The sequence below is a fragment of the Jaculus jaculus genome, chromosome 6 (genome assembly GCF_020740685.1).
Source record: "Jaculus jaculus isolate mJacJac1 chromosome 6, mJacJac1.mat.Y.cur, whole genome shotgun sequence".
NCBI classification, from domain to species: domain Eukaryota; kingdom Metazoa; phylum Chordata; class Mammalia; order Rodentia; family Dipodidae; genus Jaculus; species Jaculus jaculus.
Window position 1 is genome coordinate 112762298 of NC_059107.1, and position 72089 is coordinate 112834386.

At 39.9% G+C, this 72089-nt stretch overlaps 1 protein-coding gene across 4 annotated transcripts; it reads left to right on the forward strand.

Moving 5' to 3' along the window:
* The first annotated feature begins 18432 nt into the window (after positions 1-18432).
* Positions 18433-52859, forward strand: Cpsf6 (cleavage and polyadenylation specific factor 6). 4 transcript variants are annotated; one of them, XM_045151760.1, is made up of 11 exons: positions 18433-18557; positions 28735-28944; positions 32678-32781; positions 38200-38345; positions 39470-39643; positions 39773-39883; positions 40311-40815; positions 41286-41401; positions 42801-42954; positions 43938-44130; positions 52236-52859. In XM_045151760.1, the coding sequence occupies exons 1-10, from the start codon at positions 18498-18500 to the stop codon at positions 44125-44127; spliced, it is 1770 nt and encodes a 589-aa protein (XP_045007695.1). In that variant the 5' UTR covers positions 18433-18497; the 3' UTR covers positions 44128-44130; positions 52236-52859. The 4 variants fall into 4 exon arrangements, with proteins under 4 accessions (XP_045007695.1, XP_045007696.1, XP_045007697.1 ...); XM_045151761.1 differs by having other exon boundaries at positions 43941-44130; XM_045151762.1 differs by lacking the exon at positions 39773-39883.
* Positions 52860-72089: the final 19230 nt, after the last annotated feature.

Sequence of the window (72089 nt, forward strand, 5' to 3'; positions counted from 1 at the left end):
ATCCAGTGCTGGCAGCTCTCCTTGGTAGCCATCCCATAGTCCTGGCAGCTCCATTGGGTCTTCACTGCACCCAGTTTATCTTCATGGCTTTATTAGGCCTCCACACAGATAATCTAACAAGCCTCCTTCACATTGCCCATGACCATTTCCCAAAAAACAAAACTGAGTTGCAAATGCAATGATCCTCTCTTTCCTACACTTGTTATATTCCATATTACTAGGTAGGGTGCCACTTTGTTAATCCAGGGGGGAATAAAGATGACTTTGAAGAATAGGATTCTCCTCCAGCATTCAGGCTGCTTACTTCAAAAGAGTCCACAATTATACTGCAAGCCTTTTATATTTGGCTAGCCAGGCCAAATGAGCCAACGGGTACAACAGTGGCATGTCTGTATGTGGGAAACCAACTGCCCTCTAATTGGACTGGAGGCCTGCTCCATGGGAGGGAATACATCCCTGATACTGAAAACCTACAACAGGGGTAGTCCTGAGCCCTAGGGGTGTAACATCTGCTGCTGTCTGGCTAAATGCATATATTATGCTCATCAAACTGCCCAGTAAGCACTTCTCTTAATGTTCATTATCCATATATTAATGCAACTCTCACTTTTGGTAGAGAACCTTCTCTTTTCAGAGAAGCAGAAAAGACTCGGAGCTTCTAGCAAGCAGGAAGCCCGCCAGAATCCCACCAAGGCATCAGTAGCCCCAATCTGTCTGTCCACCAGCCCAGGCTCAGAGCTGCAGGAGCAGAAGCCAGGTGAAGGGATGCCAAGAAACCCAAAGAGGAAGAAAGCAGGGACCACCTGAGCAGCTGTTCAAGGAGAACAGAAATGGGACCAGCTGAGCAGCTCTGGTACAACCCCAGGCATCCTGCACAGACTCCCTTGCACCAACTGTCAGTGCCACAAACCACCAGAGAGCTTATGCCACCCCCCTCCTCTGGCTTCACAGCACCCAGCACATCCAATCAAAACATCAGGTCCAGTGACCCAAGAAGCCTGAGTCCACACCTAAACAGAGAGGGATCAAGGTGGGAGATTAGAGCCATCCCAAAAGGTAACAGGGCCTATTACACAAAGCCAGGTATATAGGCCTGCACTGGAAGTGCTAATCTCGCCTTCCATGTCAGGGCAGGTTATTTGTTAGACTTGATTGATTTGTTCCTGGTCAGTTTTATCATTCTCAAATAAGCTGTATTTTGGTGTTGACTATTGTTGCCTTTGACTTTTCCTGCTCTATATAGGGCCTTTTTCTTCTGTCATTATTGGGGGCAGAGTCTCGCTCGGGCCCACCTGGAACCCATTGCAGACCAGAAATCTCAGCCTCCCAGTTGACAGGATTGAGGATGTGAGGCAACACATACACTTAGGGAGTTTGACTTTATTAGATTATCTATTTGTTTTAATCCCCACTCTTGCATAAATGCTCTGTGCTAGTTTTGACTGAATGTGTATATTGCTCAATTGAAGTTTAGAATTTGCCAGTGACATGCCCCACCCAGTACACTAGGATACTTGCATGCATAGCAGGCAAACTCAACAACTAGGGTCACTTCTGATGTTACTCTGGGAGTAATATAAGAGCCACACCTGTAACCCTACACTGAAGATATATAAAGTCAGATTTACATGTCTAAAAATACTGCAGATAATTAGAAAAGCCAAATGTGGTAGTTTGAATAGATGTCCTCCCAATATATTCAGTGTTTTATTAGTCTTAGTTTGCATCTACAGCCACTTGGCTGGAGGAGGTGTCACTGGGTGGATTTTAAGGTGTAGTGGTGGGTTTCAGATTTCAATCTAAAGATATGCAAAGTGTGTGTAGCTAGAGTTCTTCAAGTATGCTATGATGTGGGGCTTTTAGACTTTAGACTTGTGATTCTCTGTCTCTGTGTTTGGTCCTGTGAAAGCAAGCCAGCTTCTTCTGACATTATGGAACTTCCCCTGGACCTGTAACCTTCAATAAATCCCTTCCTCCATAACTGTATCTGGTCTGGAAGTTCACCTCAGAGAACCTGAAGCTGTCTGTTACAGAAGTTGGTACCAAGGAGTGGGATGAAATGAACTTGACATGTGGATGTTGGTCTTTTGGAACCTTTGTTTTGTAGGATGGGCATGGACTTGGTGCTTGCAACTGAAGACACCTTCTGGAGTAGTAAGCTAAGTTTTATGGACTATTCTGATGAAAGTTTGAGAATGATAAGTGCAGACAGTATTGACCTTCCAGGCTTGGCTTATGAACTTTCTAAGGGGAAGGAAAGACTACAAAGGACTCTGTTGGAACTGGGATACTGGCTTAGGGGCTGGATGTGTTTTGCTGCCCAGGCCCAGAGAGTTTGATCAAGGATAAATTTGTTATGGACTGATGTGCTTGGCTAAAGATATTGGACTGAGAGATTTAAGATTTTAAGATGGAAAACCTCAAGCAAGTTAAAATTATAGGCACTGAGACTGGTTTAAGGTTACTGAACCTGCTATTGTCAAACACATTAGCAATCTTAGGGAAGACATCCAACTGCTTTGCATTAAAACAATGGAAAGGATGCCTGAGGAAGGACTATCATTAGAAATGCACTCTTTTGGAAATAATTGACTGGAGATGGGACCTGCTTTTCAAGGCTATTATTAATTTTATCCCTGAGTTAAGAATATGGCTGTGGGCTGGAGAGATGGCTTCGTGGTTAAGGCACTTGCTTAGAAAGTCAAAAGACCTTGGTTTGATTCCTCAGGACCCATGTAAGCCAGATGCACAAAGTGGCACATGTATCTGGAGTTCATTTGCAGTGGTTGGAAGCGTGGGCACTCCCATTCTCTCTCCCTGTCTCTTTGTCTCTCTGCCTCTTTCCCTCTGTCAAATTAAAAAAAAGAAAAGAAAAGAAAAGAAAAGAAAAAATAATATGGCTGTGTCCTGCACACTTAGTATTGGTTTCAAAAGCATGAAAAATGAGAAGGGTGGTTGTGAATTGCACAAGGTTCCAGGAGCCATTGCTGAGATGCAGCATGAGGCAGGGCCTGATGCCCTGATAGGCTGGAAGAGCCTTTAGAAGATGGACCACGGTTTGCATGAGGACCTGAAGATATTTTAGATATACCAGGGCTATGCAAGGGCTACCCTGGATTGCACTGTTGGACTGGATGGAAGTGTTCCCTGGCTACTCTGCCTAGCTTGAGGGGTAGTATTGGAAAATCTGGAGACTATTAGTCTCTGGTGGTATTGGACTTGAACTGCAGAAGTTCAATGTTTGTTTGATAGTGGTTGAGTTTGCATTGTTTTCATCTCTCCTTGCTATTCATTATACTAGTTGAAAATGTTTATTTGGTACCTTTATATATTGGAAGTATTTAGCTTGTTTGAGCTTACAGAGCTTACTATCTTAAATTGGTCAAGACTGTGGGACTGTGGGGTCCTTTGAAACTAAACTGAGTACAATTTACAATGTGTGATGGTTATAAATCTGTTGGGGGCCAGGAGCAGAATGAGGTAGTTTGAATAGATGGCCCCCAACATACTCATTGATTTATTGCTTTGTAGTTTGCATCTGCAGCCACCTGGCTGGAGGTGGTGTCATTGGGTGGATCTTAAGGTGTGGTGGTGGGCTTCAAATTTCAACCTAAAGATATGCAAAGTGTGCCTAGCTAGAGTTCCTGAAGTGTGCTGTGTTGAGGGCTTTTGGCTTTTAGGCTTGTGATTCTCTGTGTTTGGTCCTGTGAAAACAGGCCAACTTCTTTTGCCATTATGGAACTTCCCCTGATGTGTAAGTTTCATTAAATATTCCTTCCTCCATAACTTTGCCTGGTCTGGAAGTTTATCTCAGTGAACCTGAAGCTGTCTATTACACCAAACATAAAACTAACTCAAGATGCAAAAATTTCCACATTATACTACAAGAAACATAAAAAATCCAGACAATACAGTTGCATGAAAACTTATAAATTCATCAGAAATGTCCTCCAGTGAGACTGATTTAGATGAAATACCTCATAAAGATTTCAAGAAAATTACTATATCTATGTTAAAATAAATCAAAGAAGAAAATAACTCCTGGAGGAATCCTAGGAGAACTGTAGGAATCCTAAGAGAACATGGGAAACCAAGTTAATGAAATAAGGAGGTCAATACAAGACATGAGAAAGGAAATTGAAATAATGAAAAAAATACTAGTCTGAAATATTAGAAACACAAAACACTAAGCCAAATAGATAACTCTGTAGAAAGTATTACCGGAAGAATGGATGAAAGAGAGAACAGAGTATCTGCACAAGAAAGCCAAGTAGCATATTTAATAGTCTAACAAACAGGAAGACAAAATAATAGGAAGGAATGAATAGGAATTTCAAGACATTTGGGACACTATGAAAAAATCAAACCTAAGAATTCAGGATAGAATTTGACTCCAAAGGCATAATAGGTATTTTCAACAAAATCTTAGAAGAAAATTTCCCCCACATAGGGAAAGTGATGCGAATACAGATACAGGAAGGCTTTAGAACACCAAACATACAAATCAGGAAAGACCTTCTCACTGCCATATTATAGTTAAACTACAAAACACACAAAACAAAGAAAATGTATTGAAAGCAGTTAGAGAGAAAAACCAAGTCACATATAAAGGTAAGCCTATCAGGATAACAGCAGATTACTCAATACAAACTTTAAAAGTCAGAAGGGCTTGGAATAATGTACTCTAAAATCTGGAAGTTAACAACTGTCAACCAAGATTACTTAATTCAGCAGAGCTATCCATCTAAATTGATAGAGAAATAAAGATGTTAGTCCAGGCATGGTGGCACAGGCCTTTAATCCCAGCACTCAGGAGGTAGAGGTAGGAGGTCTGTGAGTTTGTGGCCAGCCTGAGTTTACATAGTGAATTCCAGGTCAGCCTGGAATAGAGCAAGACCCTACCTTGGAAAACTGAAAAACAAAACAAAACAAAAAAAAAAAAAAACACATGGGCTGGAGAGATGGCTTAGCGGCTAAGCGCTTGCCTGTGAAGCCTAAGGACCCGGGTTCGAGGCTCGGTTCCCCAGGTCCCACGTTAGCCAGATCCACAAGGGGGCACACGTGTCTGGAGTTCATTTTCAGAGGCTGGAAGCCCTGGCGCGCCCATTCTCTCTCTCTCCCTCTATCTGTCTTTCTCTCTGTGTCTGTCGCTCTCAAATAAATAAATAAACAAATAACACATAAGGGTGTTGCACAACAAAAACAGGGTAAAGGAATATATTAACACTAAACCAACCAGCTCTACAGAAAATACTTGAAGGAATCCTTCATGCTGAAGGGAAATAAAAGTATACACATGTGGAAACAAGAAAAAAATAAACCATACGCAAATAATAATACAAGAGAGTAAAGGAAAAACGGGAAGAATTATAAGGCAAGAAGAATGGCAAGAAAAAGGTATACCTTTAAATAGCAACTCTCTTTAAAAAATATTTTATTTTGGGGAGGCCAGGAGGGAGACGTGGAGGAGGAGGTTGCACTTCAGTTGCATAACAAGGAGGAATACATTTTCATCTTGCCACAAAATTGACAGTAGGAGTAAGCAGAGGGCAACGAGTATTCTACTCACCGAGGCATTCTCTGGAGGCTCCCATAGACAGTTGGCACAGCTGCTCCAGGAAGAGTTAGAAGACTGTGTTCCTTACACGCTTCCTGCAAAGAAATGGCATTGGAGAACGAGCGCGGACTGCAGCTTTGTACTTTTCTCAGAATGTTCCCATCAGTGAGCACTACAGATTGATCAATAAAAGCTGTCAAACAAGTATAACAGAAACGGCATAGCAAGGGGCCAATGAACAACTCCTGAAGTGAGGAAGAAAAAAGAAACCTATACCAGATACAATTCTTCATGAAAAACATAGACAGATGGGGAAACAGACCTATATGATGACACAAATAGATGAATATCTTGCAAGAATTTCAAACAAATGTTGAAAGAATGAATACAAATTTAAAAGTTGGTTTAATTAAAGTGCATTGTATCTGCTCACCTGAAACATGATCTATAAATTGTTTTTAAAATACTTTCATTGATGCTAAATAAGCAAAAGAATGTAGACTAAATCTATACAGAAGTACAGAAAATTCCAAGTGACTCTTGTTAATAGCAATAATTTTTCTTAGATCTACTCTTAGAAGGCCCACAAGAAAGATTTCAGTAGAATTCCTGCTGTTGATGGATAATCACTTCAGATTTCTTATTCTGGATACAAATAAATGAAGAATATCTATGCTTATACAAATGCACCTGACAAACTTGTGGCTACTCCTAAGTAGTTAGTGCCTGTCCTGCCTGTACTCTATAGCATATTTCTAGCATAAAGATGAAGCCTTTTAAGTTTCAGTTACTACTGTAGAAGATATTGTAAAATTGTCTGTATTAAAGAAAGATGTAAAAACATACAGTGCTATAGCTGTTGTAAAGTAGTTTTGTGTGTTGCATTATTAGTAGTCATTTAAGCCAGAGAATGTTTTTGTGGTCAGTACAGCTATATATTTTTTTTTAATATTTTTTGTTCATTTTTTATTTATTTATTTGAGAGCGACAGACACAGAGAGAAAGACAGATAGAGGGAGAGAGAGGGAATTGGCGCGCCAGGGCTTCCAGCCTCTGCAAACAAATTCCAGATGCGTGCGCCCCCTTGTGCATCTGGCTAATGTGGGACCTGGGGAACCGAGCCTCGAACCAGGGTCCATAGGCTTCACAGGCGAACGCTTAACTGCTAAGCCATCTCTCCAGCCCAGTACAGCTATATTTAAGGCCAGTGTTCCTTACAACTTTTCTTTTATAATTTATTTGCCAGTTTATCTTTTGTGTACAAAAATAACTTTACACTATGGCTCCTACATAATGCTCTTTTTTATACTGTTGAATTGTTACTAATCAGTCAAGTAGTAATTTTGGGTCAAGTAGTAATTTTTTCATGTCTGAATTTCAAAACAGATATCTTTTGCCTTCCAGAGCTCTTTGAAGTGTTCACTTTGTTATGTCCACCAATGTTGATACTGGAATACAGCACCTGGGGTATTATTACATCTGTTCTAAGTTTATTTTATATTTTTATTGCTTATTAGTGAAATTATTCTCATGAACATTGTACTTAATATTAGAAATTTGAGTTTTATGTAAATATATTTAAATGAGTGATGTTGTACCAACTTCTGGGCTACATAGTTCCTAAGAAACTATTTTGGAAATCTAAGTATAGATGTAATGTTAGATGGCTCATTTAAGGAGGAAAAGAATATCTTTTACAATAGTTGTCTTTAAGTTGTTTAATAATTCTGTAATACACTTTGTGTACAGATCCTGAAAAAAAATAAAAAATATTTTATATTTGTTTATTTGTTTGAGAGAGAGAGAGAGAGAGAGGGAGGGAGGGAGGAATATATAGAGAGAAGGAGTGTGTCAGGGCCTCCAGACACTGCAAATGAACACCTGATGCATGCACCACCCTGTGCATCTGGCTTATGTGAGTCCTGAGGAATTGAACCCAGTTCCTTTGGCTTTGCAGGCAAGAGCCTTAATCACTAAGCCGTCTCTCCAGCCGAATAACTCTTAATATCAATGGCTTCAATGCTCAAATCATAATGCACAGGCTTAAAAAAAAAAAAAGCTGGGTGTGGTGGCACACGCCTTTAATCCCAGCACTTGGGAGGCAGAGGTAGGAGGATCGCAGTGAATTTGAGGCCACCCTAAGAATACAAAGTGAGTTCCAGGTCAGCCTGGACTAGAGTAAAACCCTATCTTAAAAAAAAATAGGATTCTGGGCTGGAGAGATGGCTTAGTGGTTAAGCGCTTGCCTGTGAAGCCTAAGGACCCCGGTTCCAGGCTCAATTCCCCAGGACCCACGTTAGCCAGATGCACAAGGGGGCGCACGTGTCTGGAGTTCGTTTGCGGTGGCTGGAGGCCCTGGCGCGCCCATTCTCTCTCTCTCTGTCTATTTGCCCCCCCCCTCTGTGTCACTCACAAATAAATAAATAAAAATAAACAAAAAAAATTAAAAAAAAATAGGATTCTGGACTGAAGAGATGGTTTAGCAGTTAAGGCATTGGCTTGCAAAGCCAAAGGATCCTGGTCCAATTCCCTACGACCCAGATGCACAAGCGGGCGCATGCATCTAGAGTTCATTTTAAATGGCTGGAGGCCCTGCTTTGCCCATTCTCTCTCTCTCTCTCTCCCTCTCTCTCTCTCTCTCTCTCTCTCTCTCTCTCTCTCTCTGCCTTTTTCTCTCTCAAATAAGTAAATCAATAATATATTTAAAAAATAGGATCCTTCTATGTGTTGCCTCTGATAAACTCATCTTCCCATAAAAGATGGACAGTATCTTAGTGTGAAAGGGTGGAAAATGGTATGTCAAGCAAATGGGCCTAGAAAAAAGAGGAAGGCTAATCAAAATCTAAGGGGGTATGAACAAGCTGTATGGAAAATCTACTTTTTTATTTTAGAGAGAGAGAGAGGGAGAGATGTGGTGTGCCAGAGCCTCAGCCACTGCAATTGACCTCCAGATGCTTGTACCACCTAGTGTGAATGTGCAACCTTGCACTTCCATCACCTTGTGTCTGGCTCACATGGGATCTGGAGAGAGATTGAACATGGGTCTTTAGGCTTCACAGGCAAGTGCCTTAACTGCTAAGCCATCTCTCCAGTCTGGATATCTTTTTTGGACAGCAGCTCACCCAAAATCCATAGATTGTTATTAGAAAAATTGTCAGTGTGAGGGATGAGATCCTTCCAGTGAGTTGTTGGTCAGGGAGGTCCCTGAGCCCCCAAAACTTTATAGGCCATTGCCAAGGCTTTTGGTTTCCCACCAGGAATAGATGGTAAGACCCTACTGCTGAAGACTCTACATGCTTAGGCTGCAAAATCACTGAGAAATCCAGCTTGAGCTGAGCTGAAAACCTTCTCCTTGTAGACCCATTAACAGAAAGCATGCAGCCCTATGGGAGAGAGAGAAGTCATCAGTGGATATAAACAACAATGGACACCACAAGCCTTAAGTTTGGCCATCCAGGCCAAATGAGCCAATGGGTGCAATAGTGCCACATCTGTTGTCTGTTATTGGGGAAACCAACCACTCTCTAATTGGACTGGAGAGAGACAGAATACATTCCTGGTACTGAAAACCTATGATGGGGGAGTCGCAAGCCCTAGGGGTCTAACGTCTGTTGGTGTCTGGCTAAATGCATATATTATGGTCACCAAACTGCACAGTAAATACTTCTCTTAATGTTCATACTCATATATTAATACTACTCTGACTTTTGGGTTAGGGAAGCTTCTCTTTTCAGATGGAAGTGACCTCTGAGATGACTTGAAATGCATCACAGTGCTGAGAAGAAGTAACAGAGGAGTGCTCAGCACTGAAACATCTCTGTCACACCTTCCAAGGCTCAGGGTCATTTGCAGAAGAGATAGTAGAAAGAATGTAAGAGCCAAAGGAACTGTGTAGGACTGCTTACAAAACAGTCTTCTAGCCACAAAATGGCCTGGATATCCATGACCTCACAATGCCTTGTACTACCTACATAGGACTGTCATAATAGGAAGAAAAAAATATGACATCAAAATAGAAGAGACTAATTGAAAAGGGGAGGGGATATGATGGAGAATCGATTTGTGAAGGGGAAATGGGGGAAGGGAGGGAATTATTATGATTTATTGTATATAATTATGTAATTTGTCAATAAAAAGGTTTAAAATAAAGTATCTTCATTCCTTCCAGGACAGTGATGTGGCCATTGTGATTGGCAAGCTATTTAATCTTTTTTTTTTTTTTTAATAAAGAGCCCAGAGTGGTGGCACAGGCCTTTATTTATTTATTTATTTATTTGTTTATTTATTTATTTATTTATTTATTTGAGAGCGACAGACACAGAGAGAAAGACAGATAGAGGGAAAGAGAGAGAATGGGCGCGCCAGGGCTTCCAGCCTCTGCAAACAAACTCCAGACGCGTGCGCCCCCTTGTGCATCTGGCTAATGTGGGACCTGGGGAACCGAGCCTCGAACCGGGGTCCTTAGGCTTCACAGGCAAGCGCTTAACTGCTAAACCATCTCTCCAGCCCGAAGCTATTTAATCTTACTTATCCCATTCCTAGACTTTTATATTTGTGCTTGTGTTCATGATATAAAAACATCAATACAAAATGTCATAATAATATAATATTATTTTTGTTTTTATCAAGGTAGGGTCATGCTCTAGCCTATGCTGACCTGGACTTAGTCTCAAACTGGCCTCAAACTCACAGTGACCCTCCTACCTTAGCTTCCTGAGTCCTGTGAGTAAAGGCATGCACCACCATGGCCAGCAATAAAATAATTTCTAAATGGAGCTGAGGAGTTGGTTCAGCAGTTAAAAGAGCTTGCTTGCAAAGCTTCCTGGCCCAGATTCAATTTCCCACTACCCACATAAAGCCATATTTACAAAGTAACACATGTGTTCGTTTGCAGTGGCAAAAGGCCCTGGAGCCTATTTTCTTTTTCTCTTTCAAATAAATAAAAATAAAACATACAGGGTCTGGAGAGATGGCTTAGTGGTTAAGGCACTTGCTTGCAAAGCCTACAGACCCATGTTCAACCCCCCAGATCCCATATAAGCCAGGTGTACAAGGTGGCACATGTGCAAGGTTGCACAGGTGCACAGGGTGGCACGTGCTTCTGGAGGTCGATTGCAGTGGCTGGAGGCCCTGGCACACCAATTTTCTCTCTCTCATAAAATAAAAATAAATAAAGAAATAATATAAATTAAGAACATAATATCTAAATATACAAAATACATATCATAAATGCATATTTAAAAATTTTGTACCGGTAGAAATGAGTATTTCATAAAGTTTGGGGACTACAGGCAGGGCTGAATTATGTCTGTATTTATGTGGAATCTGAATCATGTTCCTATAGAAATTATAACATTGACCTATTTGAGGTAAGTTAGAATGATAACAAGTGTTAAATGATCATAGATTTGCACTGTTTTCCCTAAGATCACACCTTTGTTTCTGTGTTGTCATCCACTAGGCCAATAGTTCTAGGTATCCTTTGGGATACCTGCCTGAGCCTAAAGCAGTCATCTTTAGCAAAAATGTCATTGTTGCACTGGAGAAACAGCTTAGCAGTTAAAGCGCATGCCTGCAAAGCCTAAGGACCCAGGTTCAATTCTCCAGGTCCCAAGTAAAGCCAGATGCACATGGTGGTACATGTTTCTGGAGTTCGTTTGTAGTGGCTAGAAGCCCTGGTGCTCCCATTCTCTCTCTCTCTCCCTCTGTCCATCTCTAATAAATAAATAAACAAAAATAAATCTTAAAAAAGTCATTGTTTCCAAACTCATGCGATAGGACATGTCAGCTGTTCTCAGGGCTGAGAAATCAACCTATGGTCTTCAATATGGTATAATAACACTCTATCACTTACTGGAACCCCCAGACATGTTTTTAATCAGTAGCTCTATCCCTAAGAATACTCCTTGCAAAAATTGAAGTAATTGGGGTTGGAGAGATGGTTTAGCAGTTAAGGCACTTGCCTGTGAAGCCTAAGGAACCAGGTCCAATTCCCCAGGACCCACATAAGCCAGAAGCACAAGGTGGTACATGCATTTGGAGTTTATTGCCAGTAAAATCTAGATGCCCGGGCACACCCATTCTTCTTCTTCTGTCTTTCTCTCTCACACACAATAAATTAAAAAAAAAATTTGTAGGGTCTCACTCTTGCCCAGGCTGACCTTGAATTCACTACGTAGTCTCAAGGTGGTCTCGAACTCCTACCTCTACTTCCCAAGTGCTGGGATTAAAGGTGTGCGCCACAACATTTGGCTCTGAATAAACTATTTTTAAAAGAAATTAGGGGCTGGAGAAATGACTTAGTGTTTAAGGCACTTGTCTGTGAAGCCAAAGGACCCGGGTTTGATTTCCCAGGACCAATGAAAGCCAGGTCCAGGGCGGGCAGTGCATCTGGAGTTTGTTTGCAGTGGCTGGAGGGCCTGGTGTGCCCATTCTCTCTCTCTCTCTCAAATAAATTAAAAAAAAATTAAAATAAACTGAAGTAATTGAATTCTGGGGTAAGACAGAAGTTCAGAAGCTACCTCTGAGGGACTCCATTGATCAAAAGAGTCTGGGTAACAGGGTACAGACTTTATTCCAAACATAGGAGAGGAAGAGCGAACCTGGAGTTATAAAACAGGTGACAAGACAGCTGAAAAGCAGAGAGAAGCAGAGAATCCTCAGGAAAAACTGGAGACTTCTCCCAGCTCTAGGAGGCCAGAGAAAGCCAACAAGGCAATGTATCCCAGGTAACCCTGACGCAAACAAATCAGCATCCCCAGCTACAGAACAAGTCTCCATTTCTTGCCAGCCTTAATCCAGCAAGCGGATCTGACGTGACTATGGTTCCTCTGTATGACAAGCCAGCATTGGAGGAGAAATCCATCTTGCCACTCCCCATAGTATGTAGTACAATAGCCAGGTGCCATCTTGGGAAGATGTTTGAGATTTATCTACTCTGGGCATTTGAGAACAAGAAACAGTTACAAATCAAGGAGCCCGGAGATAAGAATCTGTCGATAGCGATAGCCAGCAGCAAACATGGAAAGCAGTTATTAGAAGCAACTGGAGAGAGGGGGAGAGTAAAACTGTTAGCACACTGAGAAGTTTAGGCAACAGGGGTCTTGGGTTGTGCAAGGCAGCTGGTTGGTGGCCATTCCTGCCTTTTGTGGCTGGAAGATTAACTCTGGAGATCGATAGCCCAAAGTTAGTGTCTTGCTCATCTCCACAACACATGCCTCTCAAATGCCTGGTGGGATTGAGAGGTCTGTGTCCTGGCCCAGGGGATCATTTGATTTCTATAGCCTCTGTTGTAGTTTTAAAATTTTATTCTTTATTTGCAAGCAGCGGGTGGGGGGGGGGGGCGGGGAGAGAAAGAGAAAGAAAAAGGGAGAGAATGGCACCCAGGGCCCCTTTTGCCCCTACAAATAAAATGAACTCCAGATACATGATCCATTTTGTGAATCTGGCTTTATGTGGGTACTGAGGAATTGAATGGAGGCGATCAGGTTTTGCAAGCATGCACCTTTAACTGCTGAGCCACATCTCACAGTCCACTGTTGTCATTTTTTTTTTTCTCCCTGAGGTAGGGTTTCACTCTGGCCCAGGCTGGCTTGGAATTAACTATGTAGTCTCAGGGTGGCCTCAAACTGTTGTAGTTTTAAAGTAAAATATCCTTAGGGAGGAGGGTACTTAATAGGTTAATATTGTATATATGTAAGTACAATGATTGAGATGGGGAGGTAATATGATGGAGAATGGAATTTCAAAGGGGAAGGTGTGGGGGGGAGAGAGGGAATTTCCATGGGATATTTTCTTATAATCATGGAAAATGCTAATAAAAATTAAAAAAAATAAAGTAAAATATCCTTATAGCCTCATGTTTGAATACTCAGGCATCAGATAGTGGTGCTTTTTTTTTTTTTTTTTTTTTGAGGCAGGGTCTCATTCTAGTACAGGCTGACTGAAACTCACTCTGGAGCCCAGGCTGGCCTAAAACTCATAGTGATCTTCCTAGCTCAGCCCCTTGAGTGCTGGAATTTAAGACATACACCACCATGCCCAAACTACAAGTGATTTGGGGAAGGTTGTGGAACCTTTAGGATATATATCCTTGCTGGAGGAAGTGGGTCTTTAGAAGTGGACTTCAAGGGACTGAAGAGATGCCTTGGCAGTTAAGGCACTTGCCTGTAAAGCCAAAGGATCTCGGTTCGATTTCCCAGGACCAATGTAAGCCAGATGCACAAGGTGGTGCATGTGCCTGGAGTTTTTTTGCAGTGACTGGAAGCCCTGGAGTGCCCATTCTCTCTCAAATAAATAAATAAATAAATAATTTAAAAAATATTAAAAAAAATATAAGACTTTAAGATTTTATAGCCGGGCTCCACTTCCTGTTCATTCTTTGCTTCCTAACTGAGCTATGATGCACCACCTTACAATGCCTTCTCCACCTTGAAGGAGTATCTCTCTTGAAACTTGAGCCAAAATAAAGCTCTCCTGTTGCATTTATTTATTTATTTGATTTTTTTGAGGTTGGGTCTTGTTCTAGCCCAGGCTGACCTGGAATTCACTATGCAGTCTCAGGGTGGCCTTGAACTCACAGTAGTCTTGCTACCTCTGTCTCCCTAGCAGTGGGATTAGAGGCGTGCACCACCATGCCTGGCTTAAGCTTTCCCCTTTTTTTTTTTTCGAGGTAGGGTCTCACTCTAGCCCAGGCTGACCTGGAATTCACTATGGAATCTCAGGGTGGTCTTGAACTCACAGCGATCCTCCTACCTCTGCCTCCCAAGTGCTGAGATTAAAGGCGTGCACCATCATGCCTGGCTAAGCTTTCCCTTTTTAAATTGCTTCTTGTATCAGTTACTTTGTCGTTGCTTGGAAAAAACACCCAACCAGAAGCATTTCGGGAAGGAAGGGGTTAATTTTTTCTTACAGTTCCAAAGTGTAGAACCTGTCACAGCAGGAGCTGGAAACTGAGAAAGTGTGAGAAAGTGAGGAATGCTGGCTGCTCAGCTCAGCTACCTTTCTCCTTTTCATATAGTTCAGGAACACAACCCATGGGTGGTGCTGCCCATGATTAGGGTGGTTGTTGTGGCTATTTTCTCTTTGCTGATACAAACACCAGACCAGAAGCAGCTTATGGGAGGAAAGAGTTTATTTTAGGCTTACAGATTCCATGGAAAGTTTCACCATGGTAGGGAAAGCTGGCTCACTCCATTATACATCCACAGGAGTGAGAGAAAAACCAACACCAGCGTGTACAAGCTGACTCAGGACATACCTAGTAGGGCTGGACTCAAGATCCACCCCAGTGACATGCCTGCTGAAGACTAAGTAGGAAGTTTAATCAAAAATACCAGAGAGCCAGGCATGGTGGCACACACCTTTAATCCCAGCACTGGGGTGGCAGAGGTAGGAAGATCACCATGAGTTCAAGGCCCCGAGGCTACCTAGTGAATTCCAGGTCAGCCTGGGCTACAGTGAGATCCTATCTAGAAAAACCAAACCAAACAAAAAAACCTGAGTCTAGGGCTGGAGAGATGGCTTAGCAGTTAAGGTGCTTGCTTGCAAAGCCAAATGACCTAGGTTTGATTCCCCAGGACCCACATAAGCCAGATGCACAAAGTTATGCAGCTCCTTTGCAGTTGCTGTTGACCCTAGAATGCCCATTCTCTCTCTCTCTGCCCCTCTCTCTCTTCCTTTCAAATAAATAAAAATAAAAAATATTTAATTTTTTAAAATTTTTACTTGAGACAGAGAGGAGGAGGAGAGAGAGAGGAAGAGACAGAGAGAAAGAGAGAATGGGCATGTCATGACCTCTAGCCAGTAAAAACAAACTCCACATGTACCACCTTATGCATCTGGCTTATGTGGGACCTGAAGAATTGAGCATGAGTCCTTAGGCTTCACAGGCAAGCACTGTAACCGCTAAGCTATCTCTCTACCCCATAAAATATTTTTTTTTAATTGTTTTTTTTTGTTCATTTTTTATTTATTTATTTGAGAGCGACAGACATAGAGAGAAAGACAGATAGAGGGAGGGAGAGAGAATGGGCGCGCCAGGGCTTCCAGCCTCTGCAAACGAACTCCAGACGCGTGCGCCCCCTTGTGCATCTGGCTAACGTGGGACCTGGGGAACCGAGCCTCGAACCGGGGTCCTTAGGCTTCACAGGCAAGCGCTTAACCGCTAAGCCATCTCTCCAGCCCCCATAAAATATTTTTAAAAAATAAATAAATACCTGGGCTCGAGGGATGTCTTAGTGGTTAAGACACCTGCCTGCAAAGCCAAAGGACCCAGGTTTGATTCCCCAGGACCCATGTAAACCAGATGCAGAAAGTAACACATGCTTCTGGAGTTTGTTTGCAGTGGCTGAAGGCCCTGGTGTGCCCATTCTCTCTCTCTCTCTCTCTATCTATCTGTCTCTTTCTTTCTCTCTCTCAAATAAGTAAAATAAATAAATAAAAATGCCTGAGTCTCTAACCCACACCTTTAATCTCAGCACTCGGGAGGCAGATGTGGGAGGATTGTTGTGAGTTCGAGGCCATCCTGAGAAAACAGTGAATATAGATATTGGTAGGACATATATATATGTGCGTGTGTGTAACACACACACACACACACACACACACACGTTATAGATAGTCTGCCTCTTTTTCTCAAATAAATATTTTTAAAAAATGTCCTTCTGGGCATGGTGGCACATGCCTTTAATTCCAGCATTTTGAGGCTGAGGTAGGTGGATCAATATGAGTTCACAGCCATGTGAACTCATGTTACAGGTCAGGCTGGCTAGAGGAAGATCCTACCTCTAGTCTAGAATTTTTTTTTCTTCGTATGTATGTATATACGTATGTATGTATGTATATATATGTGCATATATATCATGTACACATATGCAAATATATGTCCTACCAAAATTAAAGTGAGGACCTAAACAACAATCACATAATGACCAATGAAGTTGAAGCAGAAATGAAGAGTATCTCAACAAAGAAAAGCTCAGGACCAGATGGATTCACAGCAAAGTAGCAGATATAAAATCAATATACAAAAATCATCTCAAGAGGCCAGACGTGGTAGCCTACACCTTTAATCCCAGCACTAGGGAGGCAGAGGTAAGAGGATCACCATGAGTTTGAGGCCACCCTAAGACTACATAGTGATACATATATATATATATATATATATATATATATATATATATATATATATATACACATACATATATATTTTGTGTGTGTGCAAGGGGAGAGAGAGAGAGAAAGGAAAGAAGGAAGGAAGGAAGAAGGAAGGGCATACCAGGACCTCCAGCCACAGCAAAAGAAATCCAGATGCATGTACCACCTTGTGCATATGGCTTATGTGAGTCCTGGGGAATTGAATCTAGGTCCTTTGGCTTTGCAGGCAAGTGCCTTGACTGCTAAGCTATCTCTCTAGCCCTATCCTTATTATTATTATTATTTTTTAATATTTTATTTGAGAGAGAGAGAAATAGAGAGGCAGATAGAGAATGGGCCTACTGGGGCTTCTAGCCACTGCAAACAAACTCAAGATGCATGCTCTATCTTGCGCATATGGCTTTATGTGGGTACTGGGGAATCAAACCTAGTTCTTTGGCTTTGTAGGCAAGTGCCTTTTCCGCTAAGCAATCTTGCCAGCCCCAATTATCCTGGTTTTAAAGAGTCTGAGATTAAATATAAAAATAATTTGAGAAGTTGAGCATGGTGGCACATACCCTTAATCCCAGCACTTGGGAGGCAGAGGTAGGAGGATCACCGTCAGTTCAAGGCCACCCTGAGACTACCTAGTGAGTTCCAGTCAGCTTGGACCAGAGTGAAACCCTACCTCAAAAAAACAAAAATAAAAAATAAAAAATAACAATTTGAGATAATCTGTCAAACGTCTAGCTAGAAATTTGTATTCAGATCGTGAGACTGGCCTCCATGACTGTCTCCAAGCTTTTACAACCGTACTAAGTTCACTTGTTGCTTGGCTTATTGTATGATTCCCAGACGTCTTCATGTTGTCTGTTTAATAGCGGAAAAAAAAAGAATGGGCGGGAGTATTCAAATTAGAAAGATATCTTTTAACAATGTGTTGGTGGCAAAACATCGTTAACTTTATAAATTATATCACTTACGTCCTATTAGGCTTTAGTTCTCTCATCTGTAAAATGGGGTGTTTGAACCTAATGACACTTCTCTTACTCCTTTTCTTGCTCGGCTTTCTATTATTGTATGACTTCCGGCGCCTGAAGATCCCTCTAGCTTGTATGGGCTATAAAATGAAGTTAAAAGCATCCTAACTATGTCAGAGAGAGCCTGCAGATCTCAGGAAGAAGTGAAGGGTAGTGCGGGGGGGGGGGGGGCGGGCGGGAAGACAGACAGACGAAAGGGAGCTTACAGCTATGATTTGATGAGATGAACTGTGCGAATAACGCAAAGAAACTACAAATTAGCTGGTCTGCAAGAGCAGGAGTAAGACACTGCTCGGCCCCCGGCGTTGCCCTTTGTATTTAAATCGTGGACAAACAGCTTCCTTCCCTAGAAGCTGTGCAAGTGAAAAACAAAACGTTAGGAAAACTGAAAACCGTAAACACAGAAAAATGTGTGCTAAAGGCAATGTGTAGGAGTGTTTGGAAGCAGGCGGGATGGACGCGGGAACGGGACGAGGAAATTCACACACACACACACACACACACACACACACACACACACACACACACACACACACACACGAGCCGGCCAGCGCCCGGGGAGCCGCCGTGCCCACTCCGCCGCATCCCCAGCCGCCGCAGGCGCCCCGCCGCCCGCCCGCCCGCCCTGGGCTGCGGCGCCCCGCCCCCGCCCCTCGGGCCGCGGAAGTGACGCAGACGCCCCGCCCCGCCGCGAGATCCGCTGCTGCTGCTGCTGCGGCGGCTCGGCCGACCTGCAGGAGGCGGCGGCGGCGGCCTGGGGAAAAATGGCGGACGGTGTGGACCACATAGACATTTACGCGGATGTGGGCGAAGAGTTCAACCAGGTACGTGAGGGCCTGGGCCCCGTCGCCGATGCGGGCGGCGCTGCGGCCCGGACGCTGGATCGTGACCCGGCCGGCTGGGGGGTGGGGGTGGGCGAGGAGGTGAGGCGTGGAGGGAGGCCCGCGAGCCAGCGCGGCTGCAGACCGTGCGCCCTTGGCGCCTCCGGGACCGCGCCGCCGATCCCGGTGCGGCGCCCTCTTCGCCCCTCCCCCGCGCCCCCTCCGTGCTCGCGCGTCGTTTCGCGGGCCGCGGGCCCTTGGAGCGCGGAGGCCGGGTCGGCGGTGCAGCATTGCCGGGCCAGGCAGCCGGCCGGCTCCCCCTCTCGCTTCCCCCCCTCCTTCGCGGCCTCACGCCCCCATTGTTGGCGGGCGCTTCCCGCCGCGCTAGGCCGCGTGTGCCGCGCCGCGGGGGAGAACGGGCCGCCGCACCCCGGCCCGCCGCCCCCGGGGCGGACCGCGCTCCGGCCGCCGCCGCTCGGGTTCCGAGTGCTCCCGCCGCTCCATTTTGTCACCCCGCCTGTCCGCGCACACGGCCGCCTCATGGAAGGCCGCGTTCACAGCCCCTTTGTATCCCCGCGCGCCCCGCTCGCCCGCGCTCCTAGCCCGCTTCTGGCCGCGGGTTTCGGCCTGGCGCCTTCCCCCGCCGGCGCCGGGCTCCGCGGCTCGCCGAGGCCCGCCTGGCATCTGTGGGCACGTCGGCAACAAGTCCCTGCACTTTTGGACCCACGGGCCGCGTGGAAAAGTGAGTGCCCCCGGTCCGCCTCATTCATCGTGGGCTCGCGGGGGCCTTTTCTTGGCCTTTGTGAAGAAAATAACCTGAAAGATAAATGAGAACCAGAAAAAAAAAATAAAGGCGGTAGCTCATTAGCAGATCAGAAAGACTTTAAGATGCAGAAAGAACGTGCCCCCCCCCCCCCCCCGTTCTGATCGTGCAGTTTACACGGACGAGCCTGTGCACTAAGGCTGGTGAAAGTGAGACGTTCAAGGGTTTCCCCGTGTCTCAGTCAGAGGCCTTGGTGAAGGCTGGGACTAGCCCCGGATTCACCATGTCAGAATGAGCATCCTTTTAGCCTCTGAACTGTTCACATCTCTTACGACATTTCACGTTTTTAGAAATCATGGCTAGCCGCCGTGCATCCAAAATAAGTAATTTTTTTTCAGGTTCAGGTGAGATGCTTAATAAGATTTTATTGGTTAGTGTAGTCCTCTCCCCGTCCCATTCAATCTTGTGAGTAGGGACTCAAATTAAAAAAAGAAATTATGGCAGCCCAGAAATCCGAACTGCGTTCAGAAGTAACTTTGTTCCTGTAGTTGAAATATTAGAAAAGAAAAGCCGTTTTCAAAATGATTTAAATGCACATCACTCTACTAGAGACTGAATATGTTTAAATGTAACTCACTTGTAACACGACGTGAAGTTTAAAAATTTTTTTTATTGTGCATGTAAGTTTGAGTAACTCATACCTGAGTTGTCAGCTACAAGGTATACCATTTCTTTGACTCCTACACAGATTCTAATGCCTTTAAAATCGGTAGAATAAGACCTCAAGGATATTTTTTTCTTATTTATCAAGTGAATATAGCATTATATCCAAATCAGGGCCTCACTGCGACTATTAAAGTGTTCGCGATGGTTTGTTTTTGTTTTCTTTACAAGAGACTACAATACTTTACCTGTGCCCACAATAAGGAAGATTTGGGCTACTGTTTTAGAAGCTTCCTTTAGTATCTCTTCATAAACTGTTTTCAGGTTTTTGCATACTTTGGGAGGGACATCTTGCTTATCCACATAGCTGAATGCAGGTGATACTCTATCGCTGCAGTAAATGTGCTAGCAGAGGAGGTAAGAGATTAACATTTGGTGGATCCAATGAAAAACTATTTTGAAGGCTTAGAAAATTGATTGGTAACCTACAGCGCATTAGATCCAACACATGGTTGCATAATTGTACCAGTAAACTCTATATATTTAAATCCATTAATAGGGAGAGTAAGTAGAGGCTTTCTTTTTCTTGTTTGTAGTACTGGGGGTTGGACCCATTGCCTTGCCCATGCCAGGCAAACACCATTGAACTACATCATCAGCCCACAGGCATTATTTTTGTCTTTTGGTTTGCATGTGATTGGCTTCTGTGATCTGCTTGCTCTGTTGATTTCTGGACCAAAAACTGGCCACAAAAGGATGTTAATCATTTTCAAGGCTTGTCTTGTTTTGTTAATATATTATCATTGAAGTATTTATTTTATTCTATTTTTATTTGTTTATTTGAGAGTGACAGAAAAAGAGGCAGAGAGAGAGAAAGAATGGGTACATCAGGGCCTCCAGCCACTGCAAATGAACTCCAGATGCATGGGCCACCTTTTGCATCTGGCTGGAACCGGGGTCCCTAGGCTTCACAGGCAAGCACTTAACTGCTAAACCATTTCTCCAGCCCCCATTGAAGTATTTTTTTTTTAAAGATTTTATTTATTTGAGAGAGAGAGAATGAGAATGAATGGGCTCACTAGGGTCTTAGCCACTGCAAACGTAACTCCATATGGGTGCATCTGGCTTATGTGGGTACTGGGAATTGAACCTGGGTCCTTTGCCTTTGCCTTTGCATGCAAGTGCCTTAACCACTAAGCCATCTTTTCAGCCCTGAATTACTTTTTTTTTTCCTCAATTTTTATTAACATCTTCCATGATTATAAAAAATATCCCATGGTGGGCTGGAGAGATGGCTTAGCAGGTAAGTGCTTGCCTGTGAAGCCTAAGGGCCCTGGTTCAAGGCTCGATTCCCCAGGACCCACGTTAGCCAGATGCACAAGGGACCCCCCCCCCCCCCCGCCTCTTTCTCTGTCTGTTGCTCTCAAATAAGTGAAAATAAACAACAAAAAAAGGTTAGAGAAAAAAAATCCCATGGTAATACCCTCCCTCCCCCCACTTTTTTTCTTCTGAAATCCTACCAGAATTAGAGGCAACCACAGAATTATTTCTGATTTAATTTTTCTTTCTCCTTTCCCTTCTATCTCATTTTCCTTTTTTCACCTTGTGTAGCCCAGGCTGGCCTCCAGTTTGTGGCAGTCCTGCCTCAGCTTCCAAAATAACAAAGTCCAGGCTCTGGGATTACATTGCTTGTTTTCTTTCTTTTTGCAGTGCTGGGGATGGAACCCAGGGGCTTGCATATATAAACTACTCCAGTTAGCTCTTAGTAGCTGGTGACCTTCTTTCTTTCTTTCTTTTTTCTTCTTTTTTTTCCCCTCGGTGCTGAGGACCGAACCCAGGGCCTTGCGCTTGAGTGCTCATCCACTGAGCTAAATCCCCAACCCCTGACCTTATTTCTACTATATGATCAGTTATAGCAGTTATTTGGTTATGGTTCAGGAAAATGTTTTTCAGAGTTTTAAGTATTAGCCAATCTTAAAATAAAAATTGTTAAACAAGTCTTGTTCTCCAGTTTGAGCAGCACTTTTAATTATATTTGTATGCTTTGAAATCTGGTGTATTCATATTTTACATTTTCTGTTTTATTTTTATTTATTTTTAATTTTATTTTTTTTTTTTTTGGTTTTTTGAGGTAGGGTCTCACTCTGGTCCAGGCTGACTTGGAATTAACTGTGTAGCCTCAGGGTGGCCTTGAACTCACGGTGATCCTCCTACCTCTGCCTCCCAAGTGCTAGAATTAAAGGCGTGTGCCACCATGCCTGGCCCATTTTCTGTTTTAAATGATCACACTTTTATGAAGTTTTTTTTTTTTTTTTTTTTTTTTCTTCCCAAGGTAGGGTCTTGCTTTAGCCCAGGCTCACTCTGTAGTCCCAGGCTGGCTGAGCTCCACTCACAATGATCCTCCTGCCTCTGTCTCCCAAAGAGGAAGGCAGGGAAGGAGGGAGGGAGAACATGAATGAGCGGGCCAGGGCTCCAGCCACTGCAAATTCTAGACACGTGCGCCCCCTTGTGCATCTGGCTTATGTGGGTCCTGGGGCATTGAACGTGGGTCCTTTGGCTTTGCAGACAAACGCCTTAACTGCTAAGCCATCCCTCCAGCCTTGCTTTAGTTCTTAAATGGAAATTTTTTGGGTATCACCAGATTGAGAATAGTTGAATTGTGGAAGGAGAATTTAAACTGCTTATGCATGTTCATGTGAATTTGGAGTTCAGCAGAAAGCAGTTCTCCCTCTCATTCTCAAGTATCAGTTTACTTTGACTTGGGCGGGTGTGTGTATTCAAGTGTGGAAGTTAGCAGTCTGATTAATAATTTAAGACTTTTGGGGGGTCTAACACTAAATAATAATTTAAGATATTCAGTTGTGAGCCTGGAGAAATAGCTTAGTGGCTAAGGTGCTTGCCTACAAAGCCAAAGGACCCTGATTCGACTCCCCAATACCCACGTAAGCCAGATGCAAAAGGGGGCACACACATCTGGAGTTCATTAGCAGTGGCAGTGAGGAGGCCCTGGCACACATTCTCTCTCTCTCTCTCTCTCTCTCTCTCTCTCTCTCTCTCCTTCTCCCTCTCCCCCCTCTCCCCCTCCCCCTGCCTATTTCTCACTCAAATAAATGAAGAAAAATAAAAAAAATATTTTTAAAAAGATACTCAGTTGTTCAAAATAATGCAAGGGATATAAAGTTTAGATGGTCTACCCTTGAAGCGTACTGTAGAATAGGGGAGAGAGCTGAATAATTCCAACACTAACATGTCCTGTTCAGTCCCTCTCCTCTCCCTGGGTGTTTATCTGTACAGTGTTCATCCCTTATCCAAAATGATTCAGAAGCATTTCACATGTGGATTTTGTTCCTCACATTTTGGAATATTTGCACACTTGCACTCTTAACAGTTAGCTGAACATCGCTAATCTGAAATCAGAAATGCTTCAAGATCCACAATCATCATGCCAGTGCTCAAAAAGCTTTGGGTTTTTTGGACTAGGTATGCTCAGTTTATACTCTGACATCTAAGTGGTATATATTTTATTTGTATGGCAGTCAGAAACTTTTTTTTTTTTGTTTTGTTTTGTTTTGTTTTTCTATGTAGGGTCTTGCTCTCCAGCCCAGGCTGACCTGGAATTCACTATGTAGTCTCATGGTGGCCTCAGACTCACAGCAGTCCACCTACCTGTGCCTCCCAAGTGCTGGCATTAAAGGCATGTGCCACCATGACCAGCTACTTTCCTCCCTCCCTCCCTCCCTCCCCCCCCATATATTTTTTACATAGGTTATAGTCTTGTATCCCCTCACACCTCCCTCAGGGCCCTCTTCAATAAGGTCCTTGGTGGGATAATTAAGTCAACTGATAGTTTTTTTTTTTTTTTTTTTGTGGTGGGGGGCGCTTACAGTCTTGGGTGGGGTCAGGAACTCTTAAAGTAGAGTTGAGTTTCTGGTCTGCCAGGCTGGGGGTGGGGGAGGGAGAGAATGAATGAATGAATGAATATGAATGGGTACCAGGGCCTCTAGCCACTGCAAACAAACTCCAGATATATGCACCACCTTGTGCTTCAGGCATACATAGGTCCTGGGGAATTGAACCTGGGTCCTTGGGCTTTGAAGGTAAGCACCTTAACCGCTAAGCCATCTCTTAAGCCCAGAAGTATGAATTAGTTATCTGTCCACCCATCCCTAAAATTATGTAGACATAAGCTGGGCGTGGTGGCGCATGCCTTTAATCCCAGCACTCTGGAGGCAGAGGTAGGAGGATCACTGAGAGTTTCAGGTCACCCAGAGACTCCATAGTGAATTCCAGGTCAGCCTGAGCCAGAGTGAGACCCTATCTCGAAAAACCAAAAAAAAAAAAAAAAAAAAAAAGTAGAAATAGTTGTTGGGAGATAAATTCATTTAGGAATTAGAAGGACCTAGATGTTTTTTTATAAGTCAGCTTTTATTTCATGAGTCATTTTGCTTTATATTTTTCATTATGTGTTTACTGTAGCCAGCTGTTAGCCAGTTATGGAAAATAAGTATATTGGACATTATCAGTTAAAATTTCTGATAAGTTTGTATCTAATGGAAAATAGTTTTAAGATTTTTATAGGGTCAAGAATTAGGTAGAGAGTGATTCAAAAAGATGGATATAAAAGCTTGGAAGAGCTAATAAAATTCATTTGTTTATTATGATGATAATTTAGTTGCTTATGGAGTACACACTTGGTATCAAGTTGGCTTCTTTACTATTAATTGAACTTTATCAAGAATTACTAAACTAGTATCTACTCAGAATATAATCATAAAAACTTTTCTTAGAAGAGTCCTGTATTTGTGGGTTCTACATCCATGAATTCAAACAACCAGGAATCTAAATATTGGGGGTATACTGACTTTTTTTGGTCATTATTCCCAAAAAATTATAACAATGGTTTTGTATCAGCATTTATATTGTGTTAGGTATTGTAAGTAGTCTAAGAGATGACTTTTAAGAATATATAAGAGTATGTCTGTAGTTTATATACAGATTATTATCTTTTTCTGTAAGGGGCCTGAGCATCTCTTAAGTTTGGTATTCTCCGTGGCTATGGGTGATGTACTGGAACCAGTCCCCTGCTGAAGCTGAGGGCTTGTGCTGGGCTTTACGTGCTAGTTTTCCTCTCCCACACTGTAGAATTCATATGTAACTGCAGAGTGCAACTCTTCCGTACTTAATAGTAGTTCTCTCAATGGAAATAACTTCTTAAAGTGACCCTTAGTATGATTTGCTGGTTGAATCTTAAGAATTCACGAATGGTATTACTTACGATTTTATGACTACCAAAAGTGGTGTTGAGTCTGTCAGATTATCCCAGTAGTAGTATGCAGTATATAAGTTATTTCTGTGGTATTAACGTTTTTCAGGGAGTAATTATAGGACACTGTTTAAAAAAAATAACTGCTTGTAGGAAGGGAGATGGTGCCAATGAACCTACAATAGGATGTTGGTCATTTTTATATCCATCATAATTTTTTGTTTTGTTTTTCGAGGTTGGGTTTTGCTTTATCCAAGGCTGACCTGGAATTTACTATGTAGTTTCAGGGTGGCCTCGAACTCAGAGTGCTTCTCCTATCTCAGCCTCCCAAGTGCTGGGATTAAAGGCATGCGCTACCACGCCCCACAATCCATCATAATTTTAAATGCTTTCTCTAATTTGGCAATGATTATTTGTAAATATTGTAGAAAACAGTCTTGTAGCATGAAATTTTGAGGGGATACCTCATCCCCTCCCCTTTTTTTGTGGGTTTTTTTGTTTTGTTTTGTTTTAAACTGGCACTTGCCCTAAAGTTCAGGCTAGTCTTGAATTTGTTGCAGTCCTGCTCAGCCTCCTCAGTACTAACATTACAGGCATGAGCAGCTGGCTTTGATGGCAGGGAATGAAAAAAATTACTTTGTGAATGTTTTCATAAACACTTAAGAGCTGTTGCTTACTGGAAATTAGATGCGTAGCTTTACTAGTGATTTGCTAGCTCCTATGAAAAGTAGGTGAGACTGGACAATATTTGGTGTCTGAAATAGAGGGACAATGTTGAAATTTTCATGTTTTGAATGCCATTGAAATGTATTTGAAGAGACCTCTCACATAATAGAACTTGACACTGTTGACTATTTTTCTTTGACAAAGTTAGAAACCTTTTTTTGCTTGTAGGTTTACAGAGCTCGTTTTTTGCATGTGACCTGTGATAGGTATTTTAATAATTTTAGAATATGCACATTTCTAACTTGATTAATGTGGAAATGCTTGAATGTGTTCTGGATTTCTGCATTTTTTTAAGTGTGAAAGATACTTAAGATACATGATAAAGCTACAAAAGGAAGATTTGATACCATGAGAGTATTTCTTTGAGTTTCATTTTTAGCAGTGGTGACAAATGTATTCAGATTTATTAATGTTTTTTCACCAAGTACAAATGTATACCGTTGGGGCTAAGAGTACAGGCTGTGGCCTTGGAACAGAGTGAAGCTAACTAGTCCACATGGAGATCAAACCCCAGGACCATGGTCTCAATTAGCATCATTTCAACCAATTGGAAGCAGTCCAACTACCAGAAAAATGGCTGATCCTAAATATTGGTAGAATCATATGAATATGGAAAATTGGTTGGTGTCAACGTAGGAATTCATGGACATACAAAAATAGTAAGTGCTTGTAATAACAACAGGTTAGTGTAGCTGCAATTAATGCTTGTGAGTTATTGTCTACTTATGTAAACACTTTCATACATTTACAACTAATGAAAAATTATGTCTTAACTTTTTTGTATACGTGAAAATGTAAATTTTAAAATTTTTACTCTTGCTTTCAATAACCCGTGCATTCTTTCTTACTCTCCCTCAGACCATATATTGTGATTAGTCTCTGCTGAGGATGGAAAGCACAACTCCCTTTGAATAATAATAATAATGCTACTTGATGTACAGAACCGGATTGCAAGAGAATTTAAAGTGCCCACTACCCCTTGTGGGAAGCTTTTTATTTTAAGTGTATGGAGCCATTGCTGCAACCACATCACCAGAAGCTTCAGCTACACTGAAACTTCATAACAAAACTCACCCTCCTTTTTTCTAGTTTTTACTGTCACTGCATTTCTTGTTTAATAAAAACTCATTTTGTAGAGATTATTTTGGTATTTGCTGTACAAACAAAATGAATGGCTGGGGCTGGAGAGATGGCTCAGTGGTTAGAGACACTTCTTATAAAATTAATGGCATTATTCAGTGACTTATGGTTTTAGTTTCTGACCCATTGTTAAAGATGGCTTTGTTCTTGGTCTTAACTTAATGTCTTAGGTGTCTTATTAAATAAATCTTACAGACATCTTGCCTCATGAAAGTGAAATTGGTATGTAAAAGATTTTTGTTAAGTAACAAGTAAGTTGTGTAGTTCATTATTTATACACAGATTACCTGACAATGACACTATCAATTTGAAGCCCTTTTGCCATATATATATTTATAAAATTATATATATATAGTGTGTGTGTGTATGTGTGTCTGTGTATATATATATATATATATACACACACACACATATATGAATAATATTTACCTTTAATACCCTTTTCCCCTTTCTCTTTAAAAAGTGTTCTGGCTTTCTGTTGAATAACAAAAAAATTATGCCCCCTTGGGACCTATAGCAATATTGATCTGTTTACCATCATATAGTAAATGCTTTCTCTGGGTTATTATCCATGTAATAGTCCCTAAAGCTACTCAATAGTTCCTTAGTAAATTGTATATGTGGGAGAGGTTGAGTAATATCCAGTTCTATGTGAACTCTTAAGTTTTGTAATTGTTCTTTTTCATTTTATCTCCAACGTTCTACTTAATCAAAATAAAGTAGTTTACAGTGATTTAAGTGCTTTAGTTTTGGAAAGGGAAAAAGATAGAAATGGAGCTTTTCTTCTGCTACCCGATTAGTCAAGTTTGCAATTAAATGGTGTTAAGTGTTCTATGAATATGTATATTTCCTTTTTCATGTTTATTTACAAATTGAATCCTCTCCCATATTTGCCATTTCTAGTCTTGCTTACATACCTGTTTCTTTTTTGTTTTCCTCTTCCTTCCTTGCTTATTATGTAGGCATGTAAATGACATCGCTAGGATTGCTTTAATTCTGCTGGTGACAATGGCAAAGTTTTACTAGATACTTATGTATGTTACTTTTCTCTTGCTAATTTACTTGGCTAGATGTGTAAAATGTCAGGTAAGCCATTTGTTGAATAAAATGAATAAAATTATTAAAAGAACTACTTTGAATAGTTTTACCTGTATTTCATTTGTTTCTCTAGATCATTTATTATGACATTGTGAGTCGTAGATTCCAACATTTCTTTGTCTTTTATAACTTAGCTTACTGCACTTGTACTAAAATTGCTAGCTTCTTCAGGTTGGCTAATCAAATTTGAATGCTATAGAAAGTAGGGGTTACATTTTCCTGAGGTCAGATATTGAAAACTTGTAATAGCTCTGTTTTTGTCTGTGATAATCTTAAAACAAATATTTTAAAATGTATCTTTTTATATTCATGTTAATTTAGAATATTTTAATTTCAAGGAAAGCTTTAAAGTCACCATCAAGAACAGATCTGGTGCATACAGTGAGAAGGCATGTATTGAGATCTTGGGGCCTTTCTCTGTCTTGCATCAGATTTTTAAAATGCAAAAAATGAATGCATTTGCTTTAAAATCTCTTGAGTAGTATTCTGACTGCTGTGTAATCTAGAACATTATTTCTGTATCTCAGGAAGCGGAATATGGTGGGCATGATCAGATAGATTTGTATGATGATGTCATCTCTCCATCTGCAAATAATGGAGATGCCCCAGAAGACCGGGATTATATGGATACGCTCCCGCCGACTGTTGGCGATGATGTCGGCAAAGGAGCAGCACCAAATGTTGTATACACTTATACTGGAAAGAGGATTGCATTATATATCGGAAATCTAACTTGGGTAAGTAACAGCATACTGATTATTGGCAATTGATTTTGAACTGCTCCAGTAGTTAATATCATTGCCTAGAGTTTTAAAGTAAAAATTTGATGTTACTTTATTTTTCTGTATGTTCATTTATGTGATGAGAAGGGCAAAAAGCAATTGCCGTTGAGAGGTCATTTCAGTTCTGCTGGTTTTGAATTTTATAGTCTCTCGTCCTGGTTAGATATACCACTTAAATGCAATTTTTAAAAAAATCTTTAGTACCTCACTTTATTTTTTATTGGTTCTTTTGTTTGTTTTTCCAAGGTAGGGTCTCACTATAGTCCCAGGCTGACCTTTGAATTTACAGTGATTCTCTTCCCTCTGCCTACCAAGTGCTGGGATTAAAAGCATGTGCCACCATGCCCCGGCCTTAGTGTTCTGTTCTGCTTTGTTTTGTTTTGTTTTGTTTTTTCCCCTTGAAGATGTCTCACTGTAGCCTAGGCTGACCTGAAACTCTGTAGTCCCGGCTGGCATCAGATATACAGCAATCCTAACCTTGGCCTGGAATAAAAGACATGTGCCACCACACCCACCTCTCCTTCTTCACTTTAATTTTTTAAAATTTAATTTATTTATTTGCAAGCACAAAGAGAGATGGAAGAGAGAGAAAGATAATGGGTAGGCTAGGGCCTGTAGCCACTGCAAACAAACTCCACATGCATGTGCCCTTGTGCATCTGGCTTACGTGGGTCCTGGGGAATCAAACTTGGGTCCTTTGGCTTTGCAGGCAAATGGCTTAACCGTTAAGCCATCTCTCCAGCCCTCATTCCTCACTTTAGGTAGCCCACTTTTGCTGAGAAAAAAATGTTCACACAGATTTTTAAAACAGAATTTAAGATTGTAGGAGAGACACAATACCACTCCTGGCTTAAACATATTATTTAGGGCTCAAGAGATGGTGCTTGCCTTCAAAGCCAGATGCATAAAATAGCACATGCATCTGGAGTTTGTTTGCAGTGGCAAGATGCCCTGGTGTGCCCCTCCCTCCCTTAATCTCTCTCTCTGCTTGCAAATAAAGAAATTTTAAAAATTAGCTGGGCATGTTGGTGCACACCAACATAATCCTAGCACTTGGGAGGCAGAGGTAGGAGAATCACTGACCTCCAGGCCAGCCTAAGACTACATAGTAAATTTCAGGTCATTCTGGGCTAGAGAGAGTCCCTACCTCAAAACAAACAAAAAAACCTTCCTCGTTCTTCATTTTTAAATTCATATTAAAAATTTATTTCATTTCTGTTCTTTAAAAAATGTTTTATTTATTTGAGAGATTGTATTTTATGGGACTTTGGCTATTGCAAATAAGCTCCAGATACAATGTCCTACCTGGTGTTCCTGTCTTTATGTGATTACTAGGGAGTCTCACCCCATGCTGGCATGCTTTGCAAGCAAGCACCGTTAACTTCTGAGCCATCTCACTAGCCCCTCATTTCTGTTGTTAAGTTGGGAATCTGAATGGTAGAAACTTTCTGTGTGTTTGGTCGTTTTTGAGATGAGATCTTGCTATATATAGTCCAGGTTGGCCTAGTACTCACTGTATAGTCCAAAATGCCTTTTACCTGGTGGCAGTCCTGCCTCTGCTTTGAGTGCTTCCATATGTGCCACAGTGCCTGAACCATGGCGGTTCATGAGACTGTAAGATTGAGTGCTTCAGTAACTGTATGAAATATATTCATTGAACCTAAAATAGTCACTATAACTGTCCTATAGAATTTTTTTATATTAGGTATTATGACTTGGAAGCTTATAAATTATAAATTAGGGCTGGAGAGAGGTCTCAGTGGTTAAGGTGTTTGCCTGCAAAGCCTAACAACCCAGGTTTAATTCCCCAGTGCCCATGTAAAGCCAGATGCATAAAGTGGTACATGCATCTGGAGTTCATTTATAGTGGCTGGAGACACTGGCATGCCTGTTCTCTCCCTCTTCTCTATCTCTCCTTACAAATAAATAAAGTATTTTAAAAATTATAAATCAAAGTTGAATGTCAGCTCATTCCTTTTTAAACATGTTGACAACTTCCATAGTTATATACAATAAACTGTAATTCACTCCCTCCCCCACTTCCCTCTTCATAAATCTACTCTATCATATCCCCTCCCCCTCTCAATGAGTCTCTCTCTTATTTTGATGTCATCATCTTTTTTTCCTAGTATGAAGGTCGGCTCCTTCCTTTAGTCCTAGCATTCTGGAGACTGAGGTAGGAGGATCTTTCAGTATGAGGCCAACCTGGGCTTCAAAGTGAGATCCAGGTCAGCCTGGACCAACATGAGACTTTGCCCCCCCCCCCCCATATATGTAGATGGATAATATAATCTATAAGATAAATTAAACATCACCCCCTTTAGTCCATTAATAGCATTTTATTAAAAGATATTTTATACCAGGTGTGGTGGTGTTTGCTTTTAATTCCAGCACTCAGGAGGCTCAAGTGGTAGGATTGCTGTGAGTTTGAGGCCAACCTGAGATTACATAGTGAATTCCAGGTCAGCCTGGGTTAAAGCAAAAAAGAAAGAAAGGAAAGACAGTGAAGGGGAGAGGGGAAGGAGAAAGGAAGGAAGGAAGGATTTTACTGGGGCTGAGAAGATAGCTCAGTATGAGGACTGAGTCCAGAGTCCCAGCACCAATGTTAAAAAGCTAGGAGTAGCATTGCAGGTTTGTTATCCCAGTGGGGGTGGGGTGGAGACAGGAGCATCCCTGGGGCTTGCTGGCCAGCCCATCTAGCCTAATTGGTGAGCTTCTGGTCATTGAGAGACTCTATTTCAAAGGGGGCAGACTGTTCCAGAGGATGCTACCTAAGGTTGAACCCTGGCTTTCTTCTGTACATATACTCTTCCATATACATGCATGAAAATAGTCTACCTAACAGATCCTTTAAACCTAATGACTGGGTCTCCCACTGCCATATTTGAGGAGACTTTACAGTCTTGAAACACTAGCAGTGTACTTGTCCAGTACAGTTGCTAAGTAAGATTTTGAATATTGACTCCACTATTTTTATTTATTTATTTATTTATTTTTGGTTTTTCGAGGTAGGGTCTCACTCTAGCCCAGGCTGACCTAGAATTAACTATGTAGTCTCAGGATGTCCTTGAACTCATGGTGATCCTTCTCCTTCTACCTCTCAAATGCTGGGATCAAAGGTGTGTGCCACCATGCCTGGCTGACTCCTTTATCTTTTAGATTTGTGACTTTCGACAAGCCTCTTATTCTTGATTATATCATGTGTAAAGGGAATAATAATAGGACTAAGAGAGTTTTAAGAGTTAAGTAATTGCTATAAAGTACACATTAAGGTACTCTGTTAGTTTTGATTTCTCCATTGTCTATTCAAATATAAGATAAAATTTGTTTCACAAAGTATTTTCCTTTAAAGGGAGGAAGTGACACATGACCTTGATTTTTATTGAGAATTTAAAGTCATAGCAGTTTAAAGCTGGGAGAACCCAGAAGTTCTTAAGACTAAAAATGTATCTTATTTCTGAGGGTATGTACTTTCCAATTTCCAGAACTTCTCAGGAAATGAAGTTAGGTGCTCAGATGTTTTTCTGCTATTTAAAAATTGGAGGTGGACTGGTAGTAACTATACATAGATTTGCATTGAGCATTAAGACTCTCCTGTTTATAATTTGTCTTCTGTGAAAAATTAAATTGAAACAATAAGAATTCTGAATATGTTTTTGAGATTTACTAAGAGGAAAATGTCTTGCAGTGGACAACAGATGAAGACTTAACGGAAGCAGTTCATTCTTTGGGGGTAAATGATATTTTGGAGATAAAATTTTTTGAAAACAGAGCAAATGGCCAATCAAAGGGGTAAGAATTTTGATTTTCATAATATAAGCTAATAACTTAAGTACAGTTTATTTTTTCCCTTAGGTTTAGTGCTAATTACATATGTGTAGAACACATGAATACATTAGAAGTGGGATCTGAGGCAAAGATTCATACTTACGTTTCAAAGACCTTAGCACACTGAAGCTAGTAAAGTTGAAGATGTGGATGGATGGCTTAACTTCTGAATATTCTCCTTGTAGTTGAAATTGCAAGATTTTTCCTGTGATAAAGGGAAGGGGAAGGCCTGGGCATGTAGCTCAGCAGTAGAACACTTGCCTAGCATGTTCAAGGCTCAGGATTTGATCCCCAGCACTACCACTTCAAATCAAAATCAAACAAAAAGATGGGGGAAGATGGGTAAAAAGGAGAATAATATAATGGAGCCTAGATGTTATTTTCCATACTAATTATTAAGCCATACAAGTGAGATCGGATCATTATGTCAATACGGGAAATTATAGAACACAGATATCCCAAAACAAGAATATGAAAATGCTACAGTCTTACCATTTGCAGGTGATTACATTTCAGGGAGTGGGTTTCCATGGTTTTTCCTTAAAAACAGTATCACAGGGTTGGAAAGATGGTTCAACGGTTAAGGTGCTTTCTTGCAATGCCTGATGGCTTAGGTTCAATTCCCCAGTACTCAAAGCCAGATGCACAAAGTGGCACATGCATCTAGAGTTTGTTTGCAGGGGCTAGAGGCCCTGGCATGCCCATTCTCTCTTTCTTTTTGAAACTTGAGGATAGCTTTATTGGAATTTGAACGGAAAACAACAGGGCAAGAAAACTGTAAAACCTGGTATCGCCGGGAGGAAGTTGGTAGATAAGAAAAGTATGCCTTTTGAGTTCTGATCCAGAAAGCAGGGGGGTTCCTCAGTGGAGGCTGGCAGATAGCTGCAAGGGATGGGTTCTTCAGAGAAAGAGTGAGAGTCCAGAATGGCAGGACAAGTGTGCTTAGGAGTTTGGCCAGTATCCAAACAAGAGATAGGGAGAACAGGAAAAGGTACAGTGTTTGCATTAGAACTCAGAAAAGCAAGTGGGCTTAGCACTGCAGAGATCTTCAAGCAATTGCATTGAAGAAGGGGATCAGGGGGGTGTAAGTGCATTGTGTCATTAAGGGAATAACTCCTTCCATCTCCTTAAGCATGCCTTTAGGTGTTTCAGCTTTCTGGAGGAGTGGTTGCCTGACCCAGGTGATTGACTGTGGATTAACTCTTAAGGGAGGAGACAGTAGTATGTCTTTATTTCTGTGTTGAGTCCTTTAGAATGGCTTGTCTCCACTCAGTGCCAGCTGTAGCACTCATTCTCTTCTTTTAAAAATTTTTTTGTGTTTTTGAGGTAGGGCCTCACTCTAGCCTGGGTTGACCTGGAATTCACTATGTAGTCTCAGGGTGGTCTATAATTTTTAGCAATCCTCCTATCTCCGTCCCCCAAGTGTTGGGATTAAAGGTATATGCCACCATGCCCAGCCTCGTATGATATTTTAGTCTTAAGAAGGGACGTTGGTGATGCTTCCCTTTCTTAAATTTGGTGTTGCCAGGGAAATCAGAGCTATGTCCACCACCAGTGGCCTCTAAGCTCTGGCTGTCTAGCTACTGGAGTTGAAATTCTAACGTCATTCAGAAGAAGGGCTTTGAGTCACTCTGGCTATTTCCATCTGCAACAGTGTAGAGGGGTTGAAGGTCTTCACTCTTGGCCAAGTTTGAGGCAGTGAAGGACAATGAGTTTTGGATTTATGGATAAATTATTAGATTATTATTACAAAGAGGTAATAATATGCTGCATATTATATTGTCTAGTTTTACACCAGCTTACACTAGGGATGTTTTCAAAATATGTGCAGAGTCTGACTACTTCTCCCACTTGTTCCAAACCACCATAATTTTTTACTTGAATTTTTATGGTAGACCCTGAACTGGATCTACTGGCACTCTAATCTGTAATCCTTATTCTACTTCAGTCAGGTGTTGTGGCTCATAACCTGTAATTCCAGCACTCAGGAAGAATGCCATGAATTTAAGGCCAGTTGGGGCCCTAAAACTTATAGAAAAAAAAAAATTTAAAAAGTTATGTTTCACCTAGAAGAAGTTTCCTCTATCCTGTCCTTTTCCCAAATGACCTTAATATGTTCTTGCACATATGTCACAGTCTTCCGGTGAATTCCTGCCTGCCTTACTTGATCAGGACCTTGGCCTACAAAGTGGCTTTGGCTCTGTTTTCCCACCAGTTCTGTATTACCATTCTCTTTTGGCCATGTTGCTTTCTTGTTTCTCAAATAAATCACTTGATTAAGACCTTTAGTCAGTCCTTCTTTTTCTCCTAGATTAAAGGATTATTTAAAAAGTGCACCACACTGTATAGAAATCAACATTCTCTCCCATAGTTCTACACATCTGGGAATATAGAAATATCACTGTCTGTGCCCCACATCTTTAAATTAACATTCTCAGGTCACAACAGTAAGTCTTCCCAAAGGGAACCTTCTGAAAAAACAAGCTATTTCCTCAGCTCATATTTCCCTCTTGTAGAATACACAACAATCTATCCAAGAAGTATATATTGGGGATTGAGGAAGGATCCAACAGCAAGCCCACAGTTGTTCAGAGCCATAAGATTAGATACAAGCACAAAGGAATATGTCAGCATACTGGCAAGAAATTGTGCAACAGCTTGGGAGTAACTTTTCATTCATTGTGAAAACCCCACATTCACTGTCCAGTGCATAGGTATTGACGAGGTAGGCCAGTGAGTTACAGAGTCACAAAGAAATGATACCATCTAGGAGGTGAAGAATTGGCCCTCTGGAATTAGTCTCAGGGTGGCCTCAAACTCATGGTGATCCTTCTACTTCTGCCTTCCAAGTGCTGGGATTAAAGAGCACTGGGATTAAAGGTTTGCACCACCACTCCCGTCTTGTTCCCCTTTTGTTTTGTTTTTTTGAGGTAGGGTTTCTCTCTAGTCCATGCTGACATGAAATTCAATATGTAGTCACAAGATGACCTTGAACTCACAGGTATCTACCTACCTCTGCCTCCTGAGTGCTGGGATTAAAGGCCTGTGCCACCACGCCTGGCTCCTTTATTCAATCTTGATTTACTTTTCTCTTAAATAGCCATAGGGTACACTCTTCATTCAGGTTGAATACTACTAAGAGTTCTCTTTCCTGCCGTCCTGTGCACAAGAGCAATCTTCTTATACCTGTGTCCTTCCTGTATTTTTTCTTTATTATATTTTATTTGTCTCCTCTCAGTAAATGGTAAATTCCATGAGAGCAGGGATATCTAAATTATATATAGTTTTCACTATTGTACCTATAGTCCTAGAATCACGCCTAGCATAATAGCTGGGGCCCAGTTAATAATTATTAAATGCATTAGGGGTTTTGGTTTTAATTAAAAAAAATTTTTTTTTTTTTTTGAGGTAGGGTCTCACTCTAGCTCAGGCAGACCTGGAATTCACTATGTACTCTCAAGGGTGGCCTTGAACTCATGGCACTCCTCCTACCTGTGCCTCCCGAGTGCTGGGATTAAAGGCGTGCACCACCACGCCCAGCTTGGGGTTTTGTTTTTCCTTAGTCATAAGTTTAAGACATGGTTTTGTATATATATATATACTTTTTTTAAATATATATATGTATATATATGTATACACATATATTATTTATGCACACATACATATGTACATGTTTGTGCAGAGAGTTTCCTGCTGTGTATTTAACCTTGGCCTGTACAAGTCTACCACTATGTTATATCCCAGCCCAAATCAAGTTTTTCTAAATGATGTGTTCCAAGATAATTCTATACCAAACAGCAGAAATTGTTGGCTAGAATAAGGGACCTAGGTAGGACTTTATTTAACATTAGAGAGAAAGGGGTTTTAAGTTCCTAAAAACCCTTTCCCCAGTAATGTAGGCTATCCTGTATTTGTACAATTGATGATCATTCAGGGTGGTCTGTCTTATATTGCCTTGTCTCATCTTCCCATCCCCTCCTCACTTGTTTCCATCTCCTGAGTATTGGGATTATAGGTACATACCATTATACCTGGGGGTGCTAGGGATCCAAACTCAGGCCTTCATTGTAGTCTGTACAGGAAACGCTTTACCTACTGAGCCATTTCTGCAGCCTCTCATTCAGGTTTGTTTTTGGCATAGTCTTCACTGTGTAGCCCTGGCTGACCCTTGAACTCACGGCAATCCTTTTACCTCAGTCTCTGGAATGCTGGGATTATAAGCATGAGCTACTGTTCTTGGCTTTCATTCAGGTTTTGTTTTTTTTTAAATTTTTATTTATTTATTTGAGAGCGACAGACACAGAGAGAAAGACAGAGGGAGAGAGAGAGAATGGGCGTGCCAGGGCTTCCAGCCTCTGCAAACGAACTCCAGACGCGTGCGCCCCCTTGTGCATCTGGCTAACGTGGGACCTGGGGAACCGAGCCTCGAACCAGGGTCCTTGGGCTTCGTAGGCAAGCGCTTAACCGCTAAGCCATCTCTCCAGCCCTCATTCAGGTTTTTGAAGTTTATTTTTCTTACTGAGTTAAAACTCACATTCCTGAATATTTACCCCTTTAAAGTATACCAGAGAGTGATGTTTTAGTATATTTACAAAGTTGAGAAGCCAGTGTAGCTTATTTCAGAACATTTCATCATCCCCCCCTTGTCCCCTACAAGAAACCTTGTGTTCATTAGCACTTACTCTCTGATCTTCCTTGCTCCCTTTGCTGAAAACTGCTCAACTTTCTACCTGTGGATTTGCCTATCTGGATATTTATTTCATGTAGATAAAATCATTATGCATGTTTGTGTGTGTGTGAGTTATTTTTCTTAGCTCAGTATTTTTACGGTTTATCCCCGAGGCAGGAATCAGCATTTCTTTTTATAGTTGAGTAATCCCCCCCCTTTTTTTTTTTTTGGTTTTTCGAGGTAGGGTCTCACTAGCCCAGGCTGACCTGAAATTTAGGTCTCAGGGTGGCCTTGAACTCACAGCGATCCTCCTACCTCTGCCTCCTGAGTACTGGGATTAAGGCCACACCCAGCTTAATATCCCTTTACATGGTTGTAGCACTAAAAAAAAAATACCATCATTAGCTGGTAGATGTTTGGGTGATTACTACTATTAGTTATTAAGGGAAATGGGAAATGTCCCTAAGGGTATTCATGTGCCCATTTAGGCATATACCTAGGAGTAAGATTAGTAGATCATATGGTAGGTAGGTTTAACATGTTGCTAGATTTCTTGCCATGGAGACTATGCCATTTTATATGGTCAATACCAATGTATAAAGGTAGCTTCTCAGTATCTTCACCATTTGTTAATAGCTTTTATACAGATTTACTAATTGCAACATTATTAATGCCTCCTCACTTTTCACTCCTATCCCTTAAACGTCTTTTAGATTTGCCCTTGTTGGTGTTGGATCTGAGGCATCTTCAAAAAAGTTAATGGATCTGTTGCCCAAAAGAGAACTTCATGGTCAGAATCCTGTTGTAACTCCATGCAATAAACAGTTCCTGAGTCAATTTGAAATGCAATCCAGGAAAAGTAAGCAATTACTCAGAGGCCTTTTCAAAAAAAAACAAAAAAACAAAACAAGATATGTTTTAACCATTGTTGCTAGCATTTGTTAGGGAAATCATCCCAGTATTTAGTTTATTGGATGAATTTGACTTAATCATTGATTATGATTGTGTGTCATTTTCTAGCAACTGCTCCCATTAAGTAAGTTTTACTCTAGATGTCACAACACAGTTCTGAAGTGCTGCCATTCTTGCCATTCCTTTAACCTTCAGATTGAATGGAAATGATATTGGTATGCGTTATGATGTGGGAGAGTCCACTGACAACCAGAAAATAGCTCATTGATTTTTCTGCTTGGCACCAAGACCTTTTATTACTTGGCAAAATGAATGTGGAAGAGATTTATCATTACAAACTAAGGAATGTTACGGAGATGAGAGGGATGATTGTGTACTTAATAGAAATTCAAGTGGTTGTTTTTCTCTTCATGTTTTAGCACTTGATTTAACTGAGGCCAGGCGTGGTGGTGCACGCTTTTAAATCACAGTACTTGGGAGACTGAGTACTTGGGAGACTGAGGTAGGAGGATTATTGTGAGGTTGAGGCCAGCCTGGACTAGAGTGAGACCCTGCATCAAAAAAACAAACAAACAAAAAAAGCAGAATGTTGGGTGTGGTGGTGCACGCCTTTAATGTCAGAGGTAGAAGTAGGATGGTCATAAGCTCAAGGCCACCCTGAGACTACATATAGTTCCAGGTCAGCCTGGTCTAGAGTGAAACTACCAAAAACAACAACAAAAATCCAGAAAAACTTAAGAATATAATACAAAAGTTCAATGATGTGTACCACTGAAAGTAAGATTTCTGTTGAAGAATTTTGGTCTTGGTTGCTGCAGAATGCCGGTATTTTGAAAGTAACTCATTTATTTACTCAGTAGAAATATGTTTAATCCTGGATATTTCACGCTACAAAAGAATATTTTAGTAAATGTGTATATTTTTCTAGCCAGTGCTTCAAGTAGCTTGCACAGGCCCAAGGCCACCTGCAAGTTAATTGTAGTATCAATGACGCTTTGAGATAAATAACAGAGGTTACATTTCAGAGAATGGTTTAATGAGTGCTATTTATGAGTGTTTGGATGTTTGCAGCTACACAATCAGGACAGATGTCTGGGGAAGGGAAAGCTGGTCCTCCAGGAGGCAGTTCACGTGCAGCATTCCCACAAGGTGGTAGAGGACGGGGCCGTTTTCCAGGGGCTGTTCCTGGTGGGGACAGATTTCCTGGGCCAGCAGGACCAGGAGGGCCACCTCCACCTTTTCCAGGTAAAACTTTTCTCAAGTTAGCATGAATAAAATGTGTCTACCTAATGCCTCTTTTCCTTTTCTCTCTTTTTCAAGTAATGCATTATTAATGTGACTTACTCTCCTTGTTATGCTATTTTTGGAATCCAGGAAATTTGATCAAGCATCTTGTTAAAGGAACTCGGCCTTTGTTCCTGGAAACTAGGATTCCATGGCATATGGGGCACAGCATAGAGGAAATACCCATTTTTGGCCTAAAAGGTCTTTATTTTTCTCCAAACTTGCTTGACTTATATATAGAATATTTACATCCGTCTTATTTTCTTACCTCTTAAAAATCCTTTCAAGAACATTTTTCCTTGTTTCACTTTCTAGCTTGGCATCAGAGTAGAATATAAGGTGGGTGATTTCACTGTAAGAAGTGTGTGTATGCAAAAGATGGAAAATATCTCTAGGATTTATAATCTTTTTTACTAGTTTTTATTTCAGTAATTTTTCTTAAAGCATAAAATGATATAGTTAAGTTTCTAAGGATGTCCTTGACCTTCGTAGGTTTTAGTAAAGCATTTACCATGTGGGTTTCATTTAAAGAGAAAGAATCTTGGTCTTTAAGTTCTGCTTTAAAAGTATAACCTTGGCATATAACATCTAAATATTGAAGTGTTTTTCTCTGTCCTTTATTCTATAGCTGGACAAACTCCACCACGTCCACCCTTAGGTCCTCCAGGCCCACCTGGCCCACCAGGTCCTCCACCTCCTGGCCAGGTTCTGCCTCCTCCTCTGGCGGGACCTCCAAATCGTGGAGATCGCCCTCCACCACCAGTTCTTTTTCCTGGACAACCTTTCGGGCAACCTCCATTGGGTCCACTTCCTCCTGGGCCTCCACCTCCAGTTCCAGGCTACGGCCCCCCTCCTGGTCCTCCACCTCCTCAACAGGGACCACCTCCACCTCCAGGTCCCTTTCCACCTCGCCCTCCTGGTCCACTTGGGCCACCCCTTACACTTGCTCCTCCTCCGCATCTTCCGGGACCACCGCCAGGTGCCCCACCACCAGCTCCACATGTGAATCCAGCTTTCTTTCCTCCACCAACTAACAGTGGCATGCCTACATCTGATAGCCGAGGTCCACCACCAACAGACCCATATGGCAGACCACCACCTTATGATAGGGGTGACTATGGCCCCCCTGGGAGGTAAGTTAGTATGTATCAGTGCAAATATTTGGTCAGTAAAAGAACTGAGATCTGTTACTGTAGAGTATGTAAATACATAATTTCTGCCCTGCACTTTCTAAGCTACTATTTTATTTTAGCTAAAAGACTGATAAAAAAGCATTTTGCTGTTGTGTGGAAAATACTTTCTGTTAAGTCAGAAACTGTTAGTATGGGGCTGGAGAGATGGCTTAGTTGTTAAGGCACTTGCCTATGAAGCTTAAGGACCCAGGTTCAATTCCCCAGTACCCATGTAAGCCAGATGCACAAGGTGGCGCATGCATATGGAGTTTGTTTGCAGTGGCTAGAGGCCCTGGCATGTCCATTCTCTCTCTCTTAATCTCTCTGCCTCTATCTCTCTCAAATAAATATTTAAAAGAAAAACTGCTAATATGGATTCCTCTGCATTGTTTACTAACTTAGAATATTTGTTGCTTTATTTTTCTTTTTAGGGAAATGGATACTGCAAGAACACCACTGAGTGAGGCTGAGTTTGAAGAAATCATGAATAGAAACAGGGCAATCTCAAGCAGTGCTATTTCGAGAGCTGTGTCTGATGCCAGTGCTGGTTAGTGCATTTATTTCAGTATTAATTTTTATTTATATTGTTGAGATGCACCAAGTGGCACATGCATCTAGAGATTGTTCATAGTGGCAGGGGACCTGGTGCACCTCTTTGTCTTTGTTTCTCAGATAAATAAAGATCATTTTTAAAAGATAGGTCTTGGGCTGGAGAGATGGCTTAGTGGGTAAGGCCTTTGCCTGCAAAGCCAAAGGACCCAGGTTCAGTTCCTCAGTACCCATGTAAAGCCAGATGTGCAAGGTGATACAAATGTCTGGAGTTCATTTGCAGTGGTTAGAGGGCCTGGAGTGCCGATTCCTTCTGTGTGCGCACCTTTCTCTCTGCACACACACACACACACACACACACACACACACACATATCAAATAAATAAAATATTTAAAAAATATGTTTTCAGGCTGGAGAGATGGCTTAGTGTTTAAACGCTTGTCTGTGAAGCCTAAGGACCCTGGATCGAGGCTCGATTCCCCAGGACCCAAGTTAGTCAGATGCACAGGGGGCGCATGCGTCTAGAGTTCATTTGCAGTGGCTGGAAGCCCTGGCATGCCCATTCTCTGTCTCTGCCTCCTCTCTGTCACTCTCAAATAAATAAATAAAAATTAAAAAGTTAAAAAAAACAGGTTTTCTGCATATAATCTTTTTTTTTTTTTTTTAAGTGGGATAAAGATATTTTTGTATTTGAGAGAGTGGAGAGGGAAAGAGAGAATGGGCATGCCAGGTCCTCCTGCAACTGCAAAGGAACTCTAGACACATGCAGCACAACTTTATGCATCTAACATCATGTGGGTGCTGAGGAATCGAGCTTGGGAGGCAGGCTTTGCAAGCATGTTTTAACTACAGAGCCATCTCTCCAGCCCTTTTGTTTGAATTTTTGAGGCATGGTTTCTAACCCAGGCTGACCGAGTATTTATTCTGTAGTCCAGGCTGGCCTTAAACTCAATGGTAATTCTCTTACCACAGCCTTGTGAATGCTGAGATTAAAGATATGTGCTATCACTTCTGGCTTCCATATAATTTTTATATTCCTAAGTCATTGCCTGTCATTTATATAAAGTTCACTGGAGGAAATTATATGTCAGTGTAGTAGAAAAGATCACCAATGTTATTAGATTTATTATATGTAAATGCTAACCTCAATATTTAATGACTCAGAGGTCTTAAAGTAGCTAATTTATTCCCATTTATGCAAAATGATAACTGTTCTTTCCACAGAGTTATAAAGAATTACGTTAACTTCATGAACATGAGAACCTTTCTGTAGATTTTGAAGCACTATAAAAAGACATATTTTTATTTCTGCAAAATGCCTTGTCATTCTTCCCAAGTAACTTCATGGTATTTTGAAAACAAAATTTGATGAACAACCCTTTTCTTTCTCCTACAGGTGATTATGGGAGTGCTATTGAGACATTGGTAACAGCAATTTCTTTAATTAAACAATCCAAAGTATCTGCTGATGATCGTTGCAAAGTTCTTATTAGCTCTTTGCAAGATTGCCTTCATGGGATCGAGTCCAAGTCATATGGCTCTGGATCGAGGTACAACTTTCCTGTCTCGTGTGTTTAAAACTACTAGTTAGCAAAAAGAGACTAGAACATGTAACTTTAAAATAGGACTTTAATTTTACTTAAGATTTTGAATAAATTTTTAAAAAATATTTTATTTTTACTTATTTATTTGAGAGAGAAATAAGAGAGATAATGAGCACTCCAGGGCCTCCAGCCACTGTAAACAAACTCCAGATGCATGTGCCACCTTGTGCATCTGGTTTATGTGGGTCCTGGGGAATTGAACCTTAGTCTTTTGGCTTGGCAGACAAGAGCCTTAACCGCTAAGCCATCTCTCCAGCCCTGCCTAAAATTTTTTTAAGCATTAAAATACATTGACCTCCTCCCTCGTATATGTTCCAGTAGTCTAGTAAATAAGTGAAACCCCTGATTAAATTGAACTACATAATTGCAAAAAGTATCTCTTTATTCATTAAGCACTATGTTTTCTGAAATTTAGGATGTGATGGCAAAACTAGCCAAGTTTCTTTTTCCTTTACAATTTTATGGATGCTCACTGTTAATCTACTAAGTTCAGCATATGACTTACTCTCAAGTTAAGAACTTCCCATCTTTTTATTTAAAGAAACCATATCCAAATTGCCTGCCAGTATTACCATTCTTGCCCTTTGGACCATTATTAAGTAAAATAAGGGTTAAGCACTGCTGTACCATGATAATTAACCTGATAAACTGAGATAGCTACTGAATGAATGTCATGTGTACATATTAGGACATACATAGTGCAGATATAACTAGAGAAATGAGTGATGTAACATGTTTATCACTAATCATAATGGCATGCAATTTAAAGCTTAAAAGGCTTTATTTCTGGACCTTTCTATTTAATATTTTCAAACTAGTTGGCTTTTGGGTGGTAAATGAGACAACTGATAAGAGTAAGAATGTTGTATTATGTCATACTTTTAAGCTATACAGTTAATGGAGAGCATTAATCCAGTAATTTCTTTTAGAAGACGTGAACGTTCAAGAGAAAGGGACCATAGTAGATCACGAGAAAAGAGTCGTCGTCATAAATCCCGAAGTAGAGATCGCCATGATGATTATTATAGAGAGAGAAGCAGAGAACGAGAGCGACACCGGGACCGGGACCGAGACCGAGACCGGGAACGTGACCGAGAGCGAGAGTACCGTCATCGTTAGAAGGTGGGTATTTCTTGTTCTTATTATATTTAGTGTGTGTACTTTTAACAGTAATTATAACTCTGAGGCTGTTGTTTATACAGTATATATACCTACATTTCATAATGGTCTCCATACTTGTTCTGGAAACAACTGAAGCAACAGGTAAGCATCACAGGTAAAAATTTTGATCTATTTTCCTTAAATATTGTATTGCTGAATTACTGTTTTATTTTTCTTATGCTTAATGGTCTTAAAGCAAGTAAAATAATCAAGAGGACTCATTGTGTACTTCTAAAATCTACAAATTGGGATTCTTGTAATCACATTGTTTGCATGTGATTTAAGATAATTAAGTATAAAATATAGGCAATTATTTTAGATATGAACATTATATGCTTGGATTTTTAAAATAGTGTGTCTATCTTTCCTTGAACTAACTTCATTTGTCCCTAAATCTTATTAATAAAATCTAGTACTAATTTATAATACAAAGGGATGTTTTTCTCAGGATTGAACAAAGTTTTTTTTTTTCTTTTTAGAAAAAAATAATTTTCTTGCATCCTTTTATTTTTTTTAAAGAAAAGGAACATCATCTTTTAATTCACAAAGATGTAAAAGTTAGCCAAAATGGGTTCAGGACACATGTAAAAATTTTGAATTATATCAAACCATATACCCCAAGCTAGAAATACCTTGAAATAATTTTCTTTGTTTCATTCATAAACCATAATCATTGTCTTTTTTCTGTATTGAAAATTTTTCTTGTGTACATTTCTCATAAAATAGGATGAGTTGTCTGTTTATGCTTCATTTTTACATGTAAATTTATTTTTATATTTGTGAACAGCATTTACTTGTGAAGACTTGGGTAAGGGCACTGTGAAGTTTATCATGTGACGCAGGTTATTCTGTAAGCATTTTTTATGTGTTGGTGGCATATCCAAATTCATTTATGCCTAACTCCTTTCTAGGTAAAAACTTTGCAGTTATTTTCAGTAATCACACAAATTTCACAGGAAATTGTTAATATCAAATTGTAATGAGCTTTATCAGAGTGTACCAATGTGGCAGAGCAGCATTTTCCCTAGCCATAACAGAAACACTCACACACAAGATGCAATTTGAATAAGATAAAGTTGTCTTATTTTCATGGAATGCAATTCAGTTATACGATTTACAGTACATAGGGGCTTTTTGCTGTAAGAGGGCCCATTTTAATGCCTAGTTTTCTTTTTGTTGTTTGTTTTGGTTTGGTTTGATTTGGTTTCTGATATAGGGTCTTGCTCTAACCCAGACTGACTTGGAATTCACTGTGTAGTTTTGGGCTGATTTCGAATTCACAGCCATCCTCCCTCCTCTCCTGTCCCTGTTGTGCGGGGATTAATGGCTTGCGCCACCATACCTGCCTAGCTTTGCATTTTGAAAATGCAGCTTCTTTATCAGAACTACTTTTTATATCATTTTCCATGCATTGAAATTTAAGTTGTTCTCTTAATGAGGCAAAACATCTTTCACTTTCAAAAGTAAAATTACTGAATTGGTCCTGTTTGGATATAAAAATTGAATGTTATGTAAGTCTAAATGATTTTTTTTTTTTTTTTTTTGCTTTGGTTTGGTTTTTTTGAGTTAGGGTCTCAGTCTAGTTCAAGCTGACATGGAACATTCACATTGTAGACTCTGGGTAGCCTAGAACTCATGGTACTTATACCTCTGCCTCCCAAGTACTGGGATTAAAGGCATGTGCCATCACTCTGGCTAAATGAGTTTAAATGTATGTTTATTTAAGAGAGAGGCAGATAGAGAGAATGGACACGTTAGGGCTTCTAGCCCCAGCAGACAAACTCCAGACGCACATACCACCTTGTGCATCTGGCTTATGTGGGTACTGGAGAAATGAACCTGGGTCCTCAGACTTCACAGGCAAATGCCTTAACTGTTAAGCCATTTCTTCAGTCCTTATTTACTTATTATTCTCTTGAGGTCACTAGTCCCAGGCTGGCCTTGAAACTTACTGATCCTCCTACTTTTGCCTCTCAAGTGTTGGGATTAAAGGCATGAACGAACCATTATGCCTGACATTTTTTATTTTTTGGGTTTCTATTTTTTTTATTTGAGATAGGTTCTTACTGTAGCCCAGGATAACCTGGAATTCACTTATGTAAACATTAAATTCAATTTTTTTAAACCATCTTTTAATTAAAAAATTTTTAGAACATTTGGTCCCTTGAGATGTGCTTTTGAGGTCCTTACTTGAAATGCTTACTTGGTCATTGGGTTTGTAGAAATATGCAGGTTCTATAAGTTGCATATATTGTTTTATAAATAGGCTGATAGTTGCTGAAGATAAGATAATGAAAGTTGGATGTATTTTCAGTCATCTCCAAAATTGGGTGTTTGGGGCCTCTAAACCAATTCATACCCAAAGTTTAGTAGTAAGTTTTTTCATGGGTCTTAGTAGAATTGGCCCAATCCACCAAGTACATTCCAATAAGGAGATACTTAAATATATCATGACTTCAGTTTCATTACGTTCAAACATTAACTATGAATTCCTAATGCACAGTTGTTGACATTTTTCTTAACCATTGATGTACCATGCCAAAATTCCCATGTTTTGTTTGTACATGAACCAGAATTGAATTGTAATACTGTTTTGTGCTTTCATCCAAGCAAAATTTTACCATAAGCCTTTCCAGTGCAAAATGCGTTTACCCTGGGTTATTGTACCTTTGCTCTATACCAAATGGTATTGTCAAAGTAGACATGAATAAATGGGTATAGGGGGACTAGGAGTAAATAAATTAAAGTAAAAGCTTTTCTAAACAAAATACTGCAAATTTCATTCCATCATAAGGTCTGCTGTTGACCTCTTTAGAAGTTTTAAAATATGAGTCCTTTTGAGCTTTCATGTAAAGTTTAGCTGGAATAAGTTGCATAAGAATGACTTGAAAGCCAAAGTAATGTTAGCAGTAAGTCCATTTAAGTTGATAATGTTACATACTACTAAAGTGATGATGAATGGGTCAAAAGGGTAGGTTCTTAATTTAACTGGTAACTTGATGTTGACAAGCTGTTAATGTCTGTCCCATCTTAATTTTTTTGTGTGTGTTTGAACTGTTGGGTAATGTTAATTGCATTCTCATTTTAAAAATGTATTTTCCTAAAAGCATTTAGTATTCAAGTTCAAGTATATAATTAATACTCCAAAGAGAAAATATCAACATTGTAAATTTCACTGTGTAAATGCATTGTGTTTCATATTCTGTAATTTTTGCTTCTATTCTCAGACCACTCTGAGCAAAATCAAAATGATTTAAGGTTGTGTACTTCTCAGAGAAATCATGCTTATGTAGTTGAGCTATTTTTCTTTTAGGTTGTGTCCTTTTTACCACTGGTTTAGAACAGCCCGACTCAGCAGATTTCTCTTAACAGTTCAGTTTTTATGCACTGAAGAGTAATAAAAGCAAATTATTTTTCTACATGCTCTTTATTCAGACTTCTCATCCCTGATTTATGAGATTTAACTAACATGTTCTCAAATCATTAACCATTTCTTTGATAAGTACTGTACATGGGGGTCTGGATTACATAACTGATTATTTCTGGCATAAACATTATCTTGGATGGATTAAGGATGCTTTGTGTTGCTTATTGTATATAGCTCTGCATTAACTGGGGGAAAACAAAAGCCAAAAGAGTAAAAACTTTCATATATTAAAGATGTTTCATCTCCTTAAGAGTGTTACATTGAGGCTTTGTGAAATTAAATTCTCTTGATTACATGGTGGATAAGTGACTACTGCAAGATTTAAAAATTATTTCCATAATTGTTAGGCTGTTTGAAATCTGTCTACTATTTCCCAGTGACATGCTGCCTGTGTCCTCCCATAGATCTTGTCTTGCTTCATCTTGATAAGAGAGTAGGAAATGACCCCTTGAATGTATATATAGTGTGTTTTGCTCACTGTGGTTTAAGAATGTAGTTCTGTTTATAAATGATTGAGTCATACTGCTCTCCCACCTTCATCCCAGTGTGAAGTTTACTACCATTGTTTAGCTGTAAATTGGATTGTTTAAAATAAATAATGTTTTGGAAATATTCAGTTAGCACTGTTTAAAGGAAAGGGTACCATTGATGTTAGTCAGAGTTCCATTTGCATTCTGTTCTAGCAAATCTTGACAGTAGATTCTAAGTAACAAACAACAGCTTATTTTGAAATTTCCATTGTTTGGTGAATCTTTTTGGGGAAAAGTTTATTTTTCCTTCTGATAGATTATTTCTAGTATAGTCAGTTATTTAGAACAGCAGTTATGTGTTCTATAGAATAACAAAATGCATTAGTTGAAATGAGGTAAGTACAATGTTCAGAAATAACAAGTTGAAAACACATTTTAATAGTGGGGAACTTTGTAAACATCTACTATAAACAATTGTTTTTATGTAATACGGTCTAGTCAGTATGAGAAGAAATTTTTATCTTAAAAAGTTAATATATTTATATACTTTTTGCCTACCTCATCTCCATTCCTGTCATTAAGGAGACAATTTTAAGCATAGAAGGGTAAAAACAGAGCATCTCTAAAATCCTTGACATTCAGCACCTTACTATGAAAACACACCTGTAATAACCAGTACTGAGGCCGGGGCAGGAGTACTGTGCAGGTTCAAGACCAGCCTGGCCTAGCATAAGGAGTTTTAAGTTGGCCAGAGTTGCATGGTAACCTCATTTCAAAAGATAAAAAGAAATACTAAAAATATAAAAATCTATTAAAGGAATTCTATCAAATATTCAAATAAAGTGCTTGCCTAGCAAACATGAGGACCTGAGGTGGTCCCCAGTAGCCACATGTAAAGCTGAGCAAGGCTCATCATGTAATCCCAGCCCCTGGGAGATGGAGACAGGATCTCTAGGGCTTCTTGGCCAGCCAGTCTGGTGACCTTGGTCCTTGAGAGACCTTCATCTCAGAGGAGCTGAGGTGGATAGTACTCTTGAGGAATGACATCTGAGAGTGTTCGCTGGCCTATTAGATGAACATGAACACTTACACACATGCACACAGTAGCATCATCAGAAATACTAGTGCTAACCAACTTGCCTAGATAATAGAAAAGCACTCAAGTTGAGTTGTTAATCTGGTTTGATCTTAACATCTGAAAATGTAGGTACTTCTGTATTGCAATTTTACTTATTGATTTAGTTTGCAGACTTTAAAAGCTATAGGTTTCAGTGTCTTAATTCATTTTAATAATTGTTTATATAGGCTCATTTTATAACTGAGAGCTAAATCAAGTATTGTGCGTTTGACATTACAGGTTTGATGAAATGCTATTCTAAAAACGTGGGCATTGATGTATTTGTTACTTTTTAGCTGCTTTTTTATATCTTTGTTGATGTAGACTACTTAAGACATTTGAGACTAATGGAATTGGATTACTGGAAATGAGTTGTATTGCCTTCAGATTTGCTTCCATTTGAGATTGTAAAATTTGTACTTCTAGATGGTTAAATGTAAAGTGTTTAGAAATAGAAATATAAACTAGACTGTCCCCTAAATTTTATGTTTGTATAATAAAAAATTGAGATTAATCCATTAGTAAAGACTTATCTAAAAAGTATAATCAAACAAAAGCTAAGTACATTGTCTTAGATAAGGGTATATATTGTAAATTCACAAAGTAGAATACATGGTAGTAAAATTCTTTATTGAAGTGATAATGACATAAAATTGGAATATGTCATGTGTTTGGAAAATTTGAATATTTTTGTTTGGCTCGCTATGATTTAAATTTTTTCCCTCTCACTGGCATACCATTCATATCTTTCAACACAACAAAGAATATGGGGAGATAGCATTCTTTTACAGAAAGTTTTATGAATTTCCCAGTGATGTTAGAGCATGGGCCTTGTTTTTCTCTGGTGTATTATTAAAGTACACTGTAGAGCTAGAGGTATAGTTAGCCCTCTGTCATGGGTTTAGGGTGGACACCCAGCACTCCCCACCCCACCCTAGAGAATTGTGAGTGGTAAAAATAAAACATTTGAAATCTGACATAGATTCTTTTCTGTTAAATCCACTAAGTAAGCCATATCAGCATTTCATAAGATGAAAGTACAACTACCTCTTGAACAAATAGATGGGCACAAAGAAACTCTAAGAGAAGGAACATGGGCTGGAGAGATGGCTCAGTGGTTAGGGCACTTGCCTGTGAAGCCTAAGGACCTGGGTTCTAATCCCTAGCACCTATGCACGCAGGTGTGCATGCATCTGGAATTCGTTTGCAGTGGCTGGGGTCCTTGGTGTGCCCATTCTCTTTCTGCCTTCTCACTCACTGAAGTAAATAAACAAAGACTTAGAGAAAGAACATTATTATTCCTCTGTTTTTCTCTTTGCACTTTTAAGATTTAAAGTTTATTGCTAGCAAGTGTAAATGTGTACATTTACTGATATAAAGATACTTCCAGGCTAGTTAGAATAAAAAGGACATAAAATTAAGTTATGACAGACATTACTCTTAATCATAGCAATAAATCTCTCCCCCCAAAAGACATTTTGAGAGCTGGGCGTGGTGGCGCATGTCTTTAATCCCAGCATTTGGGAGGCTGAGGTAGAAGGATCACTGAGTTAAAGGCTAGCTTGAGGCTACATAATGAATCCCAGGTCTGCTTGGGCTAGACCAAGACCCTACCTTGAAAACAAAACAAGCTGGGCATGGTAGCACATGCCTTTAGTCCTAGCACTCAGGAGGCAGAGGTGGAGGATAGCTGTGAGTCCCAGGCTACCCTGAGACTTCATAGTGAATTCCAGGTCAGTCAGAACTAGAGTGAGACCCTACCTTGAAAAACAAACAACAACAATAACAACAACAAAATAGGGCTGAGGAGATGGCTAAGCAGTTAACAACCTGCCTGCATTTAATTTCCCAGTACTCATGTAAAGCCAGATGTACAAAGTGGTGCACGTACCTGGAATTTCTTTACAGTGTGGCTGGAGGTCCTGGTGTACCTATATACTTACTCGCTCTCTAAAATAAGTAAATTAAAGTACTTTTTAAATAAAAGATATGTATTACTTTGTGGTACTGAGGTTTTTGAACCCAGAGCTTTCTGCAAGCTAGGCAAGCACCCTACCACTGAGCTATACCCCAGAACAAAAAATTTCTTAAAATTGATTTTTTAGCAGAATATCATCAAATATAGTCCCCTTTTGACTCTTATTAAGATACCTTCTTGGAATGTATATTTTAAATATTTGGTATTTCAGCGATCATTTATTCAAGTTAAATGTTTCTTTTGTGGGTCTTTACCTGAAGTTTACCTATACATGTATTCTTGAGATTTCAGTTTATCAACTATATTGTTTCCTTCTCCCTGACGTGAATTTTCAATATAGAGTCCCAGCTAGTTTATTCTGATTAACTTATTCGTTAGATACTTTGACATAGGTGTAACAGAGAAAGCAATGTCTCAAATTTGTATTGTGTTTAAAGATTTGTACATGGATGTCAATAAATGTCCATACTGTAGTATAAATTTATAAATTTTGTAACATGGAGCACTATTTGACTTATCATAATTGCTAAAGTTCATGTATGCTGTCAAATACAGTTAATTTGTAAATCTCATGGCATTTTATATTCAGTTCAGCATTTACTTGTTAATTGGATTAATATAGAATTGATAATGTGGGTGAATGAAAAAAATCTACATTTGCATCATCCAAGCATTTTCCATTTATTTTGTAGTGTGACTATTTTAGAAAATGATTTATGACTGTTGCTATCATCACGGAAACAGTAGCTGCTGTATATTTGTGTTTTAGTCACTGAATATCTTTCTTAATTGGCTTCTATTGCCAGTATAACAGGCTTCATGGGACAATTACTAAATTTCAAGAACAATAACATCTAACAAGAATGAAATCAAAATGTCTCACCTTGAATAGTTGTAACTTGGGAGCATTTCTCCGTCACACAAGCGGCTACTGTTTCAGTTACTTCTTATTTTGTGTTAGAATACCTAGCCGTGAAGTAGATGCACGACTTGTGTATGTATAGTTAAGCCAGCATTTTTCTGTGTATTCTGGGGAATAGCAAAATCTACATCACAAATTTTGACACATTACAGCTGAAGGAAGAGGAACAGCTTGCAAGACAAAACAGTCTTCATGGGGGAAATGACGCTTGTCCAGCAGTTTGCTTCTTGTGAATGAACTGAGCCTGTAAGGATTCATGGATTATCTGAACAGGAATAGATCTGAATAAAGCAAATCTGCATACATGGTAACCAGTAGCTCTACTTTTATTTTTTTTTTATGTTGCTTAACTGTTTTATTTGGAGGAAAACTGTGTGATTTAAAAAGTTAATAGCTTTTGCAACTTTATTACTGGTTAAATACATTTGGCTATTATAATGTGCAAGCAGTTGGACAAAAACATCAAGTAAATGCTTGTTTTTATAGTAGTTTGTTCTTGTTAAAACTGTTCATATGATAATGTCTGTAAACAGCACCACTTTGATTACATAGATGTAGTGTTGTAATAAACTGTTTAATGGGGCTGATGTGTAAAGCTGTTCAAGTTATTTGATGTTTACACCTCAGGGAAAGTCTTGTGTTCAGCAATATCTAAAGATAATGTTACTATGACAACATTTTTACTGTCCTTTAAAAAAGCATTGCAATAGTGTATTTGGATATGCATCCATCTAACCTTGCGTTCAGTGAATTAAACATGACTAGCTAAGTGTCTATTGCCCTTGATTTTGATATTAGAATAGGTGAATATATAGATTATTTAATATTTCTATATTCTGCTTTTATAGCTGTTTTTACCTAGTTAGCTTGTGACTTTGCAGAATGGTATGTAAACTTGTACAAACAGAAATTTGACAAACATAGCAATCCAGTCAATGTGTTAGGGATTAAAAAGGTTGAGGTTGTAACATTTCAGTAACAACTCATGTATTAGCTACAGTGGTCTAGCTTAATTACAACACAGATACACTGAGAAACACTTCATTGTGAACTATTTCAGAGAGATTTTGATAACTGACTTGATGCTATATTAATTTGCTGTTTCTTACTGATGGTGCTTATGGTTTAATTTTTGAAGGCATAGGCATTGTACATAACAGCCACATAGCAGGCAAACATGAGTAAAAGAGCCCGAGTGCTATTTTCCATTTGATATAAATGTCTGAAGGGCTTGGTGTGTATTAACATTGGATTGTACTCACCAGTGTGTATAATGAGAGATTGTAGCTAAACCCTGTTTTCCACAGTTCAAGGAATTCTGTGTATATTTCTCAACCTTTTGATTTATGCCAGAGTTAGATTATCCAAGTTTTTTTTTTTTTTTAACTCTGCCTTACCAAAAGGTGTGTGTTAAAAGCACCTGTCTAGCATGTGTTGTTAGGTTGTAAGATTAGCAGAGACAGAATAATGTCAGCTTGCCTAGCTATTTTTATAGAACTTTAGTTCTGAATCACTAAAAGAAACTTGAGATGGAATCTTTAATCAAGTTAATTTCTTTTGATATTTTAAAGATCTGATTATTTTTGAGAGATCTGGTAGTACACATTGGTTGTTAAAGTACAGCTAAATTTAGGGTAATGCTTAAAGTCTTTAGGCACCCTAGATAGAGGTGATGTGCAGCTCTAGAGTTTACACTGCTGTTCTTTAGTTTCCTCTTGTCCAGTTCCAAACTGCTCCCAGAATTACTCAGATTTTCCATAGTGCTGCCTGTTTGATTTTCAAACATGTTGTGATTGGAATATTTGTGCATGGGATCATTGGTGTTTACCAGAACTGTTTGTCCTGAGAAATGATTTTTGTTGAAAATGCAGTTGCCATTTTACATTATCTGAGAGTTGTATCCAAATCTATTTTTTGTTTTGTGTATAGGTGTGTTGTAAGTTTTTGTCAATTCCTAGCATTTTTGTTATTTAATTACAATACCATAATGTGAAGAAGTTTGGACATAAATGTTTACAAGGGAAATTAGTTAATAGTAAAGTTAAAAGGTAAGTAAAATGTCCATGAGAATAAAATTTTCTCTGAACAGTTTTAAAATGGAATCAAAAAATTCTATACTTGAAACAAAACTGGAATTTTAATATTTATTTACCTTTTCAATTTTTATCAGTGGAACCCTTTATCTCCCCTCTGTCATCTTATCCTTGGTTGGCTGATTTCATTAAGTGACTTGTGGAAGACGTTGTTAGCATACTAGAATTGTTTGCTGCTAGTCCATTATTTGAAGTGTTGTCAGGAGAAAATAACTTCTGGTTTGACCAAGTAATTTAGTTCTCTACCTGATAACACATGAATGTATAGCAGAAAAATTTAAAATGGCAAATCTGTTGTGTCATTCCCCTTCTGTTGTTCAGGAGCCAGGGTCATTTGAAAACTTTGATTTTCAAACGTGTACAAAACAATCCAAAGAAAAAAATACTTGCAAAGACACCAAAAAAAAAAAAAAATCCATAAAGAAAGAAAAAGATTTTTTTTCTTAATTGATTAGTGTAGTGGTAAAAACAATAAGCTGAATGTTAAATCACAGCACTTAGCTGTGTACTATGCAGTCATATTCCTTTCGGCTAGTAGAGTGATAGAACACCCAGATAGTGTTGCTTCTCAACAGCACTCTGAATTGGATATGCTGATTTGGTTGTGGAAAGGATAGTCCAGTGTAAATTCACTAGTATTTGTTTTATTTTGTCAGTTTTCACAATCAAGATTTGGTGCAATTTGCCATAGCTACTGATCGATCATATATTAGCCCACTAAATGGCTCCTTTACCTAGAATATTCTTAAGCAGTTAACTACAATTTGGAATTTATAAGCAACTTGTAGCTTAAGGTATTATTTTCTATTTATTCTCCTGTGGAGAATGTTGCTTTAGTTTTTACTAGTTTAAGGTTAGTTCTAAAAGTAAATGTGGAAGTTTCAATGAATGTTGTATAATACTTTGTAGTGAAGGGGGGAAATTGTTGCAAGGGTAAAGACTATGTCTTTCCCTAATGTATTTGAATGTGCCAATAACCTAAGTACATACTGTTTTATACAATGAGATGCTACTACAAGACATTTCTGTGCTCTCGACATTTTGGTTTTGTTACCTGAATGGTCATTTCATTTTCTGTATCTAAAAGGGTGACTCCAATTTTGTGTTACAAGCTTCAGCTTAAGTTATTTGAAGAGGAAGTTTGTGTTCTAATTCCTTACTGAGAATACAGAATTGAGATTCTTGCTGTTTTACAGATCATTGCTTTTTAAATTTTATTCATTAAGCTCATTTGCATCCCATAGCCCTTTGTAAATGTTTCCCTCCATTGTATGTACTTAAATGCACGCTTAATCCATTGTACATAGTAGACATCTTTTATGCTAAAATATACTAGGACTTTTGTAGCAAAGCATTCTATTTTTATGTTCTTGACAGTGTGTGTGTTAACATTAACCTTCACTTTAAACACTGGTGTATTTATTAATTTTTTTTTTTTTTTGCAACTTGACTCTTAGAAGCCTTAGACTAATTTTTAAAATAAATATCCAACCAAAAATTATAAAATTTATTGAGATGTGGCCTTATGTGGTATTTCTTGTGTTCATAACATAATATTTCTTATTTAGAGAAATTATGATTCAGAATTAGTTTTATTTTAAGTCAAATAAATGCATTAAATGTCTAGGCTTCTGGGAGAAAGTTCTTATACTCTTCTTTCTTGGCATTAGAAAGAAGCAATACAAAGTTTATGAATATTCAAAATATTCACCAATTGTATCATGTTCAAATTGGTTTAGTATTGTCTTAACCAATATTTCTTTAGAATTTCAGGTTGTTGGCATTCACTGAATATACATCTACTATAGTTTTTTTATGGGATGTATAAATACTTGTTTATATAGAGATTTCAATGTTTCAAAGACTTCCAGCTACAGTAATTATATTGTAATGGGAGGCTTTTAAAATACTAGATAGAATTTAATTGAAGTCACACAAATCTTGAATATCTGTGGATAGTAAATATTACTGAGTTTCTACCTTAAACACCATGGGTGTAAATGTTTTACATTAATTTCATAATTGGACAGACCCTGCATTTTAGTAAAAATACTTTATTTTCAAGATGTCTTTGTTGCACTGTTACTCCGTAACATTTCTCAGCATTTCTGTAAGCTAAATTATTTTAAAATATAATGGCAAACTCATGTTTGTTTATTTTTTTACTTTGAAAATTGTAGTGCTCAGGTGGTATTTAATGGGAAGTGATCCTTTAGGGTAAATTCTAGTGTATTCTGAGGAATGCATCTACATTGGTAACTTTAGCCTTAAAATAAAGGTCCATTATTCATTTTTTTTTTTTTTGCATCCCGTGGTATATTAGCAAAATAGTTTACAGCCCAGTACAGCCTTACTAAGTTGATTTACAATTTTTAATGGAAAGCTCTTAACAACAACTAAAAATTGTATCATATTACAGTATCTATCCATGAGTTACCGAATCACACTTTGTAAATAACTTGTCTAATACCAGAAGGCCAAAGAAAGTCTTGAAGTTTTAGCTATTGACTGTGGTGACTTCATAGGATTTCTGTGCAGAAGGTAAGGTGATATTTGATCAAGCAGACATCTTTGGATGTCTGTGGAAACTAGACTTCCATAATAGCTTCTTTTAAAAAGCTTATTCCCATTTTATTAAAATGTTTGTAATTGCAATTTTGTGTTTAATGTTTACTTTGTCTTTTCTTTCTTTAGCATTTAGGTGACTGTTCAGCAGTTTACTATATGGCCATTGTTGGCCTAAAACTGCACTAGTAACAAGCATGGTATTTATCTTGTATTGAAAATAAAACAAAGTTTTGATAATACTATGTGGCTTGTCCTTTTGTTTGAATTATATTTTTTTCTTTTCAAATGGGGTCTCCCTCTAGCCCAGGCTGACCTAGAGTGCACTATATAGTCTCATGCTGGCTTTGAACTCTTGGCAGTCCTTCAGCCTCTGCCTCCCAAGTGTTGGGATTAAAGGTGTGTGCCACCATTCCTACCTTGTTAACTGCTTTGTTATTTTTTTAAAATTTATTTTATTTTTTAGAGAGAAAGAGAGAGATAGAGAATGGGCACGTCAGGGTTTTCAACCACTGCAAACAACCTCCAGATGCATGCGCCACCTTGTGCTTTCATGGGTCCTGTGGAATCAAACTAGGGTCCTTAGGCTTTGAAGGCAAGCGTCTTAACCAATAAGCCATCTATCCAGTCCTTGTATTTTTTAAATATTTTATTTATTTGTGAGAGAGAGAGGTACAATGGGCACGCCAGGGCCTCTAGCCATTGCATATGAACTCTATAGACACAAGACCCCCTTGTGCATCTAGTTTACGTCGGTCCTGGGGAATCAAACCTGGGTCCTTAGGCTTCACAGGCAAATGCCATAACCGCTAAGCCATTTCCCTAGTCCGCCCCTTGTATGGTTTTTAATGCTATCGGCAAAATGCATAGTGTCCTCAAGAGTGGTTATTTTCTTCTTCACTGGCATTTTGATGCCCTAAGGAGATGGCATCATGAGATTTGGAAAACATTTGAGAGTTTTAAAAAGATTATTAGCTAGCTGGGCATGGTCACACACACTTTTAATCACAACACTCAGGAGGCAGAAGTAGGAGGATCACTGAGCTCAAGGCTAGTCTCAAGGAATAAGGGGTAAACATTAGAAGATACTCAAATTTTCCTCTGGCCTCCACATGTGGGTGTACATGGCACGCCCATCCATGTTCACCACTCATACAATAAATAAAATTTAAAATTGACAGTAATTCCTTCCAGCCTTAGTTTGCTGCTTTTCTCTCAGTTTTTGAGTACTTCAAGCAAATGTAATATCTACACTGGTGCTCTTAGCTAGTTACGTGGCAGTAGAACATAGCTATCTATGTTCTGTTTCCAGATTTTTACGTCCAATTCAGACCTTCCAAACTAAGAGTTTAATTGTGTAGTGTAAATGTCTACTTGAATGCTAGGAATCTGAGACATAAAATACCAGGACTGAAATACCCCCCCCCCCCAACCCTTCTACCACATTACCTATTTAACCCAATATTCCCTTACAGCTTACATCCATATCTTTGTTTTCAGTTCCTTAGGCCCAAAACTTGACTCCTCATACCATGTAAAACATTAGGAAATCCAATCACCCTGCTTCCTACCATCAGAGACTCTCTAGGGCCACTTAATATGTTCCTACTGCCTTCTGCCCTTGCTAGCATGCACAGTGTTAGCAGAGCTGTCAGTATCTTCAAAACCTGCAGTGGTTCTCCAGTTCTACCTGTAAACTAGTCCTTAAACCGTCCTCGATCTTGTCCCTCTAACCAGGTAACTCGGTGCACCTCCTGTGCTTCATCTATTCCAGCTACTTTGGTTTTTTTTATTTATTTATTTTTGTAATTTTATTTGTAAGCAGAGAGATGAGAGAGAGAGAGAAAGAGTGGGCATACCAGGGCCGGCAGTCACTGCAAAAGAACTGTAGACATGTGCACCACTTCGTGCAGCTTTACGTGGGTACTGGGAAATCGAACTTGGGTTGTTAGACTTTGCAGGCAAGCACTTTAACTGCTGAACCATCTCTCCATTCCCCTTATTTTTAAAATGAATTTATTAGCTGGGCGTGGTGGCGCACGCCTTTAATCCCAGCACTCGGGAGGCAGAGGTAGGAAGATTGCCGTGAGTTCAAGGCCACCCTGAGACTACATAGTGAATTCCAGGTCAGCCTGGGCTAGAGTAAGACTCTACCTCGGAAAAAAAATAAAAATTAAAAAAAAATAAAAATAAAATGAATTTGTTTATTTGAGAGATGCAGGTAGAGAATGGGCATGCGTGCCAGGGCCTCCAGCCAAGTAGCACCTTGTGCATCTGGCTTTTGTGGGTCCTGGGGAATTGAACCTAGGTCCTTTGGCTTTTGTCCTTTGCAGGTAAGTGCCTTAACCGTTAAGCTATTTCTCCAGCCCCAGGTCCCTTATTTAAAACAAAAATTATTTTCTCCCCTCTTTGACTATTGGTTCCAGAAAAGGCATGGTCCTTCCACCCTTTGCATGGGGCAGTGCTGCTTGGAATGTGGGTATCTCGGTGAGGTTCATCGTCACCATTCTAGTGACACATAGAGCCAGCTTGCCTCCCCTTGCTGCTGTCCTTGCTTTTCTGGATCACACACTACCTAAGGCAATAGTGTTTCTCATCCATTCAAATATAAAGTGCATGAAACAGGGATCTTGTTTTCTTTCTGTTCTGGGCCAAGTGATTACATGACACTTGGCCCTACTTACACTACGTCTTACTAGTAATTACAAGACCTGTCAGCCTGTTTTTTACTGGTAAAGCACAGCAGTCCAGTGTGGTGGTACCTGGTTATCCCAGCACCCAGGAGAGTGAGGCTGGAAGGTCAAGAGTTGAAGGCCTGCCTGAGCTCCGTAAGGAGTTTTAGACATGCCTGGGCTACATACTGAGACAAAAATACAGTAACAAAAGTTGCCATTTTGAGCCAGGCATGGTGGTGTACTCCTTTAATTCCAGCACTTGGGAGGCAGAAGTGGGAGGATCACCTTGAGTTCGAGGCCACTCGGAGACTACATAGTGAATTCCAGGTCAGCCTGGGCCAGAGTGAGATCCTAACCTCAAAAAACAAAAAAATAAAAATAATAAAAATTTTGCCATTTTAAATGTATTTTTTTGTAGTTAATGTTTCCATATGCTTTTTAGTCTTTCTCTTCCACTAACCCAGTTACTCTGTTTTTAGAGAAATCATTAAAAAAACCCAAACAGCAAACATGTAAGTTATTTATATGCTACACATACAGATACATAAAACCTATTTAAAACAGCATAACTATGGGTTGTATGATTATATGTAGGTTTTAACTGTTACAAATAAAGCAACATTAAGGACATTCACAGTATTGTGTAACCACCTCTACCCATTTGTAGAACTTTTTACATCATCCCAGTCACTAAGCAGACTTGCTTCAGCCCTTGGCAAACTACCAAACATCTGCTTCAGTTTGCATACTCATTTCTATAAGTACCTTATAGAAATAGAACTATACATTAAATGTTTTTCTGGCTAATTTGACTTAGTATAATGTTTTCAAGGTTCATTTGCATTGTAGCACCTATTAGGATTCTTTTTTTCTTTTTTTGTTTTTTCGAGGTAGGGTCTCACTGTAGCCCAGGCTGACCTGGAATTCACTATGGAGTCTCAGGGTGGCCTCGAACTCATGGCGATCCTCCTACCTCTGCCTCCCGAGTGCTGGGATTAAAGGCATGCGCCACCACGCCCGGTTTAGGATTCTATTTTTTGTGGCTGAATAATATTCTATCACACAACCATTTGCACACATTTTGTTCATTCATCAGTGGGCACTTAGGCCCCTCCCTCGGCTGACCAAGAACTCATGGTGATGCTCCTACCTCATTTTGTAATACTGGGATTCAAGATGAGAGCCAGCAGGCTGTGCTTGCTTCACCCTGTGGTATTTCTTATTTAGCCCTTCAAGGAATCTAGAATCATCTTACCAGTTGTACTATTTGCATTCCTCTCAACATGCTGTTTCTCCACATCTTAACCAGAGCTTTCTCCTATTGATGATCATTTGATGGGATTAAAGATATCACCTGCTTTCTTTTTCTTGTGCTGGTGGGGTAAAGGTAGGCGTGTGGGTGAAATTCACCAGGCTGCAAAGAAGTTCATCTTTACACTGCAGAGAGTAGCAGGCATGGAGGAAACCAGTAGTCATCATGTGGTGAGGGGCTTTAGGGCTGGGGTGGGGTGAGAGTAGACTCCATTTTGAAGGATATAAGCACTTTGGGTACAAGTTCCTGGCATGTAAATTAAAGTTAGGGTTCTGTCACGTAAGTTCTTTTCATACAGTTCCCACCATGCGGTAAGGGGAAGGACCCTAGGTTTGGGTTTGGCCGCTCCAGTCTGCTCTTCTGCTGTTTGGATGGAACAGAGCTGGGGCATCTCTGGTTTGGAGACACTTTCTGGACAAGGTTTGCATTGGGGATCCGTTCCTTTCTGGTCCAAATCCTAGCCTTACCTACAGCCTCTTGAACCCAGAGACCTGGACATGGTAGGCAAAGTACTGAACTATGTAGCCCTTGTCCACTTTGACATTTTCAAATACACTTCACTTAGTTTTCATGAACCACTCTGCATTCATGGTTTACATGGTAGTATGATCACAGTGTAATCTTATCGATAAGTTTGGGAAAAAAAAAAAACAGCTTGCTGTAAATGAGTTACTAGGACCATAAATTCTTAGATAGCTTTAGATAAGCTTGCCTTACATAGGTAGGTTAAATGGGTGGCTTGGCTTTTGCAGTGCTAACATTGGTCTAAAAAGTTGTTATACAAAGTGGTCTACAGTTTAGCAACATGAGCATCCCCCTACTGGGACCCTGCCCCATCTGCATCTACTAATATCTCCAGCTGGTATGCATGATGGAGCTTTGATCTTTAGTTTTTCACACAGGATCTCATTCAAGCCCAGGCAAGCCTTGATCTGCCTCCCATGTGTTGGCATTTCAGATCTGTGCCACACTGCCAGCCCTAAACGTCTACCTCATTTATATGCCCTAATTTTCACTAGTTCTTACTGGGTATTTATAAAGTAATGTTAGATTTTGTGTTTTGGTTTTTCAAGGTAGGGTCTCACTGTAGCTCAGGCTGAGCTGGAATTAACTATGTAGTCTCAGACTGGCCTTGAACTCACAACGGTCCTCCTACCGCAGGCTCCCAAATGGCTGTGATTGATGGTGTGCACCACACCTGACATTTTTCCTAGATCTTTATTAGCATGAAGTGCAATTTATCTAACATTTCTTTAAGTGCTTGATTCAGAGTATGAACAGTTGAGGGTTTGGTGCACTAAGTTGCCTTGACATTACCAGTACAGCTATATGTAAAACTGCATATTTACCCACATCTTTAAAAAAAAAAAAACTTTATAAACAGACCCGTAAGTATAGACAATGAGCCATCATAGTTCCCTCCCAACACCTATTTCCTCCCTCCCAAGTTCACTCTCAATTGAATCCCTTTTTCCAATTAGTTTCCTGGTTTTTTTTTTAACAGGCTTAATCAGCTTTTTAGTTTTCTGTTTTTTAAAAAATGTTTTTATTTGAGAGAAGCAGGTAGAGAAAGAATGGGTGTGCCAGGACCTCTAGCCACTGCAGATGAATCCCAGAGGCATTCACCACCTTGTGTACCTGGCTTACATGGGCCTTGGGGAATTGAATCTGGATTCTTATATTTTGCAGGCAAGCACCTTTACCACAACCATCTCGCCAGTCTCCTATTTTTGATATCATCATTCTCTGCCCCTCCTCTTATGAAAGCCTTGTGTAGGAAGTGTAAGGCACTGTATTGGGAAGATTGCATTGTAAGCACTCTTGCCCTTTCTTTGATCCTTAACATTTTTCCACCCCTGCTTCTGTAATGGACCCTGAGCCATGGAGTGTGAGAGGGGTGTCTCAGTGCTCAAAGCTCCACTGTCGCTTATCAGCACTGGTTTCGAGTCGACTCAGACCCACATCGTTTTGAATAGGCTTTAAACACTTCATTTTTGGAAGTAAAGACTTACACGTATTTTATGGTTGCTGGTCTAGTTTTGCTTTGTAAGAGGGTGCAAACTAGCCAAGCTGTAACTCGCCATTTTACTTGCCAGTCATGTGCTGCCACCTAGTGGTAAATGTGACTTTTTATAGCACATAACAGATTTTATTTTATACAAATAGTAAATCAATGTAAGTATATTCCTACTATACCTGGAGCATACTTAGGTACTTTTGGAAAAGTCTGTGGTTGGGTTTTTTTGTTTTAATTCAGTACAGAGTATCTCCGATAGGCTGTCAACACTATAAAAGTCTACTTCAGGATATATTTATACTAAGGAACATATATGTATATATATACATGTACACACACGTAATTTTATACATACATGTACACACATGTATATAATCATAATTATTTGTATGTGTGTATACATATATGTGTATATATCTTATGCACAACATATGTACTTACATACGGTTTCATGTTTATCTGAAATTCAAATTTAACTTGGCATTTTGTATGTTTTAACTTTCTAATATTTTAAAAATTATTTGAGAGAAAAATAGAAGCAGACAGCAAAAGAGACAGAATGGTTGTACCACGCCTTCAGCCACTGTAAATGAACTCCAGATGCATGGCAACCTTGTGCAGCTGGCTTACTTGAGTCCAGGGGAATTGAACTTGGGTTCTTTGGCTTCACAGGTAAACACCTTAACTGCTAAGCCATCTCTCCATCACCTTTTAACTTTTTTATTGATAGCTTCCACACTTACATACAATAAACCATGATAATTCCCTCCCTTCCCCCACTTTACGCTTCACAAATCCACACACTATCATATCCCCTCCCTCTCTCCATTAGTCTCTCTTATTTTGATGTGATCATCTTTTCCTTTATGATCAAAGCCAATTTGTGTCTGGATGAGTGCATTGTAAGCAGTCCTACCTACTCCTCCTTTGGCTCTTACATTTCTTTCCACCACCTCTTCTGCAATGGACCTTGGGCCTTGGAAGGTATGATAGATATGTCTCAGTGCTGAGCACTCTGTCACTCTTCTCAGTAGTATGGTGTCTTTTGTGTCACGCCAGTGGTTGCCTCTATCTGCAAAGAGAAGTTTCTCTAACCAACAGTGAGGGTAGTGTTAATACATGGGTATGAATGTTAAAGTGCTTACAGGACATTTGGTGAGCATACTATATGCATTTAGCCAAACAAGAGCAGACATTACACTTCTAATGCTCATGACCTCCCCCACCATAGGCTTTAAATTAGGTTTTCAGTATCAGGCATGTATTCCCTCCCATAGAGCAGTCCTTTAGTCAATTAGAGAACAGTTGGCTTTCCCCATAACAGACATGCCACTATTAAGCCTTTTCAGACATTTGGCCTGGGTGGCCAAACTTGAGGCTTGCAATGTCCACTGTTTTCACCGCTGGTGACATCTGTCTCCCGTAGGACTGCATGCAGTGCAGCTTTTTCCAGCTTTCTATCAGCTGGTCTATAGGGGAGCAGTTTTTAGCTCAGCCCCATTTTGATTGGTTTATTCTCAGTATCTTGAATTTTGATTAACCCTCTCCCCATCCTTCTTTTACTCAGTCTCTTTCCCTGACCTCACTTAGGCCTTTCCACCCCTAGTAATCTGTTCATCTACTTACATATATACAGTACCATCCCCTTAGTTCTGCCTTCCCTTATGACCCTTTTCTAGCTTAGTGGCCTTTCCTACTGCTTTTTACTCAAACTCACCAGTGTGTATCGTTTTAAAAAGGGAAACTGGAAAGCTAATACTACCAATAAAGGGCCGAGGCAGGTACTAAAGGACCATAAAGATCTGAAAAGTACTTTGTGAATCTCCACTCATAACAGCAGTAAAGTCAAGTCAGAATAAGTATATTATGCTGACTTTTCTGGTAAAATCAAAACCCTTTTAAAAATTTCTGTCCTTGCATTGAAGATATTTCTAAATTTGTTCAGTGCATAAAGTGAGCTATTTAAAAAAAGATATTTTTATATTTAAATATATAGGTTGTTACCTTAATTAGAGAATGAATTCTGGAGATGGAATTCTCGCATATAGTGAACAAGTGCTCTGCCACTGACTACATCCCGGTCCTTCACTGAGCGCTTTTAAAAACAAGTGTATGGAGCTGGGCATGGTGTTGAATGCACGCCTTTAATCCCAGCACTTGGGAGGCAGAGGTAGGAGGATCGCTGTGAGTTCAAGGCCACCCTGAGACTACATAGTGAATTCCAGGTCAGCCTGAGCTAGAGTGAAACCCTACCTCAGGAAAATAAAGCAGTAACAACAAAAACAAGTGTATGGTGTCCTAATACTCGGGGACATACTTCAGATCAGAGTCTGGTCTTACTCAGCTGTATAAGGCTATGGGAGGTCCATCTGTTTTTAATCCTACGTGGAAGTGTGCGTATTTTAGCACTTGAGTTTGCTGTGTGCCTGTGGGGTTCAGGAAGGGGATATTATTGTCATTTAGAATATAGGAAAAGAGATGACTCCTCTCAGTGAAAAAGATCTCAGTGAGCAATGTACTTGAGCATACAAAAGTAGCAGTGGGCTGTTCAGAAGGAAGGAATTAGAGACTGACACGCACTGGCCATTTCCCATGTGCCTTCAGAGGTAAGGCACAGCAGCCCTGGTAGGGCTCCTCACGAGACAGGCGAGGAGACATGGGAATGTTTGCACTGGAAAACAGTTGCTCGGTTTTAGCTTGGAGTCTGAAGAGCCACTCTGGAGAATGTGACATGTCACTGTAGCACTGATCATAGCAGCCATTATTTGAGGATGACAGGAGCTGATACCATGTGAAAGGGTCTACAGATGAAATTGAATTAACAAGTGAGGAAGCTAAGTGAACACAAAGCCAAATTAGAAAACAGACACAACGTAGCTATATTAAAGGTAACAAAATACATGCAAGGTCCTCTTTGCTGGATGCTCTGGACCTTTTTGGAAGACGCGGATAGATAATGCACACACTGTTAGAAAGACTTAGCACTGAGAATACTACAATTCCTCCCCAATTGGCCTAGAGCATCAATGGGCATTGGATGAAAATCTTCAGTGATTTGTTATTAAAGGTAGCAGTCTGGTTCTGAAGTTTCTATGGAAGTTCAGAGAAGGATATGGAAAAGGACTTTTCCTACCAGAAACCATGCTTGTAGTAAGTAGGATAGCCTAGCTTGAAGCATGAATGGACACAAGGGGACGATGTGAGAGACTAGAAGCCATATGTATGTGAAAACTGGGTTTATGGTAGGACAGCAACTGCCATGTGCTGTGCTAGGATGAAAAGACAACAGATATTTTCCTCATGCCTTCCACTTGAAGATCAATTCTAGGGCTGGAGAGATGGCTTAGTGGTTGAGTGCATGCCTGTGAAGCCTATGGACCCTGGTTAGAGTCTCAATTCCCCAGGACCTACACAAGACAGATGCACAAGGTGGCAAATGCATCTGGAGTTCTTTTGCAGTGGCTGGAGACCATAGTGTGCCTATTCTCTCTCTATCTACCTCTTTCTGTCTGTCACTCTCAAATAAATAAGTAAAAATAAACAAAACAATAAAAAAACATCAATTTTAAGACTGGGTGTCATGGTGCACACTTTTATTCCCAGCACAAGGGGAGGCTGATGTAGGAGGATCACTATGAGTTTGAGGCCACCGTGGGCTACAGAGTGAATTCCAGGTCAGCTTGGTCTATAGTGAGATCCCACTATGCAAAAAGGGGGGTGGGAGAAAGGAGAAAGAAAAAAATCAATTCTAAGTGGATTAAGTATGAATTTAATGTGAGAGGAAACGTTAGACTATTTCAAAAAGAAAATGGAGAAAGTTTTATGATTTTGGTATGTGAAGGTTGGGAAGTTTTTATTTTCTTGTCTTGTATTTTGGGACAGTCTCATACTAGTTTCAGGCTATCCTGAAACTCTTTGCGCAGCCCAGGCTGTTTTCAAATGCTTAGAATTTCTCCTTCTTCAGCCTTGATAGTGCTAGGATTATAGATGTGAGCCACCACACCTGGTCCAGTATATCTTTCTTTTTTTATTTTTATTTATTTATTTTTTGTTTTTTTCAAGGTAGGGTTACACTCTAGTCCAGGCTGGCCTGGAATTCACTACGTAGTCTCAAGGTGGCCTCGAACACAGTGATCCTCCTACTTCTGCCTCCCAAGTGCTGGGATTAAGGGCACACACCACCATACTTGGCTTGTTCAGTATTTCTATTTTTTTAAAGATTTTATTTTATTTTTTAATATTTTTGGTTCATTTTATTTACTTATTTGAGAGTGACAGACAGAGAAAGAGGCAGAGAGAGAGAGAGAATGGGCACGCCAGGGCTTCCAGCCACTGCAAATGAACTCCAGACGCGTGCGCCCCCTTGTGCATCTGGCTAATGTGGGTCCTGGGGAACCGAGCCTCGAACCGGGGTCCTTAGGCTTCACAGGCAAGCGCTTAACCGCTAAGCCATCTCTCGAGCCCTAAAGATTTTATTTATTTATTTACTTGAAAGAGAGGGAGAATGGGTATTCCAGGGCCTTCAGAGACTCCAAACAAACTCTAGAAGTATCTGCCACCATGTGGTTTATGTGGGTACTGGGGAATGGAACCTTTTCCATCGGCTTCACAGGCAAGCACCACTAAGCCAGCTCTCCAGCCCCAGTACAGTAGTTCTTAAACACAGTAAACAATAAAGAAAAGTTGATAAGTTGGAATACATTAACAACTAGGGAATGAAGAGATGGCTCAGCAGTTAAGGTGGTTGCCTGCAAAGTCTAGCAATACAGGTTCAGTTCTCCAGTGCCCATGTAAAGCTAGATGCACAAAGTGGTGTATGCATCTGGAGTTCGTTTGCAGCTGCTGGAAGCTGTGGCATGCCTATTCCCTCTTTCTTCCTGCTCTCTGTGCCTGCAAATACATAAAAAAAAAAGAAAATTTAAGGAAGTAATAACAGAATAGTTTAAAGAGGAGTTCGAAGCTGGGAGAAGATACTTTAACTACATATGACTCACCATGGATTATTGTAAGTAACAGGACAAGGCTGTAGCCCAGTGGTAGAGTGCTTGCTTCAGCCCTATAATATAATAATAACAATAAGTAACAAACTCCAGATCTGTAAGAACTAACAGAAATGTGATGGTAAAGTGGGTAACAAGTGGTATATGGAGGCACATGTCTAGAATCCCAGCACTTGGAAGGCTGAGACAGTAGAATTAAGAGTTGAAGGCCAGCAGGGGCTATGCAACAGGACCTTGTCTAGAAACAAAATTTATTTTCTTAATTTAAAAAAAAAAAAGGCTCATACTAGTAACCTCCACTTTCAGGAGGGTGAGATAGAAAAATCACTACATGTTTGAAGCCTGCCTGGGCTACTTAGTGGCTTAAAGAGCACACGGGTCTACAGTATGAGACCTTATCTCACAACAGGAAAAAAGTGAACTGACATGCCTTAGAAGAAACAGACCATCATTGAACAGAAAATGCAAATTGAAACCAGAGGTGTTGTTATACACTACTAGATGGGGGAGAATGCTCTTTATATTTTGGCTAGCATATGGCACAATGCAAATTACTGCTTTTGGGAGTATGTATTGATACAGCTGTTTTTGGAAAATGATTTAGCATTTCTTGGTACCATGTAGACCCTAGATAAATGTGCCTTTCCACAGGTGATGTTTGCAAGAATAGCATCATTCTAATATTTTCAGAAATTGGAAACAGCTCAAATATCTACTAAGTAGGGAAATAGGAGGACATCCATACAGTAAAATGCTATGTAACTTGAAAACAGTGCTGGACAGATGGCTCAGTGGTTAAAGGCACTTGATGGCAAAGCCTGTCAGCTTGGGTTCAGTTCCCCAGTACCCATGGAAAGCCAGATACACAAAGTGGCACATGTGTCTGGAGTTTGTATGCAGTGGCAGGAGGCCCTGGCATGCCCCATTCTCATTTTCTCTCTCTCCTTGTGAATATAGTTTATTTAAAAAGAACAACAACTCAACCTATATACATTAACTTAAATCAATCATCAAATTTTGTTGATAAGCGGAAATTACAATATTCCACCCATGTAATATTCCTAACCAGGCAAAGTTGTAGCTAGTGATTCCAACATTAGGAAAATAATAATGATTTTAAAAACCAGTGCAAGGAAATCATTAACAGTTGTAGGGACAGGGATGTAAAGAAACACGACTTCCACAGGGACACTTTTATGTGCCTTAACATGGTGGTTGACAGTGGTTGGCCTTTGTCTGCTTTTATGTTTGGGCTGTAAATGCAGTTTAACATACATTTGTTTGATATAGCCCATGTTATGTAGACTTAGCTGGATTCTAGACCACTTAAGCTGCCATATGACTAGAAAATTATAATAGAAATATTACTAATAGATATTTCTCTAAAAGCATGACAAGTATGATATTACCTTAAAACATTTTCCTACTTATTGTGCAATTTTATTTTAGTACAATGGTGTTGACATTGAAGATAACAGTCTAGTGAGGGTATGGAGTTTTGTGTTAGGTAATGTTAAGAAATTTTTGTACTCAGAGAATTTCATTGTGGAAGAGATACTCTTGAGAACAGTACGTTCAGTTACCAGTGATAATATTTCTAGGTCAGTAGCTGGTGAACAGTCTGAAACATTGAATTGCATGTAATGCAACACAAAAGCGCCTGTATTATTTCAGATGGAATGCCTGATCTAAACACGTAATATGTCTCACTATAGACTTATGAGCTCCTTCCCTTATGAAGCAGGATGCCCAATCCATTTCTGCTGTTTTTTGTAATTTATTTGAGAGCGACAGACAGAAAGAGAAAGAGGCCGATAGATAGAAAATGGGCACACCAGGGCCTCTAGCCACTGCAATGGACCTCCACACATGTGTGCCCCCTTGTGCATCTGGCTAATGTGGGTCCTGGGGAATTGAGCCTCAAACCGGGGTCCTTAGGCTTGACAGGCAAGCGCTTAATTGCTAAGCCATCTCTCCCGCCCTGTAATTTTGTTTTTATGTGAGTTAGAGAGAATGAGGGAGAGTAAGAATTGGTACGTCAGGGCCTCCAGCCACTGCAGTCAAACTCCAGACACGTGTGCCACTTTGTGCATATGTGACATTGCGTGCTTGTGTTACCTCATGTGTCTGTCTTTTGGGGGATCTGGAGAATTGCACATGAGTGCTTAGGCTTTGCAGGCAAGCACCTTAATTACTAAGTCATCACTCTAGTCCTGCTCTTTTTTATTTATGACAGCTGATGTCTCTTTTCCTAAATATTATTTTGAGTGCAAATCTTGGAATGAAAAAAAGGCTAAGGCAGAGGTCATCAGAACCAGTCTTCCTGGAACAGAACACACCCTAAACACAGAATTGACAGGTCAACCAAGGCTGACAAAATCAGGATTTGAGAGGTGGTTAATAGAATGTGGCAAGGTTTGAAATGCCTTAATTAGCAACAGATTCTCTTTCAGAATGACTGAGTTACCTGTTAGGTGTCAGGCACATCTACAGCCAAAGTAAAAATGTTCTCATCTCAAGGTTACTGAAGAAGTGAGTTCACTTTTCCTTTGAGCACTGGATGTATTTTGATGCATCTGTACAGCTCCTGGGTTTCAGTGGTTGAGCTCAATTTGGATATTACCATGGTAACTTGGTTATAAAAGAAGCTCAGTAATTTCATTTTTCTCAGTTGTGTGTCTTGACTCACACGTGTAATCCCAGCACTTGGGAGGCTGAGGCAGGACTGTTGCTTTGAGTTTGAGGCCAGCTGAGGTATAATGTGAGATTGTCAAGGTTTTTTTTTTCCACTTTTCAAAACTTTCATATATGCATATTCCAGGTGCTTTAGTATCCAGGGTGATTTGGAATGAGGTTTTATATGAAAGCACTTGTGGGGTCTGAGTCAGAATGAAAGTATCTTTTCAGGTAGGGTCCATTCACTCATTTAACATAAGTGCTGGCCACAGATAACAGTTTGTGTTACAGTAGTATAAAAAGCAAGCATTTAAAAATATTTATTTACTTGAGAGCAAGAAGGAGAGAGAGAGAGAAAAAAAAAAAGGGCGCTCCAAGGTCTCTTGCTGCTGTAAATGGACTCCAGATGTATTCTCCACTTTGTGCATCTGGCTTTACAAGGAGTAATCAAACCAGTGCAATTAGGCTCTGTAAGCAAGTGCCATTAATTGCTAAGCCATCTATTCAGCCCTGTAACAAGATGTGTGTGTGTGTGTGTGTGTGTGTGTGTGTGTGTGTGTATAAATATAAATATAAATATAAATATAAATAAATAAATAAATAAATAAATATATATATCTGGGTTTGGCAGGAAAGATTTTTTTTAATGAAACATCTTTTTGGTAATCCAACAGATTTTATTGGTTTTTGTTTGTTTGTATTGTTTTTAGTTTTTTTTTTTTTCTTCCAAGTAGCATTTCACTGTAGCCCAGGCTGACCTGGAATTCACTATGTAGTCTTAGGGTGGCCTCAAACTCATGGCAATCCACCTACCTCTTCCTCCCGAGTGCTGGGACTAAGGGTGTGTGCCACCATGCCCAGCTAGGAAAACCTTTTATAAGAATCTGAATACAGGCAGTCATATGACTGTTGTAGTAACTTACCCCAAACACACACCTCCTCCAGCAAGGCTCCAGTTCCCAAATTGCCATCAGCTGGGACCTAGTATTCAGAACACATGAGTTTATGGGGGATACCTAACTCAAATAACTACATTCCACTCTGGCCTTCATAAACTGATAACCATTCATGATATAAAATGCAATGCATTCAGGCCACCTTGAAAAGTCTCCATGGTTTTTGTCAATACCGACACTGTTCAAACATCCCCTAGTCCAAGGAGTCTTAATTGTTAGTCTATAAAACCAAATACCATTGTGGTACAGAATAAACATTCACAATGCAAAATATGGCATTGGGTATAGCAAAGGAAGTTTGAATAAATACAAGATTTAAAACAAACTGAACAAACATCAAATGCTGTAGCTCTGAGCCTCACATCTCTATCTAGTGAAGGCGTCTGGAGTTCCAATTCTGCCTCTCCAGCTGAGCTGTCTACAGGTCTGGGAACAATCCATTGCAAAGTTGTATGTGGTGATTCATGCCTGAAATTTCCGCACTCAGGAAGCTGAAGAAAGAGGATTGCTGTGAGTGGGGCTGGAGAGATGGCATAGCCATTAAGACACCTGCCTGTGCAGTCTAAGGACCCAGGTTCAATTCTCCAGGTCCCATGTAAGCCAAGGGGGCACATGCATCTGGAGTTTGTTTGCAGTGGCTGGAGGCACTGGCATGCCCGTTCTCACACACTCTCTCTGTCCCTCTGTCTATCTCAAATAAATTAAAAAAAAA

Coding starts and splice junctions, on each gene's coding strand:
- Cpsf6 (XM_045151760.1), top strand. CDS start 18,498: ATGGCGGACGGTGTGGACCACATAGACATTTACGCGGATGTGGGCGAA. Junction 18,558..28,734: donor TGGGCGAAGAGTTCAACCAG/GTACGTGAGGGC, acceptor TCTGTATCTCAG/GAAGCGGAATATGGTGGGCA. Junction 42,955..43,937: donor TCATATGGCTCTGGATCGAG/GTACAACTTTCC, acceptor AATTTCTTTTAG/AAGACGTGAACGTTCAAGAG.